This window comes from Bactrocera latifrons, unplaced genomic scaffold, assembly GCF_001853355.1.
Source record: "Bactrocera latifrons isolate USDA-ARS-PBARC rearing strain unplaced genomic scaffold, ASM185335v1 scaffold_49, whole genome shotgun sequence".
NCBI classification, from domain to species: domain Eukaryota; kingdom Metazoa; phylum Arthropoda; class Insecta; order Diptera; family Tephritidae; genus Bactrocera; species Bactrocera latifrons.
In genome coordinates this window covers 1584787-1652687 of record NW_017537145.1, presented here as the reverse complement: position 1 = coordinate 1652687, position 67901 = coordinate 1584787, and the positions used below count along the sequence as shown (strand labels likewise).

The following is a 67901-nucleotide window of genomic DNA, read 5'->3' as shown; positions in this document are numbered from 1 at the left end:
TTTTTTTTTAACATACGTTTTTTTTAATTTAATTAACATTTCTCTAATATTTTTTTGTTTACATTTTTTTGTTGTAATATTTTTAATAAATGAAGGAAAAATTATAAAAAAATAAAGGTATTTTTGTAAAACAATAATTCAGAAAAAACAGAAATCCCTATCGAATTTCACATCAACAATACATTTACTTCAAATGTTTTAACATATTTTAAAACTGTTAACTTAAAACAAAAATATTATTTTGAAAACATTAAAAAACTCTTGGATATAAGAAGAATATATTTTCTTTTATTAAACAAAACTGCACCACACTTCCTTTACGGCTAACCTGAGAGAACAATGCGTTAAAGACGTCTTGTAAGTAGCACGACACGGGCGCAACTGTGGCGGCATGGGTACCCAAGCATCGAACTGGATTACTGACTAGCTAGCTGGCGGCATTACTAAGCACACAACTACACACAAACAAAACAAAAAAGTATGCGTAAATAATATTATTGTCATTCACAGTAAAGCAGCACGCTCGAATAAGCGCTAGACAGATTTGTTTTGAGTGGAACCGAGAGGAAAAAGTGCCAAACCCAAAGAACTTTCACTCACGACCCCCACCAGTGGCTGAATGTGTCACCATTTGCTTATGGTAAACAACTTTTATCCCAAAATAAATTTGTTTTCATATGAGTGTTTGTTGTCAGTGCTTGTTTTCAATGAAATTTACCACTCAATTGCTATGGATCCGAACGCCCATACGGCTGACGGTCGGTCACTTGTTTGAGTGGGAACGCAATTGTTTTGATGTGGGAACAGCTTTCCCTCCGGGTGGAGCCTGTTACTAGTTTTTATGTTTTTTTTTTTTAGTTTTTGTTGGTATTTATCTTCGCCTGCTCTTGGTCTAATGCTTTCTGGTTGATTGGTGAGAGCAGCTTTTGGCTTTTTTGTCAAATACTTTTGCGTTTTACTTTGCATCTTTTCGTAACAAATTCGAAACCAGTTGTGCGAGTTTCTTCATTACTTTTGCGCAATGTTTATGTTGTGTATTATGTTCACAACAACATTCAATGTATGGAGGTATGTATAGCAGTAGTATTTTTAATTTTATGAGGTAATGTTTGCTAAGTATGATATGTACTGTGTGACGTTAGTTATGGTATGATCGGATCTGTCAATGTTCAGGGAAACAGTGTTCCAAGAAAATTATTACTGCTTATGTGGCCAAATGAAGTTAAAAGTAATATGATTTAGCGATTTGTAAAGGAGAAATTTAATTTGCGGTTAATGAGGCGTTTACTGAAAACTTTATATGGTTACATAAATAAGTGTGATCAATTAAGTTGTATGTATGTACATATCATATATACGTATGTTTAGTACGGAAATTAATTTTATTCTTATTATTTTTATTTTTTTGATTCTGAACACATGCTTATGTGTAGAAATATATATATACATATATTTTATGATTTGATGAATTTTTAACTTAACTGTTATGGAGAAGACTCATTGAGAATCAGGTTTTGTTTTTGATCTGCACCTTTTTATAGAACGAATATATCAAATAATCTTCTTTATTTGAGTAGACAAAGCTTACGTATTTATAGCCGAACCGATATAAGAAAGACAAATTTTTTTTTGAAAGATGACTATTACATTCAACTTTTTCATATCGATCAAGTACTGATTCATTACTCAGCCCGGTTCACAACCCAGTTTTCTCCGCTATATAAACTATGCTGTCTTTGAAGTTGGTTCAAAGTGAAACAATGTGCTAAATGTTACTAAAATCGAGTCACTAGTTTAGCAGTTTGCACCGGACAGAAAGTAAGACCTAATTTTCAGATAATTTCACATAAAAAAAGAATATTAGTTTGTCAAAAAAGTCTTGCGGTATTTTGGCTAGTTGGCGCTGAGAACGCGTAGTTCTAATTTTATTCGTCGCATCGGGTCGTGCTATACCTTTTTGGAAAGCTCATTTCACGCGCTAACACGTGTTCGATTGATTGTCGTTCGTGAGTTGTAGCGTCGCAAACATGGAGCAAAATAAAAAGAAAATACGGCATATTTAACAATACTACTACGATAAAGGCCAAAATGCATCTCAAGGCGCCAATAAGATTTGTGCAGTTTATGGACCCGATACAGTTTCCATTTCCACCGCACAATGATGGTTTCAACGTTTCCGTCCTGGTGTAGAGGTGGTCGAAGATGCGCCACGCTCCGGAAGGCCTGTCGTCGAAAATTGCGATAAAATCGCTGAATGGGTCGAAAGAGACCGGCATACTAGCAGCCGTAGCATCGTAGAGCTGGGCATGAGTCATCAAAAAAAATTTTCTGAACCATTGAAAATTCAATAAAAATACCGCAAAAATACCGCAAGACTTTTTTTGACAACCAATAATAAGAATTTATATGAAAAAGTTAGTTAGACCTTGGCTAATGTAGAAAGTTGTTCAAATAAATAGCAATCCGATCTCAACAATTTGTTCGGTGATGGTACCGTTACCCTACCTACTAAGTTATGCCAAAATTGGTGACGAGATCTCCTCAAAAGAATTAGCTGCCCAAGAATTTATTTTTAATCTTTAAGTTTGTATATGAGATATACGATACAGTGGACCGATCTGAAAAATTTCTTCAAAAATTATAGCATTGTCTTTGGTAACAATTCATGCCAAATTTCGTGGCGATACTTCAACAAATAAAATAGTTTTTCATACAAAAATTTCCTTTAGATACGAGTATTTCAGTTTGTATGTTAGCTATATGCTGTAGTGGTCCGATATTGGCGATTCCGATTAATGAGCAGCTTCTTGGGAAGGAAAGGATCCGTACACAATTTCAGGGCGATATCTCAAAAACTAATGAACTTGTTCGCTTATACATATATAGACAGGCATGGCTAAATTGACTCAGATCATCACGCTGATCATATATGTACATATTTATATGTGTATGCACACATACATGGTGTTATTATGTCCAACTTTTTCTTATAGTTGTTACAAACTCGGTGGCAAAGTATGATATCCTCTTCAGGGTGTAAATATGTAATATAAGGATAAAGCAATATTTAAGCAACCTCACTCTCATAAATAGCAAAAGAATGCTCGTAAACTGAACTTAATCGCCAAAATGGCAAATCATTTAAACGCAGAAAGTTGAAGTGGCAGTCACCCTGGAAAATACATTTGTAATACACATAATTTTCGCATACGAATATGCCATTGTTGTTAAGAGGGAGGATACTGAGATTACGTCACTGCAAGAATTTCTATGACATCACTAGACATAATGCGAACAGCAGAACATATTTACTTTTTGAGAGTAAAAGTGGGAGCATATTTAAGTACATATGTATGTATGTATTTAAATATAGTACGCATACTAGTTTTTATATTACATAGGCATGTAAAAATGTTGGACGTGCTCAGCATGACACATGGCTTGCCTCGAACTCGAAGCACTCGAAGTAGTACGCGTTACAGCCAACTTACATCATGCGGAACTTGCAGGCACAAATTTCAGTTGGTCGGAAGCATATATAAATATATGTACACACATATGTGTACAGCGATTTTTACTCCCAATTGTATTATATAATATATCATACGAGCATACGAGTTTACTTTCTCCAAATTACGCCTTAATACGACTCTCCTGAACATAACTTTACATACAATACTAACTACGAAATTATTTTCTCTGTTGCCTGCTAGCAAGTCACGGCTACTCAAATTGCAATACATTGAAAAAATTAGCGCGGGAACTAACACATACACACCATGCAACTCTTAAAGTCTTTGCGTAAGAAAGGGATAAACTACAATCAACATGTACACAAGAGTTACAAGGTTAGAACTCTCAATTGACCTATAAGAAAGTCATAGAAACTTTAACAGAAAATTCAGGTATTGCTGTTGGGTAATTAACCGGTTACTTAACCATTGGTGGCTTGTAGGGTAGTGGTTTGGTTTCAGAAGAATTTTCGGATAATTAACAGGTTAAGTGGCTGGCAGTGTACTTGCTTGGCCTCTTATTTCTCATAAATATTATTTTTGAAATATGTATGTATGTATCTACATTCCATAATTGATCATTATTCGCCTGATGATCTAAGCCAGTGATCGTCATCATTAAGTCGAAGCATTTGAGTGATTTCTTAGCTAATTCAGCTGTTCTAAGTCACGTCGGCTTTTCACGATTTGAGTGGAATTTGGAGATACCGGCGCTCGGTTTTGTTGTATATTTTGCTTGCTGTACTTGTTTTATTCATTATTATTCATTCGCAATTTGGCGTACTAAAGCGATTAAAATAATTAGGCATTTAAATCTGAATGCACATTAGTATTTTATATTCACGTATTTGCACTGGAAGATTAAGATTTTACTAGACACATAGAAAAAAAGGCATGTATATAAGCTATGACAAATTTATATGTACTAACTAAATGCAAATGAGTGTTCGCACCGAACATTACAAATAGTAAAACGTATGAAGGCAATTATTTATAAATTTACAAGTTCATAGTACTGTAAGATTCACGTACGCTGGCGAGTTTTGTGTAAACGCCATTGTTTTCAGCCATTTTTTGCGTTATTTGCTGAGTCTGTTTTGCACGGTTCTGGTGATTTTCTTTGCCTATATTATATATTTATTACTTACGGAAAGTGTTATATATATAATAAACAAGAAAATACTTTAACCTCGGTTGCGCCGAAGCTATATACCCCCTATTTGTTCAAGTTTTCTTACAAGAACTTGATTCTGATCGTTCATTTTGTATGGAAACTATATTCAATAGTAGTCAGATATTTTGGAGGTTAAAATTTTTTTGGAGGTTACTCCATTGGTTTGGACGGTAACTCACGCCAAAGTATCTCATCAAATCAGAACGCTTTCCGTGCAAACAATTCTACCACTCAATTTGTGTGGCCCGATTCTCGGGGAAAGATGACACGTGAAAATTTTCAAAACGATATTTAAAAATATATATGTGTACGGACAATACAGAATCGAAACGACTGGCCCAAAACATAAAATATCTGCTCACCGAAGTATTTTCTCTCAATAAATCCATTGATTAAAGCGATGTGTGGAAAGTACGCCGTCTTGTTGAAACCAAATGTCACCGAGATCGCAAGTTTCAATTTCAGTCATCAAATAGTCGGTTATAATGGCGTGATAATGGTCGCCATTGACGTTTACGTTCACGCTGGCATCATTTTAGAAGAAATATGATCCGCTGATTGCATCGACTCACAAGCCACACCAAACCGTTGTTTTTTTTCTGGAGGAAATGTCAGCTCTTGAATATCTTCAGATTGCTCTTCGTCCGAAATGAGGGAATTTTGTTTGTGCATATTCATTGAGCCAAAAATGAGCATCATCGCTGAACAAAATTTGGCTCGAAAACGTCAGATCTTCTTGGAACTTTTCAAGAGTCTATAGAGTAAAGCGATTTTGCTTGGGAAGGTCGAGCTGCTTCGATCGAATATTAGCCAATAATGATGCTAGGTCTCAAGATGGGTGCTGGTAGGCCGAATATGTTGACCATTAATTGGTCGAAGCGCACGAAACACATTCTTTGCAGATCGGGAATTTTCGTAATAAAGTTGAACGATTTGTAAACTTTACTCAGACGTAGGTCTTTTCATGATGAAATACCAAAGAGTGGTGAACAAATATAGCATGACATCTTGACACGACTCACGCGTGATCTGCCAAAGAAAAGTACCTCTACTTGGATCACGCTTTTACAAGACCATGACCTAAATCGATTCAGATCTGATTACGATGATCATAGTTTATATAGTACATGTATGTATGTATGTATATAATTATGTTCCATAAGGTTTCCGGTATTCTTGCCTGGTGTTATAAACTTCATTTCAACTTAAATATATACTGTTAGGGGTATAAAAGGGCAGAAGTCTGCGTGTTCGATGTACATATGTCTGTATGTATATGTGTTTATGTATGTATGTATGCATCTGGCATATTCATTAGCGGTTATTCACAAGTGTTTTTTCACTTTTCACCGTTAATTAGGGTGTTACTGCCGAACTGCGTAGCCGTAGGTATATGACTCAGCGCTCCACAAAATTAAGCAGCAAGAGCAAAATAAGTACAATAAACATATACAGGAAGTGAAAAAAACTAATACAATCGCTTGTAAGGTTTCCTATAGAGAATTTGAAAAATTTATAATAACTTTCATTGCCCAAGTGTTTGCATTGAGTCACTTGGATGGCAGTAAGAACGCGTTTGTCTAATTTTTAAGAGAATTTTTTTTTTAATAAATAAATATGAAAAACTTACATGTCTAGAGTTTGACATAATATAGTTGAATAGTCTGCGAGTCATTTTGAAAAATTTTATATTCCTAGATTTCCGATCACCAGAGCGATCTCCTAGAAAAGTTGTCTAAAGATTTTTATACTTTCAACAGAGAGTATAATAGTTTCTCTACTTAAAATTATCGCAAATCCAAAACCCAAATACATTACTATATGTGAAACAGGCAATAATCAAAGCAGTATTAATAATTTTTGGCAAAATAGCGGCTCCTGAAAAAAAAATAATTTATTTTTTTCTGAAAAAATTTACACTTATATTAGAAATCGCATCCTTTCGATCTGGCAAATCATGCGAAAATTTCAAATTCGGTTCAACTATTTCGGATTAGTTTGAGAACATCTTTCACTCTGGACTTCAAGGGGAACTACTCTTTTTAATGGCTTATAATAATGCAACAAGTTGGACATTTAAAATTTTAGGAACCTAATTACAATCTAAAGAAGGTATATTAAGAATGTATGTTAAGATTTTCAAGAACATATAAAGAAAGAGGTAACATGTAAACTAACAGATCAATTGAAAATTCCACATCCATCGATGGTGCTACTAGAATTAAATCTATATGATTCGAACTTTCAAAAGGCGCGTGTATAAATTTGACAGTTGTCGGATCCTTAGTTTGTGAATTATATCATTTTGATTGAAAAAACATTTATTAATGTCAAAAACTGGATGAAAAGGAAGTTTGTGTGTTGATAAAATATTGGTTTTGAAGAAAAAAATTCAGTTGAAGCAAAAACTTGGTCTGATGACAAATTTCCGGACACTACTCCAAGGAARTCAACCATCAAGGAGTGGTATGCTAAGTTTAGACGTGGTGAAATGAGCAGCGAAAACGGTGAACGCATTGGACACTAAAAAAAGATTGTTACCGAAGAAAATATCACAAAAGTTCACAAAATTATTTTAGTTGACTGATTTCGATTCGAAATATGCGGTCTATATTTCAGTATGAGAAAGCTTTATGTAAAAGAGTGGCGCGCGAGCTAACATTTGAGCAAAAACAGCGACGAGTTGAGGATTCGGAGCAGTGCTTGGAGATGTTCAAGCGTAATAAACTGGAGTTTTTGCGTCGATATGTGACAATGGCTGAAGCATGGCTTCATCACTTTACTGCGAAGTCCAATCGACAGTCATCCGAGTGGACTGCTGGTCCGCTGGTAGGGTTATTGTTCCCGAATTTTGGAATGCGCATGGAATAACTTTTATTGACTATCTCGAAAAAGAAAAGACCATCAACAGTGACTATTACATAGCGTTATTGCAGCGTTTGAAGGGCGAAATCGGCGAAAAACGTCCTCATTCCGCATCCACCTTATTCTTCAGAACTGTGCCCAGCGACAGTTTCCAGTTCTCAGATCTCAGATCTCAAAAGAATGCACGCTAGGCAGAAATTTTAGAATGAAGGGTTGATCCTCGAAGCTCAGACCTATATTGAAGCAAAAGACAAATCGTATTACAAAAATGGTATCGAAAAGTTGAAAGCCGCTATAATCGTATATCACTTTTAAATTGAACTATTTTGGGTTTAAAAAAAATTTGCTTACAAATGTTTTTCGCTATGATAGTCCGGGGACTTTTCAATTAACCTGTTATATGTATAAATGATCAGCAACGACTAGCTAGTTTTAGATATCGCTATGAAATTTTGCACCCCCATCCTTTTCTCTCCATGGAGCTGCTCATTTGCCAGAATCGCCGATATCGCATACAGCTGTTATATAAACTGAACGATCAATATCAAGTTACTGTATGGAAATTTTCGCATTGGTGAAGCATACTATATGTAGCTTCGGTGTAACCGACGTTATCGTTTGTTCTTATTTTTATCGCACTTTACGCTAATTAGCTCTGTTTTACAATTTTTGAAACTTTATTTGGCTTTTCAGTATAATGATATAATATGAAATTATAATGATACGATTTAGTAAATATTTTGTACAAACTTAAACGGAAAATGCTGCTGTTTATAACTTATTTATTTATAATAATTTTCTCATATGTAAAAAGCTTATTAATTTTTTTCAGATAAATCACGTCTAGATAATTATTCAATTATTTCTATACGTATGTTTGCATATAGTGTAAATTTATAGGTTCGACATTGTGCACTAAACAAGTGTTTATTAAGTTTAGCAATACCAAGTACATTGATTTGTATTCTTGAATTGACTTAAACTGGATCAAACTTCATTAAGATATATCTGGAACTTAGCAATTAGATTACGAAGCTCTTCTTGTGCTTATAATATCTGTGCATATTTGTGGTAATTTCAGTATAATAATTAAGCCAATCAAACCTTTTACTCTATATAACAAATAACAGAGCACAATTGGTATAGAATTGTCAGTGATCCTCCAGTTAATTTCTCCTGAATTCGGCTTGAGTTTCATGATACGCTACTTCCCAAGCTAATTAGGTTAGTAATTTAAACTCTGACATTTGGGTTCACGCATACAGACATATATGGTATGTAGTAGAATAAATGTATATGTATAGTATATATTGCAATTACAACAACAATTTTGATTTGTTAGACAAACATTTTCGAAAATTAGCCTTTCCAGAGTTAAAGGTCAGAAAAAGTTCAAATGGATTTAAAAATAAAACATTCAAAAATTAAAGAGAAGACATAAATTGTCGTGACCATACTCATTAAAATGAGCAACTCACGCCCACACAATAATTTTAGTGGAGCAAATTTGCTGAATATACATGTTAGGGAAATTCTGAGAGCGAATTGGTTCAATAACACACAGTCGAAATCTGTTGTAGACTCCTCATTGTTAATATCTATGTAAGAGCTCAATTTATTCTTTGAGTTTGGTCCACAGTGATCTTCACCATATTCATAGTAACACATACCAATATAATAATTAGAGTATGATCTTGAAATTAGACTATGAGTAGTTTTTGTGGAGCCACTAATTAATGCTTATATTTTGAATACACACACATAAGTGTTTACAGAAATTAATTACGATCCCCAATTAGCACTTTTAAGAGACAAGAATAACTCTGAAGCAAGTACCAACAAGCTGTATATATTGTACATATGTATGTATGTATATGTATAGAGCGCACACAGATATATGAGTTGTACACATATTCTTAATTAAAACATGAAAAAAACGTTAAGTTCGGTTGAGCCGAATCTAGCATACCCTTCACAAATAAAATAGTTTTCCATACAAGCACTAGATATTGATCACTTAGTTTGTATGTCGATATAGACGGTTTCGAGAAATTAGAATTTTTTAATAAATTTTTATAAATAAATAGGACGAGCGCAAAATTTCATTATGATAACTCGCGAACTAATTCGCTGACTGAGGAACAGATAAATGGACTGAAGAAAAGACAGAGGGACATGGCTAAATTGACTCAGCTCGTCACGCTGATCGTTGAAATATACATATATGGTATTTTATAGGGTTTTTGACTTGTTACAAACTTCGTGGATAATTTGTTGTACCCTGTTCAGGGTATAACAATACTTTAATGTATCAGCCACACACAAAGTTCTCATTTGCAGTCCAACAGTAATTGGTTGAACAGAACTAATTATAATGGCATTTTAAGCATATGATGGATAGGGTGTTGGAAATCGTAGTCTCCGTTAAATATAGAGATCTTTTTCAATGTTTTTAAGTTAAAAAAAAACTCGCGGTTTCATGCATAATAAAGCTAATTGCTTTGAAGCAATTACAACCTAAACGTTGTTACGTTGTAAACAGTAACGTAGATAGGGCGGGCGAAGGGGACCGTCGCTTCGGGCCCAACGTCTTGGGGGCGGCAAAACGATCTTCGCTTTTTTTGTAACATTTGTAACAAGCCTCGTGTACAGACAAAAAATTCCATAGTTTCTTTAACCGAAACTATTTTGAGAAACCAACGGATATGTAACAGTTTAAGCATAGAGCGACACATTGCGACGTAGGAGTGACAAAAAAAAAAAAAAAAAAAAAACTTTAGTTTTACTCTGTCGCCCTATGCTTTGAATAATTTTTAAGAGCTCCAATTCGTGCAAAAATTACTGTAAATTGTGTCAAAAATATATATATATATATATAAGATATAGGGCGATATTGTGGTTCCTAAATTTTATATACTTAATATCGAAGATATTTTGTAAAAATTTACTTTGGTCGAACCATCTCATGAAACTTGTAGATTGGTAGATAAGGGGAGCAGCAGAACATCCCACCTACGTTCGTTGTATATAGATCAAGTAGGAGGCACACTGCTTAAAGAATCGCCACTTTTTTGTTTTTAAATAAAAAAAAAAAACTTCGGTATAATTTTTTTTTGAATGGAAGAGTATATTTATAAATATTTTAAAAATCCAAAGAAACATTAAAAACAATTTAACACTCTTTTCTTGTACAGAAAGGTCTTCCAGTAGCCCTTATAATGTCAAGTGGGATAGATTCCGAATTCGTTCTGAAATCTCAACCAAAAATAGCAAGTCTCATCAATTTTGAAGACTTGAATGATTTAAAAAGATACTTAAATCTATCAGAAATTAAATGAAAATGATTGATATCCCGATACTGAAATTCCCATATGTCAACAAAGAAAATTACTTGAAAATTTCTTTTGATAGCTAAGAAGTTCAAGATGTAATTTATTACACAATTAAGCGTAGAACGACTTTCCACCAATTCAACTGGCACATTCCGTATATCTCAAAGAAAATGATGACAGTAGTAAAATGCTATTAACTACTACTAAATTGTGGGATACCAGTAGGAAGTTATTAGAGACTTCAAGGTAACGCATTTTTTGACTGCAATGCAAAGTGGGTATACTAAAAAATCCTGTTATCTTTGTTTATGGGATTGTGGGTATGATGATGCGCACTACTGCCAAAAACGGTGGAAAAAGGCAATACTAAATGGGAAGCAAATGTCGATCTTAAAATTTTATTTATGTCACCATTACATTTTAAATATGCTGTTACTAAACAATTTATATTGTATTGGATCTTACAGAATCCCCAAAGGTGGTCTAATGACTGATGCCCAGAGCATACTGAAATTATGGAGGGAACACTTCTCCAGACACTGAATGATAGGGAAAGCATAAAAGCAGAAGATGGTGAATCCAATTACTCAATCGATGACAATGGAGCAGACTTTCCATTGCCCGACCACGAAGAACTTCGAATAACCAGATGTTCGATCGAAGAAGTTCGGATGGCAATCGGACGAAAGCACGCCTGATGGTTGGAATTTAAGTGTGGTCTGCTTAATCCACAAAAAGGCAAATCCCACAAAATGCGCATACTTTTCACCAATTTTAGAGCCGGCTTCGACAGTACCAAAAGAAACTGCCGCAATGTTTGAACTTGGGATCCCCGCAAAACTAATATGACAAACTCATGTTGAGCAATACCAAAAGCTCCGTCAGCTGCTGCCGCAGCTCAAACAACTCGAAGTGAGTGGTTTCATCGCTTCAAAGACAGTTCTTTCGATATCAAAGTCCGTCCGAGTAAAGAAAGGGCAACAGCCTTCGAAGACGGTGAATTGGAGACATTGTTCGATGCAAGAAGAGCTTACTTTAGCATTGAGAGTCACCCGACAAGCCAATGAAAAGCGACTACATGCCTGGAAATTATTCAGAAACAAGGAACTTGGGTTACTTATGACCGGGAGAGGCACGAAAAAGTAATTCTGTTATGTGACAACACTCGTCTACCTGAAAATGCTTAAATGTGAAGTCCTCTCCCAGCCGCTGTATTCTCCAAATATTGCACTCTCCCACTATTATTTATTCCGTTCGGTGACACATGGTCTGGCTCAGAAGCTGTTCCACTCACAAGACGACGTAATTTGCCCTGATTGTTACATAGCATCACAAGATGAACAGTTTTACTTTATGATATTCGAGCTTTGGCAGAAAGTTGAGAAAAAGTTGTCACCAAGTTCGAGGAATTAGTTTTTAATAGCGAGAACTTAGTTCCGAATATGATATATTAGGTTGTCAAAAAAGTCTTGCGGTATTTTCGCTGGTTGGCGCTGAGAGCGCGTAGTTCTAGTTTTATTCGCCGCATCGGGTCATGCTATACCTTTTTGGAACGCTCATTTCTCGCTCTAACACGTGTTTGATTGACATGGAAGCAAAATAAAGAGAAAATACGGCATATTTTACAGTACTACTACGATAAAGGCAAAAATGCATCTCAAGCCGCCAATAAAATTTGTGCAGTTTATTCACCCGATACAGTTTCCATTTCCACCGCACAACGATGGTTTCAACGTCTTCGTTCTGGTGTAGAGGTGGGGTTGGCAACCCTACTAAAAAATATTTTAGACTTTAGCTCCCTTAAGCCACTCTTAACTTCTTACTTTTCGTTTTTTCTTCTAAACCATTCAAGTACTACTCTCTAGAATCCATAAACATATCAGTTTTTCTAGAAAAAGGAAATGAAATAAAGTTGTAGTATTCTTCTGCCTACATGTATTTATTATTTAACGATGTTTCCTTTAAACTTCTGTATATATAAATCAATTATTAGTATCATTTTAACTTTATGGACCATAAATGGCATTCATGTAAAAAATGCAATGTAGCCACAAAAGGCATGACGTTGACAATTAAATGACAGACAACCATGTCTCTGCCCGTAATTGAAAATGAATAGTATTGGCAACGACTGTAGATCAAAAGAAGCCTGAAAGTATGCAATGTGTGCTAGCAGCGGATTCGGCTATGAAAAGAAAGGCTGGCGTAACTAAACCAAAATCCATACAAACTTAAAAGACCGTTGCGAACTGTCTGGCAGCAAGTCTACTATGGTAATTTATAGACGCCGGGGAACCCAATAAATTCAATATTAAAACGATTTGTATAAAGTTAATGAAACCGTAAGAAGCCAGTTGCATAATCATGTAGTACATAATAGTGTAATATGACGTAAGTCCTGGGGTGGAACGGTGGAAAGAAAAGAATGTGTAGAATAACCAAGTCAATGGGGCGTTGGATGAGATAGCTAAAAATAAGCACGTATGTATGCTATCTATGGTATAAGATTTTACTATATAATTCCTTGATTAACATATGAAATATTAAATACTCCAGACACTATCTTCGGCTGAAGACGGTGAAGATATCTTGGCCAATGAAAACGTTTTTCATTTAAAGACTGGATTTTGGTCTATCAGTGTGACGGTTTTTTGCTTTAGACTTCCGATTCTGACAAATTATCAGCTTTTTGATGAGAAAAGAATGTGTACCAAATGTTGGATATCTCAAAAACTGAAAGATTAATTCGGGTATATACAGGCGGACAGACAGACAAAGCGACTCAATTCGGCACGCCGATAAATTATAAGAGTACATATTTCATATGGTCTCCGGCGGTATAAAGGGGGCAAGTTTCTAAGAAAAAGAACGAGGGACGTTAAAATGAAATGAAACACATTCATTTATTCGCTGCTTCATTTTTCGATAATTTTGGCTGTAGTCGCTAATTGTCATCTTCGAGCTCTTCAAACGCTGAACCGATAGTTGATTTGCGTAAACTTTTGATTTAACATCCAGAGACCATGATCTTAGCGGCCGTTTCTCGAAGTCAACGCTTTATCAAACTTTCAAAACAATATGCCCATCTTAAGACATGAAACACCGTCTTGAGGAAAATAGAAATCGTCTGCAACGATCAGCCAATATCGTATTACAATACTTCTATTGAGGGTAACGATATTTCCTACCCCCATTTCCAAAGGAATAAGGTCATACAATGCCACCATATCACAATCCGCAACAAATGGTAAACTTTTGGGCACACAATTGCAGATTTTCTGGAAAAAACAAACAATTGTTTCTTTATCAAAAATAGGAATCAAAAAAAATTAATGCTGAAATCTCCCGAGCGGTTTCCGAACTACAGTGATCACCAGTTCAAAAAACAGATGTTGTTCTGAGAACATTCCCATGAGTATCCCAAGGCGCTCGTGAACCCTTTGCTAATTATCAAATTACTCTAAAAGTATTTGACGGATTTAGTTCAAATTTCAAATTCAACCAGAGAATATTTCTAAAATATTGTACTTTAAGAAAATGCAAGAAAAATATATGCGTATGGAAGTACTTGTCCCTATCTAACCCCGTAAACGGAAAAAGACAGAAATTCGGTTCATAAAATTGCTAAAGAGTTCAACACTAGTGATTCTATCACTCAGCAATATATCTCAAAAATATTTGAATAAAATTTAAAATAAATGGTCGTCCTAAATTGTTTGTGATTATGTTTCCTTTCAAAGTTTAGATAATTGTCGTTAATATATTCCAGATAAAAATTATGTTGAAAAATAATCACTAGAGATTTAATTTTAAAATTTAAGTTACGGAATAACTGACTTTTTCTAAGGAAAGGGTTAATAATACTTTCCAATATTTCAGAATACATATATAATTGAGAATTTGTCCTGTAAAAAGTCAACATATACAGCACTTAACGATAGACAAAAAGTAAAGACTTGAAATTCTGGGATTTAGTGATACAAAGTGATGAAACTAAGTTTAAAATTTATAGAAATGATGGTAGACCCTTTGTCATACGACCACCATCAAAAAAATTAAGTCCACAATAAACAGAAAAAAACAAGAAAACATTATCTTCAGTTGCACCGAAGCTAAATAGCCTTCACAGGTGCATTTGTGTTCAGTTTGTACGGAAGCTATATGCTATAGTAATCCGATCTGAAAATTTTTTTCGGAGATTATATTTTTCCTTAGAAAATAACCTGTGCCAACTTTTATGGAAATACATTGTGAAATGTGCAAATTTTCCATACAAGAACTTGACCACGATCGTTCAGTTTGTATGGCAGCCAAATGTTATAGTGGTCCGATAGCGGCAGTTCCGACAAATGAGCAGCTTCTTGAAGAGAAAATGACGTTTGCAAAATTTCAAAAGGATATCTTAAAAACTGAGGGACTAGTTCGTATATACACAGACAGACGGATAGACGGACATAGCTAAATCGACTCAGCTCGACATACTGATCATTTATATATAAACTTTATAAGCTCTCCGATCCTTCCTTCTGGGTGTTACAAACTTCGTGACAAACTTAATATACCCTGTTCAGGGCATAAAAAATGTGAACAACTAGCTTGGATTTTTCAACAGAATAACGACAAAAAACACTTCTCCAGTGTGGCTGTGGACTAGCTTGCAATGAACCAAGTGTCACGAGTGGCCCCTCTAAGCCCCGTACCTCAAGGTACGTTAAAGGAGGTTAAAAGAAGGCAACTGCTTTGAATACGGCTACATTGTGGTAAAGTCTAAAGGATGAATGGATTAAAATTACTCTGGACGAATGTATGTAATAATGGTACTTACAGTGTACAAACGCTGCAGAGAAGTGATTTTGCAAAAGAAGCCCCCATAAGCATTAGACTAAATAAAGGAAGTCTTTTCAACAAAACATCGAATGCAAAAATGCCAGATTTTTATATCCTGAACAGGGTAAATTAAGTTTGTCACGAAGTTTGTAACACTCAGAAGGAAGCGTCGGAGACCCTGTAAAGTATATACATATATAAATGGTCAGTATGTTGAGCTGGTGCGATTTGGCCATTTCCTCTCTCTGTCCATCCGTTCGTCTGTATATATACGAACTTAAGATATCGTTGTAAATTTTGCAAACGTCATTTTCTGTTCAAGAAGCTGCTCATTTGTCGGAACTGGCGACTATAACTGTCATACGAATAATAAATATTTTGATCAGTCTACCAACTCAGCAAACGACAGTTTTGTAAAATTTCATCTTCGCAGGAAAACTTCTGGGTGCTTTCTTGCCACAATGTGTACCTTTCGTTCAGCCTACATAGTCAGTAGTAGCATGTGACTTTTGTGGTTAGCCCGTTCATACAATTCACGCTGAACTGCCTTATCGACCGGCATCGTTTATCAAAATAACACGAGCACTTAGTAATTGTGCGTGTCCGAAATTGAGTTCACCTTGAGAATAAGTAGTCCTTGAAGGACAACAAAGCACTGTGCAAAGGCCGATATGCAAATTTGTAAATATTTTGTGGTGTAAAAACGCCGCCACATGGCGTGACTGACGGCTATTTGGTTACTTACTTTTTCCTGTTGTGTATTTTGTTTGCATTTTACACACCTACGTCTTCGGTTACAGAAAACCTATCCCTTACTAAAGAAAAAGTGGACGTGTTACCCTTGAACTCATGCAAATGTTTGCCAAAATTACTTAACATAACTGTAAATTTGGCCAATTGCCGTTGTGTTGTTAGCTGAAATTACACCGTTGTGGTTTTCAGTAAATTTTTTTAATGTTTTATTTTGTAAAGGCCATTGACATCATATCGCTGGGTCTTGTAGGGACATGACTGTAGGGTGGAGCAAAAATTTCTTTACTTTTCAAACGACGATCAAAAACTATATTAATGAAATAAAACAAAAAAGAATTATGAACATTAACATATAAAGACACAGACAGTAAACGGCTTTTTTGGCGTTGTTGCTAATTTATGCGGAAGTTTTTAAAGACGGTGAGTACGTTCCTGTTACGTTTTATTTTTCATGCAGATAATTTTATGACCTTTATGAATTGAACAAAATGCCGGCAAGGGCCACTATGGCTCCATTTGCATAGCTTCATGCATTTACGCAAATTTTCGATAACCCGGTGCAACATTTCTGTTGGAGTATATACGGCTATATGGTATTTCACTGAATCTGAATCTGTCTTCTATGATTGGTGTAGACTTTTGATTTAACATACTCCCAGTGAAAGTAGTCAAAAGGCGTTAAATTGCTTTCGCTTTCAACCATTTGAATGGGCCGTTTCTTGAAATTAACAAATCGACAAACTTTGCACGCAATGTGTTCATATTAAGACCTAAGAAGGTAGGCGGCGCACTGCCTTGTTGAAAGTGGAGATTTCGGGGAAAAAAGTCGGCCAACATCATATTATAATGCGCAGTACTGATTGCGACTTTGTTTTTTGACGAAGCCATTAAGCCAGAAATCGGCCTTATCTGAGAAAGAAGAAGCGGCTTCAAATGTTCTATCATCTTCCGTTCTTGTGCCAACACATTCGTATGCGGATGCAGAGCCAAATCCAATTGCAAAATTCGGCATGTTCTTGTTGGACAGAGACCCAATGGTGCAGAACGTCGTTGAAACGACTGGTTCGAATAATACTGGCCTGAACGCGGAGATATTGTGTTTACAACTGGCATTTCTGGAACGAGAAGGTGGCAAGTGATTGCATATGACTCAAATAGCTTTCTGTGTTGACAGTTTCTCAGGTCGGAAAGGATTTGTAGTGGATCACAACTCGGTAATCGAAGAAAGTTGTCAACGTAACCTTGATTTCTAACCGCGTTTTTTTTTTTTTTTTGGCTGCGGCTCACCTTTATCGCGATATTCGGTTCTGTTTTTGGATCGTAAGCATAGATCCAAGACTCCTAGCCAGTAACTAAACGTTTCATGACACCCTGGTAGTCGGAAGCATTGTTTCAAAGGCGTTGGATTTTAAATCAATCGTGCTTTCACTTTTCTTAGGCCCAAACGATCTTTCAAAATGGTTTTCACTGATCCATCTGCTATTTCAACGACAACGGTAAGATCTTTGAATGTTAATCATCGATCCTCAAGCACCCATTCCTAAATTTTTTGACTTGTTGATTACCAGTCGATGTGGATGGCCATCTTGGACGTGGTACGTTGTCTCGACCCTCTTTGAATAATTTGTATCAATCTAAATCACCGAAAAAATTGCCCAATGTACTTTATGTACATCAGAAAGACTAACTAAACTTGATGTCACATTTGGCACAGATATCACTGATAGTAATACCAACCCAAAAAAAAAAAATTTCTACGAATGGGTTTTCGCGCGACATTTCAATTAAAAAGTTGTTGTACTGAATTGAGCTTATTACATATGTCTTAACTTATTATTATCAAAATTAACCACAAATAAATTAAAAACCACTGATTTATTGTAATAAAACCACACATTTTATTTAATGAACTTTATTTATCAGATCTCTGCAATCGGTCAATTTAATTTTGCAATTCTGGTTTTTCAATTGGAGTGTATTGGATAATTTTGATATTGTACGGTACTTGTTTGCAGTATATGTATGTGTGCGATGAAATTATGAACAATTTTGGAATACAATTTAGAGTTTTGCTTGTTTGACTAATATATTATTTATGAATACGACTAACAACAACATACAACTGGGCTACTTATGTCTGTAAAAGATTCAAGATTCAATTACTTCTTGACTATTTGTTATAATATTCTTTTGAATGTGAGTGTGATTTCATTACGATTCTCGTTATTGTTTTGGTTTGTTTTAAATTCGAAATTCGATACCGCGTTCCAAAAAAATACGAATTTGTTTCGAAGCATAGTTCAAACGAAGAATCTAACAAATCATCATTGTGCTAAGGTGACACTGTTGTGCTTGGAACTATCAACGTTTCAAATGGTGATATAGTTTTCATTTCAACTCTTCGATATTTTTCACAAGCTTATGACTAAGAGCCTTAAAGAATTGCAGTAAATTACATAAAATAAACTATTTGTGCTAAGTTAAGTTAAGTTAAGTTAAGTCAAGTTAAGTTAGTTTAAGTTAAGTCAATCTTAGTTCAGTTAAGTAATGTTTTAATGGGTATTTAGTACCTATATATTTCAGGGTTAGGCCTAGTTAGAATTAAAAAACATTTTTGCATTTTACTCCAAATATTATATAATATGTATCTTAGAAATATTCTCTGAAGATTCTAGTTGGTTATGACAAATATTTTCCACATATTTGCTAACTAGTAAAGGGTTCAAGTGTGCTTTGGTAAACTGCAATGAATTAAATAACATATTCTGCGTAAGACGCGTTTTTCCCAAAACTATATTTTATGAACTGGCCATGCTGACCATAGAAACTCGAGAACCTCTCTGTAGATTTCAATGAAATTTGTACCGCTTTTTGACAGCATGAAAACCTAATTTCTGTTTGAAAGAAGTTATAAAGTTTCGATATATTATAAACAAATAACTCTTGGTTTTATTACGAAAACCTGAAAACATTTTTCCTAAAGCCGCCATTTTGCTAATTAAAAACTGCAAGTGCCTGATTGTCTTTAAACTAAACTATACTTCTTATACTTATTATTATTTTAAATGAATATCCAAGAATTAATTTGGTAATCGCCGTCAACGGAGCTTTGGTTGGAACTGGATTAACAAATCACTTGTCAAATCGAAAACTTATTTAAAGATGCTTTGTTTTTACTTTTTTAAAACAAAATAATTTGCTGACAAACAAATACTTAAAGTCTCAATTATTTCATGACGCTGAACACACCTAACCCCTTAAATGTCTTCCAACATATTCTCAAATAATACTTGTTTCAGTTTTACTAAATAACTTCTTACGGCTATTCAATGGCACAAAGTTTAAAGATCACGAAAATAACCTATCTTATACTAGAACTTAAGCGGAGACATGAGTATCAGGCGAAGCTTACAAAGTAAGTGTATTTCTTAGAAAAAAACATTTTTTATCTAAATTTAAGGAAGAAACTAACTTTCACTACGCTAACAAAACTGTATAAAACCCAAAGAATCGCTTCCTGCCATACGATTACATAAGTTGTAGAACTTAAAAACGCATGGAATTGGCCAAGAACAATGGCAGCAGTTGACTGAGCCATGTGACATATTCGTTGCCAGCGCTGTTGCAGCGATCCTTTTGACAATCCTGACAGAAGATCCGCACGACATTCTTCTCGGTTGGCTCTTCCATGCAGCGATCCAAGGAATCGGATTTGTTGGTGTAATAGCAGAAACGTTTTGTGACCACTTTGCCATTGACTGCAAAGAGAATATAAGGTGTCACAAAAGCATAAGGTACCGTTATTTCAGACAAATATATTGTGAGTTTTGCTTACTCTCTTCAACTGTCTTACGGCAAACGGCTTGCTCATGCTCCGAATTTGTGGTGCTGCTGCAGTTGCGTAAGACATTGATATTGTGTTCCTTCCTCATCTCCTCATCGGGTATTCCATCCTCATCGAAGCTCTCTTTACAGAAGTCCTCGGCGCCAATTGTCTCCGAGCTGCAGTGCCAACACTCCAACTGCTTTGGCTCCGCTGGAAAAATGAAGTAGAAGAATTTATTTAAATTTCAGTTTCATGATTCAACACATGGAATGCTTAAAGAAGTAAGTTAAATTAATACATAATTCTCAAGCAAGGGCTTCCAGAGCAACATTGACGATGTTATTAGTATTTCCCACGTTTTCAAAGCCGGCATTTATTATAACTTTATGACAACTGCAGCATCCTTTTAAAATTTGTAAAGCTATTTTTAGATACCGCTGGATAGTTATTTTCAATTTTTTTTAATAATTTAATCCTGAAAAGTGCATATTAAGTTTGCCGCGAAGTTTCAACACCCAAGAGAAAACCTCGTAGACCCTAGGTGGTGTACCATATTTTGCTTTAGCTTTGAGGTTGGTAGAACTTTCTATATTATTTGCCAGACCCTGTCTAAAGGTTTAGTTATCTCCGAGTTACACATGTTTTTGTAAACAGCCAAAAGTGTATTTTTTGGGTTTTACAATGGCTCGTTTTATAGGTCTTGATTCAAATTTTGTTTGTGGAAAGAATATTATTTGAAAGCGCTGCAAATGGTACTCAAGGTGATCAAGCTATGTCAGGTTTATAAGTGGTACGAAGAGCTCAAAGTACCTCCAGCGACATCAATTGATAGTTCCACTCCTCGCTGATAGTGTTCCCATGTCATTTGATTTTGCACAAACCATTTTGAGGAATGCTTCATGTCCCAAACACGTCAAGACTCGCCTGTTCCCAAATCGTTCAAATGCACCGTGGCAATTGTCGCATTGGTTCTTGGCGATTTTTCTGCCTATCGGTAAGCAGCTACTGTTTTCGTCTGATTTGGCTGATTTGGTAATACAGAAGACGCCAAAGGAGGAAATAAAATCCGAATTAATTAAATACCTGAAGACTATTCCCTAAAAATATACCGACTACTTCAAATACTGGAAAAGCGTTGGCAAAAGTGCGAAGTATAAAATTATGAAATTTAATTATGTGTACCATTTTCCAGTAAGTTCCTGTTTCTATCCCATACCAAGGATTTTGGAATCCGCCGGTAGAAGCCTTTTGAATTTCCTCTACGTCTGCATAACGCTTTGCTTTCATGGGCAAATGCATTTTTCCGAAAAGGAAGAAGTCGCACAGTGAATGCGGGGATTGATTGATGATTAAAAACTGTTTAAAATGTTCAATTCCATTCCCATGAGTTTCAATAATGATTTCGGCTGATTTTTGATGAATTCACTCACAGTTTCGATGGAATTTCCAATTACCGACAATTAAAACACAGTAACTTCACTTCCAATCAATGAAATGTCATGAAATTCTCACTTGACAATCGATAAAGATAGCGTCACCAGGGGGCACTAGATTCAAAAAGTCCTGTTTACTTTGGAACGTACCTTATATGTATGTGAATACATATACCCAAGCGGCTTTGAAATCACTAAAGTCTCTTTGAGTTTCCTCAAAGATCGTGAAAGAATGTCTTGATCTCTTATGGGATCTATGGAAATATCTGATTTTTCGATAAGACTGCAATGAGTTCCAAGCCATAGTGGTGTTCCCGATAACTATGAAGAAGATGGACTGGCCTGAGCAGGCACCATTATACAACTAGAAAACGATAAAGCAGGAATATAAATATACCATTATATATCTTGCTCTTGTAGATACATATTTTATAGAAAAACATGTTATAAGTATGGTATAGCTGAATCTCAGTGGAGTCAATCCATAAATTGCTCACCAAGCAGGCAAACCTGGCATGAATGTAATATAGGCCGCATTTGGTGTGATTAAAATTCAAAAGAAATGACATAAAAATTTTTGTAGAAGAGCAAATAGACCACTGTCTCATTGGCAAACTGGGGATTCCGTACAATGGCTTCTGTAAAAGGTGCTAGAGATAGGAGAGAAGAGCCTATAGCACATATTCTATGCGAACGCAAATAAAGAAAAATAATGGCAATTATCGGGCGAGGGTTACTTGGCGCTGTTTCGGAGGCTGCACAGATTAGACATTTTGTATTTGGTGCTTCGGTGAGGACATAATTGAGTGAGGAAGTTCTAATATCGGTGTTTTTACAAAAGGTTTTTTAAAAGCTATATGCATCGTCAGACATTCACTCTATGTAATCTTACTAAACTGTCTTATGATAAAGCAATTGGACGAGGGAATATTACTTTGGAATAATTTTGTTCAATATTCTAAGGACGGTAAAAAAGGGAAAACTCATATTTCCTTAAAAGCATATGTTGCCTTGAGAGTTCCACAACTGTTGTATTGTCGAAATTTTGTAGACAAAGTCTAAAACAGCAAACTTGAATAATTGCAATTGGTGTTTATTTGGTTGGTGCTGCTGGATACCTGCTAACCAGGCTTAACTAACCGAACTTTAACACAACCTCCACTGTGATTTCAAGTATATATTTTCTATACCTACATATGTACATATATGAAAGGATTTTTATTTTGGTGTTAGAATCTTAAGAAAGTATGTACCGAAGTATATATTTTCTATACGTACATATGTACATATATGAAAGGATTTTTATTTTGGTGTTAGAATCTTAAGAAAGTATGTACCGAAGTCTTCACCACACACACCAACATATTATATTATTTGAGCTTATGAAAATAAATTGTAATGGCTAAAAAGAGGTGAAAGGAAATATGTGGCTGTACGTCAGTGTAAGCTGTAGATGCATGTGTATGTGTGTAGTAATATATGCTCACGCTTCATATACAGAATGGTGACATCACCACAGCCTAGACTACTACTATGTATGTACAATAATATGTTGATGTGTAAAGGGATCCGCAAAAGAACGCTCATAAAAACAGAGAAAGAAAGTGTGGGAATTTTTATAACTGTTGTGCACTAGCTGGTGGCACATTCCGGCATGAAGTCACAGTCAGTTGGACGCCAGCTCTGTGATTTCATTTCGCTTTCGAAAACACACGTGTATGTCTGTGTGTGTGTGCCAGAAATCACAATTAATTGACGTCTCCGCTGGCAATACTTTGTGCGATTTTAAATTGCATTAAATGTTAGTGAAGTGCAAACAGCAACTTGTTGTTTGGTTTGCGTAGATGTAAAGGATAAATCATCAATATTATCCACAAGTGATTCATTATGCGACTAGTGCATAAATCTCGATAATAAAGTCTTCATGACTGCGACTTCAGTGTTAGCTTGAATTGCGCTTTAAAATATGTACAATGCTTTCCGCAATTATTCTCAATTCATTTTATTCATCTTCCTGCATTTCTGTGCCACACGCACTCCTCCCGCTGGAAATATCAACGCTTGGCGCCAATTTTGCATCACTAGCCGAGTAACACAGTTTCAGTGGGCACCACACAAAAGCAGCCAGACAAGTGGCGCCGCTGTGGCGCGTGTTCTAATTTTTAGCGCTTTCTATGTTGATTATTCTTGTTGTTATCATTGCCTGATGGACGCAGTGGTTGCTGTTGTCCTGGCTCCGTTGATATTGGTCGACGCCACACACACATATGTATTTCTAGCTGTGGGTTAGCTACGAGCAGCGCTGTTGGCCAACTACCCTCGAGCATTTTTTTTGCTGACAAAACAACGTGCTCGGCATTCACTGACTTTAAATCAACCATGGTGATGGGGCGAATGTTATAAATGAGCCAGGACAGAGAGATTGTTGGTACCTAATCGAATTAAGGGGTTATATCCACTTTCAATTTTGTTTTGCGCAATTGTTTTGAAGAAACATTTTAGTAAATAAATAAATAAGAGGGTTCAATTACAGAGATTAAAGTACTTTATTAATCCGCGACTCATTTTGAAAAAATTTATATTCTTTGATCCAGAAAAAGGTGGGTAGAAGCTGTTGGAGCAGAGCAGCAGTTAGCTTTTTACAGGTCAAAGCTTGTGGGAAAGGCAGGTGGAGGGTTATATCGTCAGGAACTCTCTATCTACTTCATTTTCATATTTGCACCTCCCGCTGAGGTTACTGCAATTGAGGTGTTGGTATATTTATCGCTTCAGAATGTAGCCTCCTTCAGAGAAGTGACTGTCCACTCTAGTAGCAGAGCGGCAATACTAGCCTTGATCTCAGTAATCGAGCGTTCAGGGTTGGTGAAGGTATACCTAACATCGTTATCAATGGTATTGAGTCACTTTGTGATTAGACTAGTGTTGGCGTCAGGTCGTAGCGGAATTACAGGTAACTGTAAAGCTGACGAGTTGACAAGAAAATAGACTGAAGCCTGCTAAAAATTTAACTTCAGAGTGATTTATAAAAATCAATTTATTATCAGAAATCGCATTCCTTCGCTCCTTCCTTAGAAATTATATTTGCCAGATCAAGTTCATTCCTCTGTTTCCGTGCAATTCGGCGCAGGATCTATGGAACTCACCCGAGCTAAGCAAGCGCTGGTCAGCATACAGCACTTGTGGGGTTGCGAAAGCATCTGACCCAGAGTGGAACGTAAAACGTCCATTGAAATACCAAATTTTAGCAAGACTGAATTATGTCGACGACATCAAACGATACGCCGACCAGACTTCGGACGCAACTAACTTCCGATATGCACTAACCGCCATTCACAGTGGAGTCATCAACACCTTCATCGACCACCATCCATGGCAGACGGAGACTGCCGTACAACACGAGAGTGACCCTTGCGCAACTTTGTTGTAAATATTGTAGCACGTTAAACTTCTACTTAGCCAGAATAGACCCCGACATATGCAATATGTCCTGCGTGCAATTAGTCTCAGCATAACAGTGGCCACCTCTTTGCATGCCCCACTAACTCAGCACATCTGAAACCTCTCTTCCTTTGGTCCGAAACAGCACTTACCATCCTAACGGAGATTAGACACCCGTCACAACAACACCACTACTCACATCGCCGCAATGATAGCTGTCCTAACTTGATATTTCATTAGCACCCTGACGCTGAGGCTAAAGATTTTCGAAGAAACAATTGGTAAAGTTGCAGGGAGAAAATGAGGTGAAAATATCAGGACACTTTCTACTCCATTATCAAGCATTCTTCAAACTAAGTATGAAGCGTCTGAATAAATGTGGCGTTATTTTTGATTCATACCTAGGAGTTCTGGGCTTCACAACGAACAGGAGCTTCTAGTTGTGCAAGTGGAGTTATTTGTATATTTACTTAATTAAAAATAACTGGATGCTATAAAACCAATGACACGATTTCCGCCACATTTAGATAAGAACTGCCCTATATCGCTATTTGTTCAGTTCAGCTTCGATGTGTTCATAAATTTTATCTGTCTATCTTAGATAAGTCAAGCAATATGATGAGCTTCCGTAGCGGGAAGACTATTGAAAGGTTTCATCGCGATTACATTTCAATTTAATTGGTTTCATTCTTACGAATGACTTATTCTTTATACCAAAATATGCACTGAACTTTTATTTCTCGAATAACTCAACACATGCTGCGGCAACAATTTGAATTTACTGATTAATGAGGTCTGCAAAAACTTTCCCCATTGTCGTTGTTTTTTATTTAGATTTATTAATGGAAAGAGAAAAAAAAGGCGAAGGTCTCAAACGTTCTCAACTCTCATTCAAATTGTCAATGGTTAAGTCAGTTTGTACTCCGAAGAGCAACGACCATTAAAAAGTGAAGTTCTCACCCATTTCCGCACGAATTACTGAAATTGCGCCACTGAAAATGGGTTAATAGAAATTGGCAAAAAACAGTGATGCATACCTACTTAGGCACATATATACTTGTATGTACATTATATATAACCTAGTAGTACAAATATGACTTCGGTTTCTATGTTTAGAATTATGTATATTTAAGTAAGCATGTAAATATGTACAGCGACTATGCACTTATATGTCCGCTGGCTGTGTTGGCTCTTCACTATGAACTTCTTTCACTGTTGCATGTTGAACTTTTGTTTATTGTCTATGTTATGAATACATATAAAGATATATCACATATCCATTAAAGAACAGGTAAGAGGATCCTCACACAACACGCACACTGACCACACGCTTGTTTGGCGTTGCCATGCCGAATAATAACCTAGTTAACGAAAGCAAAACAAAACAAAGCAACTCGCATGTGTGTGGCTGCTGTCAAGGCTGCACCTCAAAGTGCAAAGAAAACTGAAACAACAGCGAGTTGTAGCCCGCAGCCTTTCATTGTCATTAAGCAGCGCCTGATGGAGTCTGCTGCCACCTAAGTAAGTAATTAATACTTACACGCACCGTTTAGGGTGTTGTTGGGGGTGTGGCGCGACGTTTGCATGTCAGGTTACTCATACGCCGCGCATAACCATAATTCATTTTTTTTTTTKTTKTCGAGCATTGAAGTGTCAAGTAATTGTTGCATAAAGCTGAGTGCACTCTTTATACATAAAAATTATCAATATTGGCAAATATCAAGTTAACAAACAATACAAATTGTGTGGCCTCATAGATTTCAATTATATTCTTAGCTCTGCCGATATGCCAAATAATGCCAATGGCGGCTTTGAGTTATTTCAACAGTAGCTTGCTCTGTTGTCAGCTGATATTTGTTGCAAAATAATAGATTTTACTCGTTTACTAGTTAAAAGAGTCTTAATTCTTTGCAATGATAAGTTATTGAAGTAAATAGCATACAAAAACCTTAACAAAGCATTACAGAGATTTTGAGAGTTCATGTATTGAACAAGTTAAACTTCATCCAAAAACTTTAAGTGGGCGAAACTCAGTAACTCAGTTCAATACATCCGCGAATTGAGTTTTTCAGCTGCTTCAAATGAAGCACACTTTTATTAGAAAAAAGTTTTAAGCATCAGTGGTTCCAAAGTTCCATTAACAAAGAGTGCTCTTCTAGACATATGTCTTTCAAAACGCTTGTAAATTAAGGTCCAAAAATTTGCTTTATTAAAAAGGCCCTTGCCATGGTTTTTTTTTTTAAACGACTGCCTTCCGAGAGGCACTATTTTCTACCCCTTTATGTAATAACTGGGGCAGTGTGTCAGCTTGTATACCTCGGACTTATCTGCGTAGACGTCTAGTGACTTCGAATAACCCCACAAACGAATCCAGTGGTGTTAAATCTTAGAGGCCACGTCTACAACGTGAGATTATGCTCCCAACGAAAGTTTCCTTCGATAAATTGATTACTTCGCTGGCTGTATAGTATATGGCGTCGCCTTTTTCAAAACAGAGGTCGTCCACATCAAAAGTCTCAAACTCAGACACAAAAAATATCAATAATCGCGATTATATAGCATTTCCCCTTGAATTTCACATTATGCTCGACTTCACTTTTGAACAATGATGCCCTGCCCAAGGACACCACAAATAGTGACATTTTGATATTATAAATTTAAGGCGTCTCAACAACTAAAGATAGCTTTATCATTAGACAAATTCTTTCCTGCGAAAACCGTGATCGATGGCCATTTTGTTCTGTCCTCATTCATCGAATGAGCGACGCACTGGATGCTCGTTCGTCTTCAGTTGTTAGACGAGTTGGAGTTTGTAAGCCCGCAAACCGAAATCGTTCCTCAAAGTATTCCCTAAAATAGATGGGTTCAGCTCTAATAGTTGCACGCGACGTCTGATGGACTCCTTTGGGTCTTCTGCTTAGATATTCTGCTCCACAGCAGCTTCTGTGCGTACTGTAAGGTATTTCTGAGGTTGCGCATTATCCACTAGAGTAAATTTGGTATAACTCTGATTCAAAGTTGCTGGAACTACATACTCTGCGGGGCGATTATATGGGTCTAATATTGGATACAGCTCGCGAAGTGTTGCGCAAGCCGAACAAATATTTTGGTAATAAATTTACTCGATTTGCAAACGTTGTTCCGGAGTAAGTCTGCTCATTTTGTTATGGAAAACTAAACTGAGTATAAATGAAATAATCTCCGAAAAAATGTTGCCTCATTGAATACCATACGTCTTAAAGAACACCCGCTACATATCGTCTCTAAATTTCTTAAGTCTTAAGTTGAAGTATTTATTTTCATTCACTTAATTTTCACTTTCAGTATTATTAATTAGTTGCTAATTGACCGTAAATATCTAACAAAGAGCGTCCATCATAATAATAGGTTAGTTTTGTGTTAGCGCGTGAAATGAGCTCTCCAAAAAGGGTATAGCATGACCCGATGCGACGAATAAAACTAGAACTACGCGCTCTCAGCGCCAACTAGCGAAAATACCGCAAGACTTTTTTGACAACCTAATATTTATCCACACCGCGTTTGAACCTATTCGACAGTGTTCAGTCAGAATATCTAAAATTGGGGCGGTACTGACTTTGCTAAGGACAAGTAGTTCATAGAAGCTCTTACGGTTCACTTCGCGTCTGAATGTTCCGCAGTCACACAAGTTTTGGTTGTTGGCTAGCACTTACCGGGCTTATTAGAGATCCAGAGGTCTAGCACTAGAATGCAAGAGGATATAGGAATACCGATTCGCTTTCAATCGGATCAAATTGGATAAGGGTACTCACATAGCAAGCTCATCGAATTTGCAATTTGCAATTTCCGATGACACCGGATCAAGTGACCCACGAATAGATGTTTTGCTAACCCCATCTATTAAATATTATTATTTTGGTGCCATGACTCAGACATTTGAGAACTTTTGGTCTCAAAAATCAATTTTCGCTAGCACCTAGTTAGCGGATAAATTACATTATTTTATATTTTATAATTTCTGAGCTACGGGTTGCCAGACTTGATAAACTGCGTCACTGTACAATATAATCTCTACATCATGCCTTTTAGTTTGAACGTTTTCCTCAAAGCTCCAGTGATATTTGTTGTTTTGAAGAGGTGTTTAGTATTTTCAAGGAGAAAGTTAATAGGTTATGTCAAATATTTGTTAATGTGTAACTATTGAATCAAAGATGGTAACATTGCTCGTTGTAAAAATTTCAGAGAATTGAAAAATACCGCAAAATGCGATCTGTAGTAAGTATGAATCATTGTATGTGAAGAAGTTAGGGCCAAGCAGGAAAATTTTGATTTTTTTTATATGCAAATATTACCAAAGCATTAACTAACTACTTAATATGTGAAGATACGTTCCTGAAGATCTATGATTATGTCTTTGAAATTATTAATTTTTATTCGAACTTGTTCAAGTCAATTTGAAAAATCTCTATATTTTCCCTAAAAACCACTTTTTGTTGAACTTTGCTCACTCTGTATAACACGATGCTTGCCATTGGGGAAACTCATCACCTAGTTGTTGAAAATTATAATATATAATACTAACATACAATACATATTTACAATAACGGATTTTTTCCAACACGACACGGATTAACGTGAGATCAAGCATAACGTGTCGATTTGATAAACATTTCAGCATTTATTTGCTTACCTTTCCCTTTCATGCTACAACTAACAATATTTTGCTTGATCAACAATTATATTAAGCAGTTTGGCGCTAATAATAAATGCGTGTAAATTGTGGAAATATGCTCTGGTGTAAATATTTACATTATACTAATCACCAATTTGTTGCGAATGTTTTTATTTGAGGTAAATTAACACTAAACACATACACACATAAAAAAATAGACGCACTTATTACACCTCTGAGTTGAGGTTTTTATAACTTCCTCCGATTATTTTATTTCAAAATAATGCGAGAAATAAGCCACGAAACATATGGACATAAATAAATATGATTAAAATGTGCACCGCATTTCCTGCATATTCCGCAAAACCTTTCTCTCGAATATTCCTAGGGCCGACTCCTCAGATGATTTCATTGTTCAAGACTCCATTCGCGAAAGGATATGGATGATCTAAGTAGAGATACTTTTTCCAACAGCCTTTTTTGACAGATTACAAGTACTTCGCTCAACTATTGGTCAACATAATATGCCTAGTGAGCGTACGATTCGCAAACCTATCACCAATCTTGAGATCCAGCATTCATTGTTGGATAATATTGGACCGAATAGACCACATCCAGCATGCAGTGAAGAAAATATAGCAGTCGGAACTGAGAGTGTACACCAAGACCGTGGAGAGTCGATTCAGCGTCCTTCGCGGCAACTCGGATCGACATGTAAAAGCGTACAGAAAAGAGCTTGTGCACGAACTGAAGCCGCTCGATATTCCCAAGCGACATCGATTCGCTCTATAGGTTCGTTCAGTGGTGAGGTCCATTTCTGGCTCAATCCGTTTGTAAACAAGTAAAATTGCCACATTTGGTAGGAAGAGCAACTGGAAGAGATTCAAAGCTGCCTTTTTCTTCAGAAAGAAAACAACGGTTTGTAGGCGCAGTGAGCAGATAATTTCACGTTTTGAGCCGGTTGATTGGTCACCAAGATCGTGTGGTATCACAGCGCTGTACTTTTTACTTTTTCCTGTCTATGCGGACATCAATTCCGCTTCGATTCAGGCCTTGAAATGAAAAATTTCCGCGTGTCGTTTGCTAGTTACTAGTCACGAGTCATCAAAAATTTGACTCAACGGATGGACGTGTTTGAAACGTAGCCGCTGCCAACATTTAAAAGAGTTAAAAATTAAATGCCAAAGAAGGTTCTTTCGAATGAATACAATGTATATTAATTGTATACACAGCAACATGGTACAGAAGTATAAAAAATAGTCTGCTATTCAGGGAATATAGGCAAATATACCCCTTGAAACCGTAAAGGAGTCAAAGAAGCACATAGAAATAATAATAATAATAAATTTTTTTTTTTGTTTGTTTACCGAAAACGGGGTCTTTTTGATTATTAAAATTTTGGAAGAAAACTGGAATAAGAAATAATTATTGCTTTTTGAAAACTTATAGAATGTTTTTTTTTCTACTTTTGGACGCGACTCAAAAATTTTAATAGTTTAAGAGATAGGTCATTCCAAAGCTAAATCACCTCTCTGTAAAAATTTGTTTGTTTACTGTAAATATGCGATCAGCTGATTCGCTTTAGCCATGCCTCTCATCTAGAGTGGTTGCGGGCGTCAAATATTAAAAACACTCCTCATTTAAAAGCGATTATTAGCGGGCATATGTTTTCATTTCTAATCCAAATTCATTATATGTGTGTTGAGAACACAAAAATATTTGAAATTTTTTGGCTTGTGGTAAGCTTATGAGCTAATATTTGCATTTACTTTCAGCTCATCTCTAAACAAGCAATTAACAGGGCGCACACTTAGAACGTAAGCAATCAATTATATATAATGTATACTATATATAAATATGTATGTAAACGTAAATTGCATTGGGTAATTATATCTGTTTATTCAAGGTCATAAGTATTCTCTAAACACCTTGCTGACACTTATGCATCGGCAAGTTCAGCGATTGCTTTCGAAATTATTTAACATAGCTATAAATTGTGGCAAAGCAAAGCGGCGCGCCAATCGACAGACAAGGAAAACAGAAGATCAACCAGAAATACAATTAGAAAATCTTCATAAACAAAAACACCTGTAGAAATGAAAAATTACAAGCGGTCTATAGCCTCAAATCATCGCCGCAGCACAGCTATGCCAAAATTAATAAGAAATTTTATTATCTTTCCTACCTCACCTCTTTTCCAGCTTTTCGGGCATGTGCTGGGGAACCGCTGCTTTACTACGCGATTGTTTATCGCACTTCGCTTCACATGAAATCTTTCAGAAATGGAAATTTTTTTTTAGCAATATACTTTATGCCGTTCATTGGATCAGAGCACTGAATGTTTTACTTGGACTTGTTTTGAGAGGTTATTTTCCGTAGCATCAATTATCAGTATATCGATATTACTAGCGGAACTCTTCAGAGCAAATGGAAACGTGCCTTTCACAATCAAGCTTCCTCCTTTGCTGGACAATTTAACAAAGAAGCGAAGAAAGTAAACAGTACGTGAGAAAGCAAGGTTCGCTTTGCAGCCTTCTATTCAAATAAAAGGCCAAGCATTAAAGACAAAGGTTTGCTATTTCCTGTTAAAAATTATTTCGGGCCGCCGCGGTAGGCTGGAATGAACTTCAGCCGGGAAGTCCAATTTACGAACACTTTTTGAAGCAAATGGAGCCGTAGGTCAGCAATAATGCGTCGAATATTCTCCTTCCAGGCATCAATCTCCTCGAGCTTATCTGCGCAGACAAGCGACTTCACATAATCGGACCAAAAGTTGTCCAGGCCTACGATATAATATGCATATCAACAGTTTCTTTTAGTAAATTGATTGTTTCATTGATTATGTGACGTGTAGCTTCTTCTTATTGGAACTGAAGGTCCAATCTGGCTTCATTTTGGAAAAATATGATCCAGCGATTCTTTTTGCCCATAAATCAAATCAAGCAGTGCTCTTCTGAGGATGTTACGGCATCTGAAAAATGGCTTGTGAATTATCATCATATTAACGCACCGATTCAATCGAAAGTGAGCATCATCGCTGAACAAAATTTTCTTATGATAATCGAGATCGGTGGCTCGTTTTGGCCCCATTCACCGAGAGTGCGATTTGCGTTGAATTTAGTCAACCCAAAACCAAGATTCTTCCACAAAATCTCCGTTGTGGATAGCGGATGGTCTCATTTGAATCTTCTTCGATAATTTGTTCCACAACAGCAATAGCGTCCTCGGTGCAAACTGAACGACGTTTTTGAGGGTGCGCATTGTCCGCTAGCGTAAAAGTGGTACGAGCCCGTTCCATGACTGCTGGAATTACTGACCCTGCTCGGTGTTTAAGTCGTCCGAATATTGGACGCAGCGCGCGATCCGAACCATTATTTTGGTAATTGATTGATTGTTTGATAAACGAGGAATGCGACCCTTGGTCTATTGTGTCCTCTCCTAAATCACCAAGACTCACCTTGCCCCAGCATATTGATAAAGTGCAATATGCTGCTGGGTGGTAGCGAAGCGATGTGATGTTTATTCGACAACATGGATCCAAAGGTCTTTAACCTGCGTCTGCAGACTGCTGTGTAGTCAATTAGCAGGTGTTCAGGTGTTTCAGGTTCCCTGTCGTAGAATCGCCAATTCACATAAAAAGCTAGTCCCACGTTGTTTAAGTGCCTCTTCAGCTTGCAGTGGCCAGTGTAAAATGGGACCAGTAGTCTGAGTTTATTCCTAGGGAGGTTCATTGCATATTTAAAACTGCTGAGCTTATATTGCAGAACACCTACATGGGAGTAACGTCAATATACGGCTATACCTTTTTGACCGGACACTCAGATGAGGTGCACTAGGTCATTTGGGAAAGCGTAGTAAGATCAGAGCTGCCCAACTTTTTTGTTTGACTTGTTGAAAGGGTGTATATAAATACATATATATAGATGTAATTGTATATAAATACATACTAACGAAGTATACAAACAAAAACAGCGACTTTTGATACACATTTATTTACATTTGCGTAGCTTGTGTATGCCTAGCCAGATAGATCATTTAAGGAGAGAAATTAAAAGTATAAATCACCATTTATCCAACAGTGAATCACTGATCCGCCCCGTTTCTATTTAAATATATTTCGTAAAAGTATTAAAAATGCATTAAAAGCCACAAGTGGCTGTAAAGTGATCGCACATTCACACATGCATTTCTACGAATAGCTCGGTATGTTTATGCCCACAGAGTAGACGAGGATTGCCTTGGCATCGACACCTTGAATAAATGACTGTCAGTGCGTACATGCCATAAAGAATCGCCCGAATTGATCATTTCCATGCTTACTCCCTTCGGACTTTATCGCTTGCTGGCAATATTTACTATGCATAAATTACTGACTAAGTACAAAAAAACAGCAAAAACTTAATGAAATTGTTCTAAAATTCATTTTCGCATGGAAAGGTATGAAAATAATGAAGAAATTGAGGTTGTTTAATTTTTGCAGAGAAATGTGTAAACTATCTGTGTCATAAGGTTGCTGAGGAATGCTTCAATAACAATGTGTTTCTTAGCCATAGGACAGCGGCAATCAGTCTGAATTCATAAAAAGTTGAAAATTGTTAAAAATGTGTACTATATATAATAGTAAAAGAGGTTTACTAAATAAAGTCCAAAGCGACTTTATTATCCAAGAAGTGGGCATAATGCACATCCTGAAAATAATATATTTAGGACATCAGGAACATCAGAAAGAATTGCCATACAAAAATGGGTTTCAAAGAACAAACCGAAAAAAAAGCGAACGTTCTACAGTTGTAATTAATAATAACAGTAACTATGTTTGTAAGTATTATTTTCTATTTGCTTCGCGGATTTTATAGTTTCTTTACAAGTCCAGACAGACCGATTTTGACTAAATTTAGTACGTGAGCGAAATCGGACTACAACCACGTCTACTTCCTGTGTATCATATATTTTAAACTCCAATTGACTATTTCACTTTCCATTGTACAAAGCAAGAAGTAATTAACAAACGGTATACAAATTTCGACTAATCATTCTTTTAGAGTATAACTTTACGACCAAAAAGTTTCCAAATCGATCCAAACTGTTCAAGCTCCCGAATACCGGAAATTTTGACCTTAGTATCTGTTGTTCACTTTTCACCGAAAATATCATTCAATGTAAAAGATATACAATTGAAATTCAGAAAGAATTATTTGACTGGGACCGGGTGACTTTCTACTAGTTATATCAGTCAATAATCTCAATGAAAATTGGAATGTGTGTTTTACTCCAAACAGTATGTCTTTGTGAATAAAAGAGACATATAACTAATACCAGGATTATCGAATGTCCGACTGGCTTTACTAGAAGGTGCGTTCCAAAGTAAACAGCAAACAGCAACCTTTTAGAATCTAGCGCCTCCTGCTGACGCCACCTACATGTCGACTGGTGTATTACAGTCTGATATCTTGTCGATTGTCCAGTGAGAATTTCATGGCATTTCATTGATTGGAAGTGAAGTTATTGCATTTTAAGTGTCAGTATGTTTGTGCTTCGAACAAAGAGCGAACATTAAATCTTGTTCTAAAATTGGTAAAACTGTTACCGAAACGTTTCAATTGATGAAACAAGTTTATGGCGATTATTGCCTTTTCTGTAGCAAAGTGCACGGCTGATTTCAACGTACTCAAAGTGGTCCGGACGACATAAATGGCGATCAACATTTGGGCCAATCAAAATCCATGATCATCGGAAAATCCTTCGAAACTGTGCGTGACTTCATCGAAAATCAGCCGAAATCATTATTAAAATTCATGAAAGTAGAATTGAACATCACCAAAACATCGATTTATCGCAATTTGATCGAATATTTGAGCTTACGAAGGGATGTGCATGGTTGGTTCCACACAAATGGACCGATGACCAAAAGTTGTTCAGAATCCAACATCCGAAGGACGATTATTTGACCAAAAATTACACTTTAACCATTAACCACTCCCCGTATTTACCTGATATGGCACGGTGCGATTTCTTACTTTTCGGAAAAATGCATTTGCCCATGAAAGGAAAGAGTTATGCAGACGTAGAGGCCATTCAAAAGGCATGCACAGGCATACTGGCGGCCATGCCGACCAATGAACTAAAATACTCATTCGACATGCTTTTGGACCGTGTAAAAAGCTATATTGAAGCAGAGGTAGACTATTTTGAACAAAATAAATTGATTTTGCCGAAAAGACCATTTGTTCTTTTTTTTGTTAAGTCCCGTTTACCTTGAAACGCACCTTGTATATATGATTGTTGATTGTATGTGAAATACTTAACGAACTCCTGGGAACATTCTCTTAGTATGTGTCATGATAATAGTTAATAGTTAAATAAAATTTGGTCGATACTACCCCAACTTACATGTAATAAACATGCATATCGTTTTTGTCGGTTAATGTATAAGTTATGTAGAGCATATATGTACATATGTGTATATAAAATTGCTTCAATTTCCATCATCTAGATGACATTTAACATTTCAAGGAATTTGATTCTTCTAAGTTACAAGAGTATAAAATGTTCGATTGCACACGAACTTAGAGCTTCCTTACTGCTTCAACATTTCTTCGTAAAAATCGCATTCATTGAATGTTATACTTTAATGTTCATTTATTTATCATTAAAAAGAAAGTTCTATCTGTGTCGTCACAAAAATTTGTCTGTTCTTACACGAATCAACGCTTCTGCACCCATAGACACATCTATCTGCCATTGTGATATGGTAACCCCATCAAAACAATAATTTGCTTATTTATTTAATTATCCTTAGGGTCTAATTAGTCTTTTTAAGTAGACATGTGTATATGTGTGTTGGAGGATAATGGATACGTGTAACTTAATCGCTACAAATACAAATGACCATTACAGAACATTGTGCTGCATAAACATAAACATTAGTGTGTATGTGTGTAGTGTGAAGTTGCGGTGAAAACATTTCAAGTTAAAGTACAATGGCAAGCATATATGTCAAACCATTAGCAAATGTTAAGGACAATGGCATGACTTGACACGAATGCCATATTTTGTGAAAGCACATATCCACAAATTTAATGGAAGCTCTGAAACTGTAGTTAGTACTGCGTCGATCCCAACAAAGCATGGTCAGAAATATTTCTTACTAATATTTCCTTTTTCTCTTTCTACAAACTTGGACCGAAATTTTCGGTACAAAGTCAGTAATACGCATTGTTGTTGTTGTTGTAGCGGCCAAATTCTGCCTATTTGATAGTCCTTGGCCGAATAAGAAATCCTGGCCCGCTCCGGTTACGTAGACCCGACTCTCGCAGGAACGGCACTGGTGTCCACATATTCCGTAGCTGGGCATTGAACATTTATGGTTCGACTTTGACAATTGAAAAAGCCGTAAGGCGCTTTTTGTACAAAGTTTTATCGCACTATATATTAATTACTTCTTGATTTTTATACTGGAAAGCGAAAGACAGATGTAGGGATGCATGAATAATATTATCTACCGAGTTTGGTGGAAATTAATCAAGGAGGTCCTGAAATATGTGATTTCACTTCATCCGCTTTCGAAAGCGCATTTAGTTATTTCTTTATCACACTTTTAGTAGAACATACGATTTTATTTATTTTCATAACTTCATGAGCGAACTTGGTTTATTTTACATAGTTGTATGACCCTTGAGATATGAGTATTAAACCTACTAATGGGCGGAATCACCCCAACTTTTTCAAAAATTTCAAAAGAAAATCTCAAAAACTCAGAAACTGGTTCGCGTATACAGACAAAATGATGACGGACGGCAAAATCGAATCTGCTCGTCACATTGAATATATATGTATATACAGTCTACATTTTATAGGGTTCCCGACATTTCCGCCTGAGTTCTACAAGCTTTGTAGAGAAAACAAATATAATTTTCTAATATAAAATATAGTTTGATTCGCCTCTCCGGACTCTTTGGCCGACGAACCTTAAAGAAAGCTCTCAAGCAGGCCCCCTTTGAAGACTAATCCCACATTCAATTGTACAGTAGCATAAATATCCATCGTGTTTCACCCATTTTTCACTAAAATTATCATTTATGTACCCACCTTTACTGCAATGCACCGCCAAAATAAGGCAAATCCCTCCTAAGATGATTTTCAGGTCCTTTTGCATTTTTTCTTTGTAGCACACGCTTACTTCCAGCTAGGTATCAGCAACGACTGACAGGTATTTCTAAGCACCGCTTTGACCTTGAGCAATTCCAGACTTTTTAATTTTTTTGATTTGTTTTAAAGCTCTCTTTTCGAATTCTAGCAAATAAATCTAGAATTTTAATTCACTTCACAGCTGTCGAATAGGATTAACGCCATTTATTATCTTCTTAAATAATTGAATAAATATTTGCGACAATACGACGCCAATAACCGTTAAAATAGAAAAACAATGTGGAATGTTTCTCAAGTAATTGCTCGCACGTGAGCAGCAAGCAGAACGCGTTGTTAACACTTTCTCTAGTGGACTCCGACTGAAGCGAGCAGCCGCTAGTGCCGACGAAAGAAGCTACCAAACTCGCAAATGGCAAAAACAACACACGGTAATTTGCAAATTTCCACAAGTGATATCGTACGTCGCTGCTGCAGCTGAGGCTGCTGCTCTTTCCAATTATATATATGCATACATATAAGATATGTATGTATATGTTTCCTAGCGCTAAGAACTGTAAACAGTTTTCGTCACTTGGTGTTAATTCGGCTGTTGGCTGTCGGCCGTAATTCCCCTGTTGTATTTGTTACTAGCAGTGGTGCACTTGCTTCTGTAAGCCTCCCACGGCGCCGTGGTGACGGCGCTGATGGCATTGATGGTGCTGAAGAAGGTGGCAGTCTTAATGGCGCCATACGAACGCTAACATAGAATACGAAGTACTCATCAGTCCTTTCGGTACAGGGTTGGTTTAAAATTAAATAAATTGTATATAACATATATATTTGAGAGACGCTGTGTTTTTGTGTATGCCACAAAATGTTAACAGTTTGAGAGCCATTGCATGTGAATGACTGTTAACAACGGATTTCCGCTAATTTTTACATAACATTTTATGAACATTCTCTGTTCTGCTAATACATTTAAGTCTGTTATCAAATTAAAGCAAACTCTGTTGAATAACTTAAGTGATTTCACCACAAAAAATTGTTCACCTCTGTTGGTGAACCAAATCATATTCACCTCCGTATAGGTTAAAAACTGAATACACAGTTGCCGTCCCATATAACGAGACTTAAGTTGTACGCACAACAAAAACATAATTGGTGAAAATCGAAAAACTGTATATATCGAATGATTTTTTTTTTACATACATTGCGATAAACTACCGGGGAATTGTAAACAAAATGCAAAATATTTAACTATTCATCACTATTTATGAAGCTATTCAACAAAAATACGGACTGGACTTCGTTCAAACAAATACTTCAGACTAAACTAAAGTGTCTGAAAAACACAACAATTGAGCAACTAGAGTAAGAAGTTAACACATTTGAGACAGAAATTCAACAAGCAGCGTGGGATAATACTCCGGAGATAAAGCGGAAAATTTAAAGTTTCAAATTACCCTAAAGCAATAAAAATCCTTCTAATTAAGAAAAGAAAGTTACGACGGAAATGGCAACAAACCCGCTCAGCACTCGACAAAACCAACTTTTATAAGGCAACAGCAGAATTAAAACGAGAAGTTGCTCATATTAAGAAAGAGTCATTTAATAAATATTTATCTCAACTATCCGCTGACAAAAAAGAGGTTACGCACTTTGTAAAAGTACAAAGTATCTGAAACGTTCAACAAGTCACGTTGCACCACTAAAAGGTGCTTCCAATACATGGGTTAGAAGTGATTCTGATAAAGCTAATGCATTGCCAAAACACCTAGTTGAAACCTTTCGTCCAAACGAGGGTAGTAAAATCGCCTTCCTCAGTAGTATTCAACAGGATCATGCAACAATCCCAGCAATCACCATTTATGAACTTAAAAGTGAAAATAAAAAGGTTAAAGTTAAGAAAACAGCTGGCTTCGATTTAATTACAGCTGAAGTGTTAAAGCAGTTACCATACAAATGTTTGCGGAAGCTCACCTATCTTTTCAAGGTTGTTGTCGAAGTTGTTACGGTTCCTAAGCCAGGAAAGGATCCTCACGTAGTCTCGTCATATAGACCAATTTCACTACTTCCACAAATCTCAAAACTTTTTGAAAAATTAATTGATCCAATATTAAAATCTATAATCGACGTAAAGCAGTGAATCCCATTGCATCAGTTTGGATTTAGAAATAAGCATTAAACAATAGAACAAATTTACAGAATAACATCAGAAATTGAAAAATCCCTGGAGGAGGGAAACGTATGTTCAGCTGTATTCCTTGACGTTGCACAAGCGTTTGACAAGGTATGGCACTAAGGCCTTATGCGAAAACTAAAATCATGTCTTCTGATTGAGTGAATGGCGTTCATAGAACTTTCCTCACTTGCGTGAACTTCTACACATGACTCCATTCTCCAAATTACTTCTTTATAAACAAATAATCAAGCCGGTTTGGTATTATGGTGCGCAACTGTGGGGATGTGCCAATGATGGCAGTATTAATATTATACAACGTTTTCAAAACAAGGTGCTAAGAGGCATTGTAAATCCCCTTGGTACTGCAGAAATGCTGATTTTCATCGAGACCTAAGGATGAATACAGTCGCCGAAAAAATAAGGAGTCAGGCAGATGCCCACTAAAAAGGCCGCTCTAGTCGATTATGTCGAAAAAAAAACCACATAGCTTAGTTGGCAGCTAAAATATAAAGTAATTAATAAGGTGACATTTGAATTTAAACTGCGCGCGTCGAAGGATTTGGAGAATTATTTTTTTTTAGGTTGGTAGTACTGTCAATCACATTTATGTAAAATTTCATGTCAAAATATTCATTAGTGTTTGAGATACGCGTCGTTTTGTGAGCTGCTAAAAGTGAGTTTTTCGTTTTTTGCGATGTCGAAATATGTTGAGCAAAGAATTTGCATTAAATTTTGTTTACGGAATCAATTTTCTGTTGCGAATACGTTGAGGATGGTGCAGAAAGTCTTTGGTGATGAGACTATATCTAAAAAAAATGTTTACAAGTGGTATAGTGGGTTCCAAGCCGGCCGTGAACGTGTCGAAGACGAAGAGCGTCCAGGGCGATCATCAATCTCAACCGCCGAAGTTCACGATCAACAAAATTGGAGACCTTGCTGATGAAGGCATACCGAAAGGCTCAGCCAATACCATTTTGAAGTATAACTGGCGATGAGACTTGGATCTACGCTTACGACCCCGAAACTACCGATCAATCGAGCGAAATCGTGCCAAAAGAGAGCCGAGACCAAAAAAATCGCGCCAAAGTCGCTCAAAAATCAATTTCATGTTGACTCTTTTCTTCGATTATCGCGCCGTTGTGCATTATGAATTCCTTCCAACCGGTCAAACAGTCAACAAGGCATATTATTTGAACGTTATGCATCGTTTGCGTAACGCTATCCGCCTAAAAAGGCCGGAATTGTGAAAAGACAATTCATGGTTTTTACACCGCGATAATGCGCCACCATACTGCAGTCGTATTTCGTGATCATTTCGCCAAAAAGTCCACCCATATCGTTCCGCAACCACCGTATTCACCTGATCTGGCGCCGTGTGACTTCTGGCTGCTCACCAAGCTCAAAAGACCGCTCCGGAGACACCGCTTTTATACGATAGAGGAGGTTCAAGCCGCAGCGAAGATGGAACTGAAGGCCATCCCGGAAAGAGACTACAACCAGTGTTTCGAAGATTGGAAAATCCATTGGCATAAGTGCATTGCATCGGGAGGGGATTACTTTTAAGGGGATGAAATTGATTTAGAAGAATAAATAAAGAATTTTCAAAATAAATATAATATAACCTTATTTTTTGGGCACATACTTATATGTAATTTGTTTTTAAATTAGTAAAATCAAACTGTTCGTTAATTTTTGAAACTAGTTGTAGTGATATCAAACATTGATAAAATTTTAAAAATGTTTGTAATAAAAAAAAAAACTATTTGTTTTGTCGCCATCCAAGTAATCCTAACCAGATGTAATTCCCTTCCACCAACGACTTTTCCAGACCTCGAAAAACTTTCAATAATTACTTTTTGAGATGGCCTTCAACTTCTTCAGCGAATTTTATTTTATCTGTTTGATCGACTAGAATGGGTTCCACGGAGCGGCAAATATAGTTTGCTGAACACGAACACTCTCCCGAAATTATAACAATTCATCTTAGCCTTCACTCAGCCATCAGCCTTACGTCAGAAAAAACTGTTGCTGTCAGGGTTAATGTTGACTCAAGTGTGTATTTGCCATCGCAACTAACTAGTTCTACATTCTTCTTCTTTGATTTATTTATTTATAAACATAATTATTAATACAATTTAAAAAGTCTTATCTACTAACCGTTTTTATACTCTCGCAACAAAGTTGCTAAGGAGAGTATTATAGTTTTGTTCACATAACGGTTGTTTGTAAGTCCTAAAACTAAAAGAGTCAGATATAGGTTTATATATACCAAAGTGAACAGGGTGACGAGTAGAGTTGAAATCCGGATGTCTGTCTGTTCGTCCGTCCGTCCGTGMAAGCTGTAACTTGAGTAAAAATTGAGATATTATGATGCAACTTGTAATTTTTTTTTAAAGTGGGCGTGGCCCCACCCCCTATTAAGTTTTTTGTACATGTCTCGAAAATTACTAAAGATATGTCAACCAAACTGTACAGAGTCGTTTCTTTTAGGCATTTCCATATACAGTTCAAAAATGGAAGAAATCAGATAATAACCACGCCCACCTCCCATACAAAGGTTATGTTGAAAATCACTAAAAGTGCGTTAATCGACTAACAAAAAACGTCAGAAACACTAAATTTTATGAAAGAAATGTCAAAAGGAAGCTGCATCCAGGTTTTTTTTTAAAATTGAAAATGGGCGTTGCGTCGCCCACCAAAAACCATATCTCAGGAAGTACTCAACCGATTTCAATGAAATTCGGTGTATGATATTTTCTTAGCACCCTGATGACATGTACCAAATATGGGTGAAATCGGTTCTCAACCACGCCTGAAATCTCGATTATCACTTTATCATGCGAGAGTATAAAATGTTCGGTGACACCCGAACTTAGCCCTTCTTTACTTGTTGTAAGAATACTTTTGCACAAAATGCAATTTCTGTGACGAAGTTTCCCAAGCCTAATAACGTTTTGATCCCGCGTTTGTTTTTAGGTGGATAACTTGGAGTATTATCCAAAATAAGCAGCGCTTCTTTTGAAAGGATCTGTTCATCCAAACTTCAATAATCTTCAAAACAGGGGTTTTTGAATATCACTGAGAAAAACCTCGTTATTTTCTAACGTGTGGGACAAAGTGATCAAAAAAACAATTTTTGTAAGATGAAAGTATTCATTCCAGCGGGTATCATGTTCTTATATATAGCAATTTCTGAGGATTCGAATGAGAGCAACATGAATAGATTCAGGAGCTGCCATTTTATCCACAAAAACAACGGTTTGATGTGGCTTGTGTGTGTGTGGAATCAGCGGTCCATATTTCTCAAAAATGATGCCGGCGAGCAGATAATTTCACACATTGATATGTGTGATATGCCACCGTTATATATTTTCCTGTGTGTATTGCAAAGTCTAAAGTCTATGTAGACAATCCTGCATCTACTCGAAATGCTCGAACGAGTCATCTAAAATTAGACACAACGGATGGACTATCCGAGACGTAGCCGCGGCCAACGAAGGAGATGATCTTTGAAAAATAAACACCAAAGAATGTTTTTTCAAATAACAATAAACATTCTCCATTAAATTTAAAGTTTCCGCGTTTGGTCTTTAAAAAAACAAAAAAAGAAGGCAACCACGAAATGGATCACCAAAGGCTTTGGAACTCCAGATTTCGCAGATATGACCTTTACTGAACACCGTTTTGAGGAATCGTCCAACACATTTGGTTTATTTTATAATGATAACGTACTTTCTTAACAAATAAAAGAGAACCAACCGGTCCAAATGGTCATACATAGTTTTACTGACAAATAAGTTGCTCAAGTGTCGGAACCGCCGATATCGCATATAATATTATCCTAAGAATCGCTATATTTTCATACGTATTGTTCAAATCGGACTGCTATAGCATATACCTGCGACGCATATTGACTAATGAGAGTCAAGATAAACTTCTTTATATACCCGTATATGCTATTAGAAATGCACCTGTGTGGGGTATAGCCGAAATTAATGATTTTTCTGATGTTAAATCTTCGTAATAAAATTAACACTATCCGAGCAACTCGGTAACCAAATTTAGTGCTATTACTTTTACGCCAAATAATCGCTACGTATTTATTAACCAATTCATACTAAAAGCAACAAAAATCATTGCAATTTACAATAAATTTAAAAAACGCAAAAATATCAGAAAACTCGATTTGGCAAAATCTATGTGTCTGTATGCAAATCTTGACATTAATCTTATGCATTAAACGGCAGTGAAATCGGACGCCAGCGACGCAGCGAACTGGCGGGACCAAAATAGGGGAAAGCTAACAAGAATGATAGATATAGTACTTAAATTATGTGTAAACAAAAATCGGTAAATATGTATGCGTATGTGTGAGCTAAAGTGCGTGACAGTTAAATAGTTGGAAGTCGACGGCGCACATGCGCAATGCGTTTCGAGTCACATTATTTGTTTTTGCCTGCAATTATTTGACAAGCGAATGGCAGATAAAAAAAACAACAACAGTTAACTTGAATTATAAACATGGCAGCGCATATTTGCCTCATATTGTTTACAATGTTTACCCAGAATGCAAAATAAATCTTTGTTTTGAAAAAAAGGAGCAGATTGAAGCAAAGTTCATGCCACATGCCAATTGCCACAGCTTTATGCGTGGATTGTTGGTTTTTTACTCTACTAGAATTTGACTAGAAACGATTTAAATTCAGTGTAATCTACAGCTAATATTATAGGGACTCAAATTTTTCAAATATTATTTAAAGAATGATACTTTATCTTAACTTGAAATATGTATTGAAAATTCGCTGAACTTTTTAAGAAGAATTCTCCGTTTTCATCATATTCTCTTTTTCAGACTTCCTAATTTCCTACAGCATCATAAGAGGATATAAAAAATTAGACTAGAAGGAGAGTGGTGGTGAAGCCGAGAATGCCGTTCCCTTAAGCTGCCTTAAACTAGGAGCTGTCCTTCAATGGTTGTGTTAAAAATGGACTCTAGGTAGCAAACTAGGAACTATGATAATGATCATCAAAGGTCATGTAGCTCTATGATCCCATTTTCCAAAACTCGGTGAAGTCAATCTGCATAATTTGTTCAAAATGATGATACGTTAGAATACTGAGCCTTCAACCAGTTGAAAAATATATTTTTTCCGGCTCCTGCCCAATCTTCCCACCTACAAGGTGTTAGGAAATTTTGGTAGAAAAAAGTCAGATATTTCATATTCACAATATTGCTGAATACGTATTAACTGGTTGCCTCTTGGGAGGCACTATGCACTTAACGATGGCTAACGCTCTTGCGCGTTCAACCAACAAACTGACATTATAATACTATAATAAACACACTAACGGCAAATCCACATTTGCCCACACCAATCGGTGTTTTCAATTCCCACAGCGACTTCAAAAAGTGTCAGCGGTTAATTAACCATCAGAAATATAAAAATGTTTGCCATTAATTAACTTTGCGCAAAAAAACAAAAAAAAACTTTGGTTGCACGCTGCCATACAAACGATTCCTTAAAAGAACTTGACTTTGATCGGCCGGTTTAAGCATACGACAACTATATGCAACAGTGATTCGTTCTGAGCAATGTCTTCGGAAATTGCACCATTGCCTTAAACAATACACGAAGCCAAGCCAAATTATGGAGAAGATATCTTCTCAAATCAAGAAATTCTATATAAGCTCTTAACTCCGATCGTTCAGAATGTATTGCAGCTATATGTTATAGTGGTTCTAAAAAAAAAGAACTTGGGAAGAAAGGAGTGTGTGCAAAAATATCTCAAAAATTCGGAGAGGACAGAGGGGATTTTAGTTCTGGTAGTTTCACAAAGGGTCTCGGCAATGCCTATGTATGTGCGTCGTCAGACATCCACCTTACTTACCTAAGCCTTACATATAATATATTTTAGCTCTTTACAGCGTTAAAAGTTAGTGAGTAACCCTTGATGTTGTAAGCTCAGTCACCAAGTTTCGTGACATCGATTGGCATATGTGTGAGTGTATGAAATTTAAAACTGTGAATGCAGTTTTTTGCATGCCAGTTAATTCTTTTTACCCCGACTCACAGACACGGTCATTGTCAATTACGAGTGTGTACGAACAAACTACATAAGGCCGAGACGTGCCGGCGTAGAGTCGCAGATCTAAGTGTAGGCGGTGAACGCAGCATTCTAAAAACACACAGCCGCAATCAACGAGGAAGATTAGAGTGCAGTGACTACACAAAAAATCAAATCATGACAAAGGAACGTTGAAAAGAATAAAAAAGGAGCAATTAAACATAATTGCATTTCCGCTGATTTCTGAGAGCGGTTTGAAAACTGCGTTGCTGAATAACAAAAATATGAAACCAAAATCAGAGAAAGAGTAGTCGAAGAAATAGAAACTTATTCTACTGCAGTAATCATGAGCCATTGGGACCAGACCACGGATATGTAGCAATATATTTATACGCAATCATTCCTTTTAAGAAATTTTAAAGTCTTTACGTCGTTATCGATGTTATCACATTCTCTCGAAGTTTCTTATCTTATATAGTGCAACTTAGAAAATATAAATGTAGTTTAATAGAAATAAACCCCAAGAATGTTCCCTGTTCATGGACAATAATAATAGATGGACTAAGTTTGTTCGCTTATTATACAAAATATATATATATATATATATGTATATACCTAACGGCGGGGTTGTTGAGGCCAATGATATCAATATCACCGGAAACTACGAATACTCTATAAAGAATATATATATATTATAAATATATATAGATATATCTTCTGCAAAGAGCTTCAATAGATGGACTAAGTTTATATATGTATATATATGTACTACCCAATATATGTACATATATACTATATATGTAAGATGACACTGACATAGTTCAGTGAGTCAAGAGGCAGCAGCTGTGGTGGTCAGGTCCGGATGGAAGAAACTACTACAGTTGTGAAGATTTTCGATTCAGTACCCGTCGATGGAGGCGAAGGCATCTCACAGCACATGGTATCTCCAATTGTGGACAAATGGCGAAGAGAAGAAATTTAACCGCGCAATATGGATTCGACTTTAACCTGTTCCAACGCATAACGTTAATATAAACAAAAATAATATTTATTAAATGATTAAATAAAAACATTGTAATTTAATGTTCGATTCTTCAGCTTTTACTATTAAATAAAATTTTAAATATTTTAAAATGTAAAACTTCCGAAAAATTTATTTTTCTTTTTAATCCCAAAATCAAATGTTTTGGTTTTTGACACTGTTCTGTTTTTTGACTTTAACCCCGTATTTGGTATTACATTTTCTTTTTCAATCCGGTGTTTGGAATTAAAAATTTTCAAAATATTTTTAAATAATAAAATAAAGCAAAAAATTAATAAATTGCTTTTTAATGAATCATTTGCAGCCCTGTATAACGGTAAATTCTTTATATAGAAGCTCAAGCAAGTGAGGGAAATTCTCTGAGCGCCTTTCACTAGGGAGTGGTCAGAAACGATACTTTTACATATTTTACATATGGCACAAGCAGGTCCCAACTTCAGCTCTTACACCAAGTATCCTCTGAACAGTCAAAAAAACATCCGTTTGAAGCGAGCTAAAGCGAAAAAGTACCCGCAAAACACTACCAATGAAAAAGAGAAAACCGCCTCGAATAATTGAATCCACCTTTGATAAAAATAGCAGTAAATAGAATGCTCAGAAATATTAAAAAAAATATTAAAAATCCACCTTTTCAAAATCACTCAGTTTATTGGGGCTTCTGATGTACTTAAATCAATAACATTGTAACGTATAGTAAATATAAATTGTATGATCGAGTTGTTGCTATTTTATTTAATTTACTTTATGATAATTTAAACACTAGATTACACAGTATTTAGACGTTCAAAATCATTGTTGGCTATTTTTTTTTTACACAATTATGTGAATTACGGTAATGCGTTTTTGTATATTTTTGTAAACGATATTATTTATTTTTAGGATTATAAGGGATTCGTAATGCAACTTCACTTGTTCTTGGCTAGAGCTCAAGTCTTACTGCATATGTACAAGTATTTAGTGTACTAGAAACCGTTATGCCATAATTTCCTAATTAATAAGAGCTCATTGGTATAAAACTCTGTGTGTTTTGCCTGGCGGTGCTGAAATTGAGTTTTCATACTTTTTGAAATCTGTCTGTTTTGTGCGAATTTCATTAGATATAGTTTTGAGTTGCTAAGATTTTTTTTTTAAATGCTTTCAAAAAATTTTTCACTAAATGTTTCACAAAAATTTTCTCTAAATATTTTCGTTTTGAAGTGTAAAAATTTAACTATGTAGATATTAGTTAAACAATTTACAGTTATAGAACCGAAAACTCCAACGAATTATAAATATGTTTTTTTTTACATTCAATGGAAAATTAATTCGCTAACTTATAGTATGTTTAAAAGTGACTTATGCGTTTAAAACATAAAACTATTTAAAGAGCTGGTTTTGTCTTAAGATTACAAAGCATTGCAAAGGTGGACTCCAAACGTTTCCCGCCATAACCTCAACTGCGCTCCCACTTCGACGAACTTCATTTGATCAGTTTGATGAGCAGCGTGCCGATGGGTAGTAGGACTAACGCGATGTAAGGCGAGAAGGCAGCAGTGCCGTTGCAGCCATCGGTGCTGCATGTTTGACAGAAAGTCGTTTTGATGTATGATGAGCTAGTTTCATGACCGCACCGATCGGAGGAGTCTTCATAGTCTTCGTAAAAGCAAGAGCGCGAAATAACACGTTTGCCGTAGACTGTAAGAAAAAAAAAATATGTATATGAAATATATTGTCATTTTCTAAGTAACAGTCTAGTCTGTTTGGTTCTTCTGGTTGACTTAAACTTAATATATATATATGTAGTTTGTTATATACATAAGTTTTAGTTCTGGAGCATCATAATACTGATTGACGGGTATTTTTAAGTTGCGTGATTTTTAATGAGGCAATACTTTTTTCGGACTTGGTCTTTTTGCCATTAATGCCTCGGTTGTTGTTGTAACGGTTATCTAATCACCGCTACGATGATACGGTTCAGATAAGTTGTCATCCAAGTCATCCAATGGTAGGCTCAGAAAACGTGCTGTTTCGACAGGCCAGACCATAAGGAGAGGGGTTGCAGATATGTAGGGTTAGCTTGGTATGCAAAAAGGTAGTTAGAGTCATGCGGCGTCGATTCTGGATAAGTAGGAGTTTAACCTGCTACAGTATCCAGAACGAAGCTGCGCAAGGGCCACTCTCAGTGCTCGTGACAAATCGAGCTCGTCGTCTACAATGAGAGTTGGTTTGACTCCAAGTACACAATTCACTGAGAGGAAATTAGTGAAGATGATTATGATTCCACAGAGAATGGCGGTCAGTTTACGTCTGGGGTGTTTTGAGTCCGAAGTCTGGTCAGCGTATTGTCTTATGTCGTCGATGTAGTTGAGGAAGGACCTTTTGATGTTGCTAGGGGTGGCTTCAAGCAGGTGACTTCAGGGTTTATTTATACGAAAGCACCCCAGAAATTGTTTGGCGATTAGTCAGGTCTGTGTCAAAAGCTTTTGACATGTCCAAAGCTACGAGGATCTTCTATGAACTAGTTATCTTATGACGTTTAGTGCTGTAGTGGTGCTGTGCACTTTTGGAAGCCATGCTGGTGGTTTGGTAGACTTAGGAAGTCTACAGTCGGGAGTAATAAGACCTCAAGTGCCTACTACTTACTACTGAAGAGAGGATAGTTTTCGGAAGAAAGACTATGTCGGCGCGTTACCCAGGTTTCAGTATTGGGACCAATATTCCGATTTTTCACACTTCGGCTATTTGAAGAGTGGTCAGCAGCAGTTTGGGGACCTTGGTGAGATAAGTTTGGATTCAATGCCAGCACGAGTCAGGAGGATACGTAGCAACCCTGCTGCAAGGTGTTGTTCCACTGAGCACAAACTTAACCTAAACTTTTCCGATCCAAACTAGATTAGATCACCGAAAGTACAGCCCGTGACCGGATAATAACGGCTGTTGTGGGAATTGTATTCGGTCAACATAATCGTCCACCCGTCGACCATAGAGTAGTTTACCAAATGTAGTGCTCTAGTGGATAACATACATACATCCTCAGCAACAAATTTACAGTGCGCACAGAAGACGCTATTGGCGCTGCGGAGCAGAGTACCGAACAAGACCCGAATGAGTCCATCCGCCATGGCGCGTAACAATTTTAGCTGTGTCTATACCCTTTATGTAAGGTTTTGAGAAAGAATCTTGGTTTGTGGGCATACAAAATATAATATAAATCGTACAAGAAATATAACTGAATAACCTTTAAAGGCGTCGCACCTTCCGTTCATCAGATAATTTTGTTTACAGATGAAGCTTACTTTTGACTAAAGGGACACGTCAATAAAAAAAAAACTGTCTAATTGTGAGTGTAGATCCACAAAACATATGTAGATGAGACGCTGTTCGAAAAAAGTCATTGGACATTAAGTTATAGTCAATGGAAAAGACTACAAAGCCCTGATTAATGCCCGAATAGGGGGATGTTGTTGGGAACGACCCAAAAGCACGGCGCTACATGTCATTCAGCCAACAAGGAAATCATTTTAGTGATGGAAATTTTTTGGTGAGCGCATTATTTAGCATCGTGGGACCAAGATTTCGGGATTTAATACCCCTGAACTATTTCTTGTTTGATTATGTAAAGTCTCTTTTGTTTTCCAAGATAGCCTAAACAATTGACGCCTTATAAGATTTTTATATTCTTGAAAATAACATGTTTAAAAAGCATCTTTTTCATTTAAATATATTGATACTGGGTATCATTATGTACTTGTACAAAAGCAAACAACTACACCATCAAACGCTTTGCTACTTCCTAACCATTATAGCAATCAAACCACCAATTTTCAGCAAACCCCAAATTAAGAAAAACTTTGCCTCGCTAGTACTCGTGACGAACTTCAAATCGACGTCTTACATAAGTGCTGCTACGCTCCAACATTACTGACTATTTTTCAGAGAAAACGCAATTGTTGAAAAATATTGGCAACTGCCTTAATAAGCAACCTGCCAAGTTACCAAAATGGGCGAAGCTCTTAAAACCACTCCATAACGACGACTTGTTGGTAAACAACAGACAAAGCGATCACGAGGAGTTTGATTATTTTGTGCAACTTGTTGTTACTGTAAACGCAAGAGATGTGAGAAAAAGTTCAAAACAAAAAATTAAATTATAAAACTGGCCACTTTAAGAAGCGGCGAAAACAGTAAAAACTATTATCTTTGCACGATCGGCCTAACTGTAAATTGTTGTGAATTGCGAATCTTAAGGAAGGACTTGAGATGTCAATTGTCATCGAGATTTAATAAGAATTGACATTGCTGACCAAAAACCATAATTACAAGCTGGTGATTGTCAGTTATATGACGAAGTAGCAACAAAAAAGCGTATAATTTATGCGCTCAAACAAAAAATATATAATATATCAATAATAACAGAGCGCTGTTTTGCTCCGACGGTAATTTGGTAGTGTGGCGTACAAATGTCACAGTAATTCAATTTTTTGCGATTATTGCACTCATTATTTAGCGACTTAATTACTTTTCTGCTGAGCAATTTTGACAGTCGTTTTCTACAATTACGTTGATCTTGCTACTTCCCTCATTTAGATGATTCATTCATTCAATATATTTATGTTTTTTCATAAATGCACATATATGATGGTTGCCTTTATGTTTCGGTATGAGAGAACCAAAGCAAATCTTGAATATCGAAAATATCTCCATTTCTTTTCAGAATATTCTCCCTAAAGGTCATTACACTTTTGCTTATGAAAAAACAAAATTTTGAAGCACTTTTGCCACTCTGATTGAGGTATTTCCATAATTGCTTCTGAACGCACCAAGCGCCTCTCAAGTGTCGAAATCCGTTGAGCTCTTAGTTTAGTTTTTTCATGCAAGAGTAAAAGGAAGATTCATCACCTGCCAAGATGTCACAGATGTGTTTCAAAGCACCGTGCTTTTTTTTAACATTTCTTTCGACTAGGCGACGCGGGCCCTTTTTGGAGCACTTGCTTCAACGAGCTAAAATTTTTTACTGTCAAATGTTCATGCAATATCGAATGTGTGCTGGTCAAACTAATGCTCATACTAGTTGTCTCAATCTCATGATAGGTCACATGACGATCTTGCAATATCAGTTTATGTACAGCGTCTATAGTTTTCAGAACAACAACTGATTTTGCACGACCTTCCTGAAAGTCATCTTGGATAGATATACGACCTCAAATGGATATGAATGTTTTAACTTACTGTAAACAACACAAATAGCGCTCGTATGTCAAAACGTTCTTACTATGTATAACGACAAAAATGTTAAACTTTACGATAAAGCCGTGAGCTGTCACATTGCCAAATTAGTGTTCCCAAATTTCGAAATCTAAAGGGCAACCAACGTATCACGGTTTATTAATTCCGCTTAATCACGTGCTATCTCTATAGATCAGTCATCGAACCTAACCTAACCTGCAAAAATAGTTACATTTGTGGCCAAGTACTGTTACATACTACTAACTTTTTAATAAATAAAAAAAATTAACTCAGTTTAGAAATTATAAATTTTTTTTTAAATATTCGTTACAGCTTTTATCAGTGTTATGAGTATTCTGGAAACTAATTCAAGAGCATCTTAGGTAACCATTAAGTACCAAATTATCAAGAAATTGTAAAAAATATGCTGGCAAATTAGTCTGGAGTCTAGAAGTAAATTTGAGTATCAAGTCAGAACAGTCTTCCAGATAAATTTTCGGTTAATAAAGGAAATAATAGTGAAGAATAGAGAGGACGGTTTCATCAGGGTCTACAACTAAAGCAAAAAGGGATTTAAAATTGAAGGGTCTACAAACGAGATTGTCAAAAGATTGTGAATTATAAATATGTTATATACTACTATGGCAAAAAAGCAGTAAGACTTTGTTCCTAACTTTAATATTCTTAATTTATTCATCAAAATCTATGTCGTCCCCCTCAAAATGTGCCAACGTTTTTTTCAATTCTCGAAACAGCTGCCGGAATAGTTTTCAATCGATTGATGGTGTATTTTCAGGTCGTAAGCATAGATCCCAAACTCATCCTCAGTAGTAATACACTTCATGACAGCCTGGTAAACGGAGAGCATTGTTTCCCAGACGTTAAAGCGACACTGTTTTTTGAAAAAATTTAGTGATTTTGGAACCAATCGCGCTTTCACATTTCTTAGGCCCAAATGATCTTACAAAATGGTTTTTACTGATTCTTCCGATACTCCAATGAATTTGAATAATTTTTACCAATAAAAAACACTTGCTCGCAACAAACAATTAAAACCGAAGGCCTTTCAAAAACAAAAATACAATTACTTGTATTCAAGTTAGCAATATTTTTAAAATACAGCAATAATTTATCGAACACCCCTTGAAGTTTCAATCAGCTTGTCAGTTGGCAGGGTGCGCAGCCTAATGACCATAAAGGCTTTATCACTGCACTCATCGGTTAGCGACACATACAACAAGTCCGTACAGCTTTATTATCGGATATGTCTTTTCGGTATAACATATTCATATGCAAGTGTCAAGATATCCTGGGCGTATCTAGTAACTTTCGATTGGCAGTGCAAACATGTCCGATAAAGTAAACAAATGGACGCATAAAACCCGAAACCAATCGAAAATGGCTGCAGCTGAATGAACTTACGCTCAAGTTGTTTTGGTGTTGATTTGATTGTTTGCTGCGTTGAAGTTGGGTTGTTGGCGTATAATCCGCACATAAGCAACTACTATACATACAAATGTATAAGGTATAGTATATGTAATCTATATGTGTGTACGTGCGTGCATTTTTATTTGACGTATGCAAGTTTTTACACATTTGCTGCTTAAGTTTGTTTTCTGATTTTATTTTTTCCAATGAGTTTACAATTCGAGACAATCACTGAGAAATCCACATCACAAAAGTAACACGCGACATAAAAAATCCAAGCAAAAAGTGCGCAGAATGCAATAGAAACATGCAATTCTATTTATTATACCTTGAACACGCAGAAAGCAACGTCGGAGACCCTATAAAATATAATATTAAACATCTTAAATATCTTAAAGTTGAGGCCACCGAATTTCGGTAATAAATTTTAATAATTTTGTTCGTTGTTGGAGCGGTTATCCTTTTCATGATGAAATGGCAAACCTTACTGAAGAGAAATGTCAAAAGGGCGGGAAAATAAGGCGCCGTGTGTAGTCCCCTATCGGTCCACTTTTGTAGTGCCCTATTGAAAAAGCCTATATAACTTCTTGGTTTTTGGAAAATCGATCTGAAATTTTGCACATGCCTTTTTCTCCCCAAAAAGTTGCATATATGTCAAAGTGGCAGATTTTAGATCAAACTAAGTTCTTGTAAGAAAAACTCTGTTATTTGGTAAGATATCTTCACAAAATTCGGTATGGTTTATTACTTAAAGCAATGGAATAATCTCGTAAGAAATTGTTCAGATCGAATCACCGTATCATATAGCTGTCATACAAACTAATCGTACAAAATCCAATTCTATTATGAAAAACTTTTTTATCTTCGAGAATTTTAGCACGAATAATTATCCTAGGCAACGGTATAATCTCCAAATAAATAATTCATATGGGATCTATATATATAATCTATAGTATATGGTATAGCTGTCATATAAATCAATATAAATAAAATCTGTTTATATCTTATATGTCCTTGTATGTTATAAGATATTATATATTACATGAGAAGGGTATTATAGCTTTGGTACAGCCGAAGTTTAAGTTTTTTTTTTTTTTGTACTTCTTTTTAGTTTTGTTCATGAAAAAAATGCCAATTGTGCGAACGACAAACTATGAAAATGCGTTTTCGCTTTTTTATTAGTTTCGTTTTCTAAAGTCTGACGTTTGGCGCGTTTTTTTGCGTGATTTCAGTACAACAGTGTTTGTTGTTGCTGACTTTATTGCTTTTAAATAAGTTTCGGAAACAGATAATGTAGACAAGTAGGCAAATAGTTGGATGCAGTGAACTGCGAGCGCTGAGCATATTTAGAAAATTAGTTTCCAACGTGTGGGGGAAGGGGCGAGACATTGGCGTATTATGTGAGACAGTGGTCGCTTGCTGGTCACTGAGTCTCTGTAAGGTATGTAGTTGGTCAAACTTGTCTGCTGGAAGTCCTTGAACCTATTTATTGCGAATGTGCAACTGTCATGGAACTAGACAGGTTACACAAATACAGCCGAATCCATACGCACATGTGTTTGTGCATATAGACGTTTAATTTAATTTTATATACCCCTATATATTATATAAGTATAGACGAACTTCGATGCAGATTTAGGGTCTATAATAGTTATATTTATTAAGTGCTAAACTTTCATTAGGCGGGCTTTACAAATGAAATTTTGAATTCGAAGTAGTTCAAGTAATAGTTCTGTAAGATTATATTTGTACATACAAATGAAAAAAACTAGCCAGGTATTAGTCTTTCTCAACTTTAACGTCGGGTGCACCGAAGCTATAATACCGTTAAGAAAATCATTTTTTATAACATAAAATGGTATAAAATGGAACTATCTTGATTATAGTGATTCGATCCTGGCAAAATATGCAGAGATTATGTTGTTGCCTTTTACAATATTCTACAAAAATTTTGTGAATATATCTTGTTAAAAAGGTCTACAAGGATTTGAGTTGGATCGGTCAATTTGTATGGCTATATGATATAGTTCTCATATACATATGTTCAAAATATGAGTAGCTTCTTCTAGAAAAAATATCGCTTGCGAAATTTTAGATCGATATCTTGGAAACTGAGAGATTAGTTCCAGGCAGAACGATAGGGCTTGTTACGAGAGTGAAATATGGGTGATGAATTTGAAGATCATTACTTAGACCGCGGTATCGATATAATCCTCTCGAATCATGTTTCCATAGTGGCAAAGTGGAGAGTTTTTAGTAGATAGAGGAGCGAAGTCGGGAAATTAAACCCGTAATTGTGAGAAAAGGTTTGGCAATGAATACTGAGATAGACCGGGTTGATTGAGGAACAATACCGTGGTATGTGTACTCGTTGCGGTAAACTGAGAATTCGTAATAATTGTAGTTTTTGTGAAGAATGAAGTATTATCGAAAGAAACTAGTTCTAACAACTTACTTTGATTTAATTATGAAAGAAATATGAATTCGTAAATAATAATTATTTGTATTTTTTTCTGCTGAAACCGTTACGTCACTTTAAGTACGTTATTTGCTGCATTCTTTTATCCGTCGCCGTCTCTAATACGGACTTATGGTCGCGTGTAAATCATTCACCACTCTCTGCCGAAATTTTTAAAAGAAAATGGGGCTGGCTCGGGCATGTTCTGCGACAGCTTCCAGACACAATCAATCGAAACGCTATCGACTATAATGCACAAGGCAGCCGACGGAAAGGTCGACCCGCTCTAAATGGAAGAATGAATTTAGACGTCTTTGTATCTAAATCCAAAAAAATTAAAGCACAAGACCGAAAGAAATGGGAAGGTCTTATTGTGGGTCTTTGCTCTCTGCGCAGCCATGGGATGCAATATATAAGTGTTGTTAGAGCGCACGTTAAGATATGATATTCTTCATTAAAAGTATTTTTCTAGAATATACTCCTGCTTAGACTTAATTTGACAAGGAATCAAGAAATTGCGTACCTAAATATAGTTGGTGCTGTTTTTATATTAAGAGTGGTTAGACTTCATTCGAGAAATAGTTAAAAATAAAAGATCAGACGACTTATGGGGTGCAATCGACTAGCTGGTAACTCTTGAGCTGCAAGCCAAGAAGTGTAATATATTGCAATTTATCATGATATGCTGAGGCTTAATGATTCGTTGTGACTTAGAAGAGGGGCAGTCATCATTTATTTATCTATCTATCTACATATCTAAGATCAGATGAGAAATGTAAAATAACGAATCTCAATTCATAAGTAGTTCGCAAAATCACACGACCTTCAACGTAAGATAATGTGAAAGATTAATTTCTAAATGAAAAATCTGCTGTACTTAAAATCTAGAGCTTCGACTACAGTTATTCTTTTACGCAATTGAGACATGCAAATTTACTTTAAAGTGCTTTACTGGAATAACTGCGAATTGTCGTAGGAAACGGATAGCAAAAAGCAATATTAAGCAACGTCATAAAAATGCGCGACTGACGCAATTACCTGCTGGCAAACATTATGGAATGTGCACATATCTACAATAATACAATGATATGTGCATATGCAGTCGAGCGGGGAAAAATGCAATGAAGATACAAGCAACAATTTGTTGCATGCGCGATAAAGTAGAAACAAACGCAATAACAAAGCAACCGTAAAAATTGCGCTCAAAACCAAAGCATGAAACACTTAAAATGATAACAAGTAAGGTGTGGTCGAAACCGAACGGAACCGAATTTTGTGACGGGGTAACGTAGTACACTTGTTCAATTGAGAGGATTTTTCAATGCTTCAAGCGCATGAGGAAGGCACACATCGGAAAGTGGAAACTTAACAACCCTGTATTGGGGTATAATCATGCTTCTAGGTAAGAACAGATTCAGGAAAATCAGCCATCAAGGATTGGTGTGCTAGGTTTAGACGTGGTGAGATGAGCACTAATGCACGATGAACGAACTGGACGCCCAAAAGAGATTATTACTGACGAAAATCTCAAAATCTGCCACAAAATAATGTTGGATTACCATAAATTTAGGTTGAGTGAAACAGCAGGCACTCTAAAGACATCAACTGAATGTATGCATCAAATGATTCACGAATATTTGGGTATGTGAAAGCTTTGAGCTTAGGTTCATTTTGGTTTAAAATCAACGATGTGTTGATGATTCGGAGCTGCATTTGGAGTTGTTTAAGATTTCTGGCGTCGATTTGTGGATGAAACAAGGCTCCACTATTTCACTCTGAAGTCCAGTCGACAGTCATCAGAATGGACTGAACAAGACGAATACGCTCCAATGCGTACATTTTACGTACGTAATATTTGGCTGGGTAGGTTACGGCGTCTGTATTTTGGAATCCGAATGGAATAATTTTTATTGACCATTGGACCGTTTGAAAGATGAAACCGTCGCAATACGCCCGAATTTGAGGAAAAAGAAAATGCAACTTTAGCAAGACAACTCACCGTGTCACTAGTCAGTGGAAACGATGCCCAAAATCCCGGAATTAAGCTACGAATTGCTTTCGCATCCACAGCATTCTTCAGGTCAGGCCCCCAGTGACTATTTTGAGTTCTCAGATCTCAAAATAAAGCTCGCTGGAAGGAAACTTACGTCGAATGAAGAGCTGATCTCCGAAACTGGGACCTATTAAGAAGCAAAGGATAAATCGTACTACAAAAATGGTATCGAAAAGTTTGAGGGTCGATGTAAGCAGTGTATCGCCCTCGAACGGAACTGTGTTGAATAAAAGAAGCGAATATTTCAAAACAAAAGAAGGATTGCTTTGTTAGGCCAAAGACTTTTCCATTGACCAGTTACGTGGTGTGTTCAAAAAGTATCGTGAATTTTGTGTTTTTTCAAAAATTATTTATTTATTCATGAATATCTATTTTGTCCCCTTCAAAGTAATACCCATGAGATATTATACACTTGTGCTAACGGTTTTTCCAATCTTCGAAGCACTTCAAAAAATCAATTTTTTTATCTTCTTCAGCTCCTCGAAGTCTTCATCTCGTCAAGAGAAGCGTAACGTCGTCCTTTCATGGACGTGGTGGGACGTGGTGCAAAAGCCAATTTTTGTCACATCTTCTCGGCCTTCTGAAAACATTTTGTACCACCGATAAACGTTGCTTCGGTCCAAGGTAGCTTCTCCGTATGCCACAGTCAATATTCGGAATGCAGCCGCGCACTTAATTTCGTTTTTCACACAAAATTTGATACAGGTTCTTTGATCCATTTTTTTGAATAGGTAAAAATCGAAGACGATCCAAAACACGTGCAAACAAAGCAGCTGTCAGCAATTAAATGAACATTCAAAATGGCCGAGCCTGTCGGCATAAGTACCAACATAACGCCACAAAAAATTCGAAATTCGAATATACGTAACCCGCGAAAATTCAAAATTCGCGATACTTTATGAACACACCACGTATTTCGCATCGAAGTCCTTCCTCCACTGGTCGGTCCGAAATCGGAGTGTCCATGGTACTTTCGCTCGAATACCTTTCTACAGTTTGGGGATTTCAATTTTGGATAATTTTTTTTTTTTTATATTGAGAATTTTGATTTAGGGATATAATTTTGGGGGATTTCGAGCCTCTTCTTTTGAAAATAGACAACAAAGACCTTGCCTCTATTTACGCCCGATTTTGCTTTTGAAAACTGCTATTTACGCGTAACAAAGCCGTACTCGGGTATGAAAAACGCGAATAATAAAATGCATTGCACGCTGACAGTAACGGCATGTAGCGCATGCGAATTTTGACACACATGCACACACTTACGCACTAATACTTGCTCATACATATGTGCCATTTTACAACATTTCCACAAATCAACAAGCAACCCGTTGGCGGCGACTGCGACTGCGACGGCGTCACGACTTTTGCGATTCGCCGATGATAGGGACAATTTGTGGCAACACGGCACCGCCGACAGCGTTGTTGGAAACATTGTGTAATAAATTGCAACAAATTAGCGCCACATACAGCAAGAGCAGCAACGCCACGCGAATTGTGACCCATGTGTCGAAGAGCAAAACCGCCTGAGCTTCGGTTGCGGGCGAGCGGCATGGTGTGAGTGCATTTTTGACAGTGAGACGATAAATGGACACTCAACTCGTGTAGTTTTGAGATATTGAAATGCAACACTGGTATCACTGTCAGTGTCACAAATCGCACCTCACCCACATGTTGTGTTCGCTTGAGCGTCTATTATTCGCTCTGTTACTAGCACAATAAATTTTAATTTTTTGGACGTTTCGCCAACCGACATGCGGTTTTGTCTATGGAATTATCGGACTTTGTATAAATTATGTACAAATAGAGCGTCACATTGGATTTTGATATTTCGGACCACCGCTGTTTCTATGCCAAATCAATTTGTAGTTGTCTAAATAAGGTCCCGATATAAATGCGGCTAAACTTGTAACAGTATGCCATGTTTCTTTCGTGTGTTCAGAACTCCATTTTCCGCAAGTATATTTGCTTAGTCACTGTGACCGATCGACCAAATAGGGGTTAATTGCCACTAATTTAGCGACTAAGACTGCAATTCGAACAAATCACTTAAACAAATTGATGGTAGATACTAAATTAGAAAATAAATTTTGAACAGACTTTAATATGTGCGACAGTTAGGAATTTTGTTTCCACAGGCTTTAAGCTCAAACTGAACTGTTGAGTTGACGGATATAGTGAAATATCTAGGGCTCATCATCATCTTTCATGGAAGCCGAATATCGAAGAGGGAAAAAAGGCAACGGAGTCATTGGAAAAATGGGGGGTCTCTCACCGAAAGTGTTCCTGGCAAAAAAACCTCGAAAGCAGTTAACGGGGGGCACTCGTTGGCATATATGGTGAACTAAGGTTCACTCCAATCATGGCACTTAACGCTATTTTGCACATAGTGCCCGTAGACACTGAAGGAAGCTGTATGGCTGCGAAAGGACGCAGAAAATCTGAGTTTCTATAAAAACACTCTGAACACTCGGGAATCCTTACGCATCCTCGGCTTGGAAAACACGTTTCCTTGACTTCATACCAGATCACGGATTCGCCAAACCGAACTCCGGCAGTTTTGCTTATTCCTATAGCGGCGAGGAAGCTGTGGGCGAGAAGATGCTGTTGGAGGAGAACGGCAGTGAGCTACTTTACGTAAGGTCAAAGCTTGGGGAAAGGTTGCTGGAGAAATTTACCATCAGGAGTTCTCTAGCAACTCCAGCTTAAGAATTCCTGATTATTTTCAAAGTCATGGTTAGCCATTAAGGTAGCCGCAAATTGCAGCCTCATCCAGAGAAGTGACCATCGAAACAGATAGTTGGACGGTGATACTAACCATCAACTTATTACAGTGTGGTCAATAAGTGTCTAACCTCGCTATCAATAGCATCGAGTCCCTTTGAAATGGCTGCCAGGCCACAGTAGAATGGCAGGCAATTATAAAACTGATGATCTAGCGAGGAAAAGCAGTCCAGAACCGCAATCAAAAGAACGCCATTGCCCTATTGGCGTCCGTGCTGTAAGGCTGATACTTTTACCAGACGCCGTCTGGAGAATTGTTCTCCCCAAAAAGCTGCTCATTTCTCGAAACCACCGATATTGGATCTCTATAACTTATATCAGTGATACAGTTAGATCTATCGAATATATTCTATGTAGCTGCCACACAAAGTGATCGACCAAAATTTCGAATCTATTTGTAAAGGGTATTCTATCTTCGGTGAAACGGAAGATAGACTTTATGATTAGTTCAGTCATAAGAACTTAAAATTCTAATAAAGTAATGGGCTCTGTACATATATACATACATATATATGTACAAGACAACTAATTTTAGAAAGAGAGTAAAAGACAATTTTGGTTTGTTTACAATTTTGTAGAATGCGGTTGATTTCTACGAGTTCACATTTGATATGGACATACGCCTATAAATTTGGCTGTCCATCAAGTGGTTTCCTTACATATATCCAACCTCAATGCTGAATCGAAATCCAAATAAACTTTATGGGAAAAACTACAGAAGACGCCGACATTGTTAATGCGTGTCACGTACGCGTGCGCAGTTTGGTCGGTGGTTTCGGCCTTTGTAGTCGTTTGTAAACAATATTTACAATTATTATTGAGAAGTGAGAGTTCATTTTATTTTTTTGTAAGCTATAATTAATGCAATGCAAAGAATATTAACAAAGTAAAGGATTTTCATTTGAAGGCTCTTACTAATTTTCCTTCTTTACTCTATTTTAATAGACACATGATATAATATTTCTTGTTTTATTTTTTACCCGATTTGGCTTACTCACCTTCTTGCACAAGTTTCTTACACACGGGTCGTGCGTTGACCGCCTTGAAACCCGCCGAATAGGAGCAGTTAACATAACTCCAGTAACGTTGTTGGTCGGAAATGAATTCCGGATCAAATGGATCATCGCAGAAGCCGCCATTGGAGACATCTGTGGAGCAGCGCCAACATTTTAACAAAGCGTTGACTGAAATTGAAAATATTGAAAATTATTACTAAATTATACTTTGAATCGAACATAAGTAGGTAACTAAGATTTTAACAGTGAAAAACGACTCTTCACGACTTCTAATGATTAAATTTAAATGTTAAGTTTAATAACAGAATTATATTTTAACTTTACGATTTTTGAGTATATATGGTAAATAGATCAGAGATTGACTATCTTTCCGGGTATAAGCTTCAGTTTGTGGTCCACAAAGCTAATTTTGGCAGCGCTATCGTTCAGAAAATCCAAGGTGACCTGGCGCATACATTCGATGACTTTGTACTCGGGAATTCCTGGTTGTTTTGGAGGTAGAATGTTCCATGATTAGGTTTTGGGTATTTTGGTTGGTACACTGTCATTTTTCTGTTACCACTACTGGCGTACTTTGGCTGGTACATTCGATACTAACTTTTATTGTCTCTTGTCTAGAGACGAGTAAGTTTTCTTCATGGGATTCCATTATGGGGATCCGAAAATGCGTTATGTTTATCGTATTTGGTGTTATTGAGATTCATGATTTATCTCATGAGTCAGTTGCAAAGAGTTGGTCACTCGTCCGTAAAACCAGTATACGTATATAAGGCAAGGGAGGAAACCATTCCAGATCAGCTACTCGATTACAGTCCGCTGACCATACAGCCATAAGCATGGATAATTTGACATCTTGGCTTAGGGTGCCGTTGGTGTAGATATCCTCACACCTCAAAACCGAACATTTATTCAGCCATATCCCTCTCATTATTACTTAAGCCCATTCGCCACGGCAAAGGCGACCAACGAGGAAGTTGATAGACCTTATATACTCATATATATATATGCTTCTATAACGAAACGTGGGACAAGCTGCCTTTATTTATTTATTTTATTTTAAAGGGAGTATCCAAAATTCAGAATCTTGAACCCTATTTTATCGAACTATTTCAGAAATAGCTTCGCATGTCGAGGACCAGGCAGTTATTGTTAGTCGCGTTTTTTCCTGGAATTACTGACATAGACTTCAACTTGAAAAATGCTTGGAAGCCTGTTCATGAAAACTGGCAGGGCCCAATTCCATCTGTTGATTTCGAACGATTCTCAATTCTCTCAGGGTGTGTCATCCTCATAGACCTCTTTGGTGTCATCTCCCCAACGACATGAAGTGAAATGAGATTCAGAATCATCTTTTCACAGTTTTCAAAATGAATATACTTAATCTGTATTACAATTCAATTCAAATCTTATCTAGCTGTCTGCTGTCTGCTCTAAAACAAGTTTGCAAAAAAAGTGTGGGTAAAATGCATCACATTTAATTATCGACTCATTAAATCAGCGGTTTGAATTGTATTAATTTATGCCACCCAACACCCGGAATTGGATTCGTTTTGAAAGCTTACTTACATACAAAAGCTATGTCGTTCGTAAAATTTTTCATACGATAAGATATTGCTCATCCATTAATGCTTATTTATGCAGAATTGATTCCAGTATCTCCACATTATGCAAATGAGCTATTTATTTACAAAAAATACATTCCTCTATGTAATTGATATTTATACTAAATTTATAATTATTGAGTATTACCCAGCTTTTACAAATTCGCTGCGGCCTACGCTCTTAAAGCAGGTTCAGATCGTGATTTGGATCATAACTTATAAAAAATTGCGTTGATATCATTGAAATCGTAGCGAGAAAAAAAATTATTACGTTGCTCTCAATAAAATAAATTCCATGGCTAATAAGTGGTGCTAATTTTGAAAACATTTAAATCACATATCAAAAATAATCGTCGAAATCTATCCAATAGGTGAGTTGCGGAAAATAAAAAAAACCCGAGAATATATAGTATTTAAGTAACAAATTGCTGAGGCCGCTTCACAAATATTACACGCTAAGCTCTCCAACCAAGGGCAGAGGGCAGAACTCTGTATAAGAAGGAAGGCATCTAAAAGCATCACGCGTTTATAAAATCGGTTAATATCGGTTCTCTTATAGAGTTTGACCGGTTTTAAGTTTACAGTTGCAAAGAAAATGGTGAAAATTTTTAAATCAAAGCCTTGGAACAGACAGCGAATATTGTATATTAAATGCCTGCAAAAAAGTCCGCCATATTCAATATCCAATCGGAGATTCCAAGTGTTGCCAGTTGCTTACTTTCAGAGCTGGAGTGCTTTCGTCCATTCGGACAACATGACCTAGTCAGCGTAGCCGTTGTCTTTTAATCGGCCTAACTATGGCAATGTCGTCGTATATCTCATACAGTTCTATCGACAGTGGTATTCTCCGTTGCCAAGGCGGAAAGAACCATTAATCTTCAACACAACCTATGTCTTAAAAAGTCGTAACGTCGACTCATGCCTCAGTCAGACTCATAGAGACTTATAGAGTTTGGTCTTTGTTCGTCGAGAGAGGACTTTACTTCTCAATTGCCTACTCAGTTTTTTTCATGGGTTTTTTTTTCTAGATTTGTCGCCAGGTGAATATCTGAACAGTTGTTGATTTTCCACGATCAAAACCACACTGATAAGGTCCAATCAGTTTGTTGACGGTGGGCTTTAATCTTCCACACAATACGCTTATATACGATGTTGAAGAGCCTTATCCCCTGGTAGTTGGAGCAGATTGTGGGGTCTCCCTTTTTGTGGATTGGGCAGAGCACAGTTTTTCGCCGCCATATTTGAATAGCTCGGCGGGCAATACATTGGCCCGCTACTTTGTTGTTCTTTAGAGTGGTAATTGGTAAACCGTTTTACTTTTTGGTAAGCTTTTTGTTATGGAAGGTATGCGTGAAAATCTTTGATTGAATAGATTTTCCTTATAGATTTTGATTTCGAAACGAAATGAATGATTAAACCTAATAAAATGTCTTATTCTATCAGTGGAGGGTTAATTAAATGATATGATTTTAATATTCAAAGAGTGTGAGAATACACTCTACATATTGATCAGCTATTTAAAAGCCATAATAAAAATGAAAATTTTATTTAAGGATACCGTAAAAAAAACGTATAAAAAACGAGTGTGTAGACCCACATTATTATTGCAGTCTCTTACCGTTTACGAAACAAAGTGAGTAATTAATTTAAATGCGAAGCTGGTCAGCGAGTGTCTAGCGAAACTGGCATAAATTTAATTTTAAAAGGGTGTATTCAACTTTTAAATGTGGCTCATTACTTCGCCACTAATTATTTTAATTGTCGGTGGGACAAAGTGTAAACAGTTATTTTGCTTTTCAGTGGAAGCAGGTTAAGAATGAACGCGAAGCCAAACATGCGTTGAAGTAATTAGAACGAAAGTAAAACTTCCTTTACTTGTGCGATTTTGAGGGCTATAAAAGAGTTCTAATTAAAGCGAAGTTAAAAAGGAAATTAAATTAACGAAGTATTATAGTTGGAGATTTTAGACATAAAAAAGTAGTAAAGGCAAACAGGAAATGCATGTGAAAATCAGAGTGCCATGTCAGAGGGGTTTCAAGAAATGGCACATAACCAAATTTAGGTTTATAGGATTCGGCACCAATGCTATTTTTGTGCTATCGCAAAAGAATTTAATAGCTTTATTCAATTAGCTGTTGCTTGTAAGAATGTTAAGACTAAAAATGCTTAGGATGAAGAAAGAAATATATTTCTACTTATACCATACATTCCCTGAAATTGTAGGTCAAAATGTCTCCTAGCGCCCTTTTCGCTTCCCACTTACCTACGAGAGAGTTGTGGGTAGGTGGAAACCGTTGGAGATGAATGCCCGCGAATTTATTTATAATCAATAATTATAATTGGGTCAAAGCTAAGGGGTAATGTACTAAGGGTATATCGTATGGAACTATATTTCAAGCCGATGTTGCTGCTATAAAGGTAACCGTTAATATATTACTCTAGAGTGCAGAGCTTTCCACAGAGCAGCAATACTAACCTTGAGTTCCTTAACCGTGTGTTCAAGGTCTAACTTCGTTATCAATAGTATGGACTCACTTGGTAATGAGACTAGTTTGGATGCTAGACCACAGCCGAATCAAAGGTAATTTTGAAGCTGACAAACTGGCAAGACAAGGAACTCAAGAACCGTCATCAGTAGAAAAGGTACGGATTGGTGCTCGACTCTCCTCGTATGTTTTACTACTAAATAGCTGGGCACAGCTTGGTTACCATCGGTTCATGTGGTGTCGCAATATATTGTAGCTCTTTGCGCTTTATTGGCAATGTTGAGAATCTTAACGGAGACCAGCTGCAGAAGCTGTACGGAAGAAGATGATGAGGGAATATCTCTATTCTCTTTTTGATTGTGCCGCGTTTGCCTGGCATTTGGAAGTTCAAAAGATTGTATTGACCACAGAGCGTTTTGATGACTTTTACGATCGCACAAAGCAGTTCCATTTTTATGGCTTCAGAAAGGACTCCATATACTTGTAGTACGAGGGCAATCCGTTGATCAACCATAATTTGTTTGCGGTAAAAGTTATCTTTAATAATTTGTTATTTAAAAATATAATCTGTATTCCTAATGTGACTGTAACTGACCTTTATTATTCGAACTTTAATTATACTTTTTCATATTTTACTAGTGCAGTATGCCGCCGAACAAGAGAATGCAAGTAAACTAAACATTTTTACATGCAACCGTGCACTTGCCGTTATCCTTATAATATACATTTTATACATTTATTCACACTTGTCAAAGCATTGGGAATTGCACATGGAAATGGTTCACGTACATATATGTAAACGTAGTCTTAAATGAACTCTATTTGTACTTGCTTGCAACAGGCGTCGAGTTTACATAATACATAATTTTATCACCAGCGGGTATCGGGTGTCCACTTAACTGTATGCCTAGTACTAATTCGTATACACATAGTACATGGGCATAAATACATATATACTTGCTTATTTGAGAGCACATACTCATAGTAACGGGATATTTTAGCTTCGTATAAACGTCATAAAGTGCAAGAAAATGATTTAGTCGTTCGCTTAAATTTAAATTAATGAGCGCTACGGGAATTACTACAGATTGGCCACTGAGATTATGCCGCATACTCGTATTTTATAGCTCGTAGTGACATTTTTCTTAAATTTTGTATTTCTAACCAAAACTCATGTGCGTAATCGTTACGAATGTTGGAAAAGACTTACGGCGATTCACTTTTATCAAAAACACAAGGACACGAGTGGTACAAAGCCTTCAAAGACGGTGGAGAGATCGTTGAAGACATGTCTCGCTCTGGACGGTCTCTTCCACTGATCAATGTATTAAAAAAGTGAAGAAAATGGTGCTTGAAAAGCATGTCAAGAGAGCTCGATATTTCTCGCGAGTCCATTCGAATGACTTTTGCTTCTTTCAAAACGACTGCTTTTCAAAAAGAATATCGTCAAAAACGATTCTTTCGACTTGTTTGATAGTGCGAATTCCGATCTCAAATTCATGAAGAGAATTATAACTGCCTATGAGAAATGGGCTTACGAGTTTGATGTAAATAAGTCAAAAATCATCGGAATGGAGGGAAAACCGAGCCGTCACAAAAAAAAAAAAAAAATAAAAAAAAAAAAAAAAAAAAAAAAAAAAAA

At 36.4% G+C, this 67901-nt stretch overlaps 3 protein-coding genes across 3 annotated transcripts in view; all 3 read right to left on the bottom strand.

Moving 5' to 3' along the window:
* The window catches only part of LOC108973605, a 9824-nt gene extending 9391 nt beyond the window's left edge, over positions 1 to 433 (bottom strand). The window contains exon 1 of the mRNA XM_018940979.1: positions 329 to 433. The gene's annotated coding sequence lies outside the window, so the exon portion shown is untranslated. The remainder of the gene's footprint in view (positions 1 to 328) is intronic.
* Positions 434 to 18384: 17951 nt separating this feature from the next.
* On the bottom strand, positions 18385 to 38297 carry LOC108973553. Its single transcript, XM_018940902.1, has 3 exons — positions 37900 to 38297; positions 20299 to 20499; positions 18385 to 20221 (listed from the first exon to the last, which is right to left on the bottom strand). The coding sequence occupies exons 1-3, from the start codon at positions 37964 to 37966 to the stop codon at positions 20010 to 20012; spliced, it is 480 nt and encodes a 159-aa protein (XP_018796447.1). The 5' UTR covers positions 37967 to 38297; the 3' UTR covers positions 18385 to 20009.
* A 9559-nt stretch (positions 38298 to 47856) lies between these two features.
* LOC108973542 lies at positions 47857 to 62821 on the bottom strand. The gene is made up of 3 exons (XM_018940886.1): positions 62746 to 62821; positions 62155 to 62340; positions 47857 to 48902 (listed from the first exon to the last, which is right to left on the bottom strand). The coding sequence occupies exons 1-3, from the start codon at positions 62819 to 62821 to the stop codon at positions 48688 to 48690; spliced, it is 477 nt and encodes a 158-aa protein (XP_018796431.1). The 3' UTR covers positions 47857 to 48687.
* Between the last annotated feature and the right edge of the window lie 5080 nt (positions 62822 to 67901).

Coding starts and splice junctions, on each gene's coding strand:
- LOC108973553 (XM_018940902.1), bottom strand. CDS start 37,966: ATGCAAAAGGACCTGAAAATCATCTTAGGAGGGATTTGCCTTATTTTG. Junction 20,500..37,899: donor GGCGGTGCATTGCAGTAAAG/GTGGGTACATAA, acceptor TCATTTTTCCAG/CGGAGCCAAAGCAGTTGGAG. Junction 20,222..20,298: donor CCGTAAGACAGTTGAAGAGA/GTAAGCAAAACT, acceptor TTCTCTTTGCAG/TCAATGGCAAAGTGGTCACA.
- LOC108973542 (XM_018940886.1), bottom strand. CDS start 62,821: ATGGAATCCCATGAAGAAAACTTACTCGTCTCTAGACAAGAGACAATA. Junction 62,341..62,745: donor TATCGAATGTACCAGCCAAA/GTACGCCAGTAG, acceptor TTTCAATTTCAG/TCAACGCTTTGTTAAAATGT. Junction 48,903..62,154: donor TAAGAAACTTGTGCAAGAAG/GTGAGTAAGCCA, acceptor TTTTTCTTACAG/TCTACGGCAAACGTGTTATT.